This window comes from Oncorhynchus masou, unplaced genomic scaffold (assembly GCF_036934945.1).
Source record: "Oncorhynchus masou masou isolate Uvic2021 unplaced genomic scaffold, UVic_Omas_1.1 unplaced_scaffold_1___fragment_4___debris, whole genome shotgun sequence".
Lineage (NCBI taxonomy): Eukaryota > Metazoa > Chordata > Actinopteri > Salmoniformes > Salmonidae > Oncorhynchus > Oncorhynchus masou.
Window position 1 is genome coordinate 340,608 of NW_027016524.1, and position 72,089 is coordinate 412,696.

General features: G+C 43.5%; 2 protein-coding genes across 2 annotated transcripts in view; both read right to left on the bottom strand.

Moving 5' to 3' along the window:
* Positions 1-542: 542 nt before the first annotated feature.
* wu:fb13g09 (ATP-binding cassette sub-family C member 5) lies at positions 543-53,424 on the bottom strand. Its single transcript, XM_064964531.1, has 29 exons — positions 53,157-53,424; positions 51,245-51,448; positions 48,960-49,115; positions 45,240-45,387; positions 41,295-41,528; positions 37,794-37,967; positions 36,441-36,588; positions 29,409-29,557; positions 29,135-29,242; positions 28,621-28,983; positions 24,884-24,955; positions 24,534-24,658; positions 22,441-22,513; positions 21,934-22,137; positions 21,386-21,511; positions 20,877-20,994; positions 20,423-20,607; positions 19,782-19,946; positions 18,648-18,777; positions 18,343-18,496; positions 15,389-15,517; positions 14,690-14,876; positions 12,761-12,850; positions 11,794-11,986; positions 11,359-11,518; positions 5,634-5,712; positions 5,215-5,328; positions 4,576-4,740; positions 543-1,924 (listed from the first exon to the last, which is right to left on the bottom strand). The coding sequence occupies exons 2-29, from the start codon at positions 51,436-51,438 to the stop codon at positions 1,820-1,822; spliced, it is 4,248 nt and encodes a 1,415-aa protein (XP_064820603.1). The 5' UTR covers positions 51,439-51,448; positions 53,157-53,424; the 3' UTR covers positions 543-1,819.
* Positions 53,425-71,620: 18,196 nt separating this feature from the next.
* LOC135538651 (ecto-NOX disulfide-thiol exchanger 2-like) overlaps positions 71,621-72,089 on the bottom strand; it is a 61,411-nt gene continuing 60,942 nt past the window's right edge. The window contains exon 13 of the mRNA XM_064964527.1: positions 71,621-72,089. This exon is cut by the window's right edge and continues 574 nt beyond it. The gene's annotated coding sequence lies outside the window, so the exon portion shown is untranslated.

Here is a 72,089-nt window from a genome sequence, read left to right on the forward strand (position 1 = left end):
TGGAAAAAGGGGTCTGAATACTTTCTGAATGCAAAAATGTCTCAATGGGTCTCCTTGTGTGATTTTGTGATGATGATTATCTACGTACCATGTCATAATGGAGCACTTCCCTATACCGTACGTCCATTCTGGCTCGATATATACCCCAACATTTATACATAAATGACCTTTCACCCTCCACGTTGGGCCCATAGAGATGCCACTACGATTCAAATGGCCTTCTTTCATGTTGTATTATGAAGTTAATAACACAAGTTGTTTTGAGAAGATTGTTGTTTTATAATACATTTCATAAATCCAGTTGTCCTTATTAACCGCATAGGGATCATAACATTCATGCAGTGATTACCACAATTTATCAATGTCCGATAGTGGTTATTATACCAAAATATAGCTCACAGACATTACCCTTGCCACCCCATAGTGGACCAACATGTGAAATTTGGCCCTCTGGCCCATGGACTATTGATTTAATTCATTATCAGAGCACCATGCATGCCAGGAAGGCACCATATGCGATAACAATGAATGCAAGGACAATATTTCAAGTATGAAAACATTTTTATTGGTAAAGCATTTCTAAGACAAAAAAATCTTAACATTTAATAATAAAAAAATATAGCAAAATTACAATCTCAAGTCTTTTACAAGGCCATCTTTACGGTTCATCTAACAACCTATTGTTTTTTGCACACAATGTCTGCTCGGTGTATTATTTTTTAAGGCATCTAGATGTTTACAATCCAAAACGTCATCCAAAAACACTGATTTGCAGACATTGTCTGTGGTTGTTTAGAACAAAAGAAATACTCAAAATACTCAGTACCTTTCATTACTCTGTTTTGCTGTCCTTCAAACTCATGAATATAACTGTGCTTTATTACTACACAACAGAATGATTACGCATTGATAAAAACAACATTCCTGCCATATAACCCTGCAACAATACAAGAGACTATGCAGATACAGTTCCCACATACCAGCATATGATTCACCTAGAACAGAACATAATGCAACACAAATGCAATTCCAAAAAGCATAGGCTACAACATTACTACACAACGAATGACATAACTGTCGAGGCACATATACACAGCATCTGTTAGGATTCACTGAAATGATTACCATATAATTATCTGCCTTATTAGAACTAGACATATTACCAGTCAATATATTCCTGACCTTGCTCATGTGGAATGGCTACTTTGGTATATCAATGTGATTCTTTGGAAGTCTCAGTTGCCCAGTGATTTGACTGATGAATGTGCTGGCTGTATTGATTGCAAATATCATAATATAAAATCCATTCCCCCAACTAGCATTGAGGCTTATACAAGTGATCGGTTCCTTTAGAATTCTATCAGTGAAATATATAGATCATTTTACGGTCTCTTCCACGTCTCACTGATGGAGACGGTGAAAGGAAGCAACATTCAGTGTTATCAGACGCTTCAGTGTTTCATCATGGAATATAAAGTGCCATTGTAGAGTCATTGCTCTTGATTTGCATATTCTCCTTTCGCCTCTGAGAAATGATCTCTTTCCACACAGCAGTAAAGGTCAGCAGGTACGATACTCCCAACTCTCAATAGATCCACATCTTTGATGCGTCTTTTGGAACATTGTCATCATTGGTTTTTGAAATCAACAGACATCACTAGATTTAGCAGCGTTGGTAAGAACATCTGTTAATGCCTTCTAAAATAACATCTGACTCGCTCCATGGCAGGATGGTATAATCTTCAAAGTTTGTGCAAGTCATGTCCTCTGCTGTATTGCCTCGTTTTATAAGCGCTAATTTGTACCCATTCGACTCGGTTCACTGCTCTGTGTCACTGAGCTTGCCGTTAGATGCCTCGATCATGGCACGGAATCTGGAGTTGTCATCTGCCAGCAGGGCAGCAGGGGTGTCGAACTCCAAAATCTGGAATGAAGAAAATAAACAAGTTCTGACCAACAAGTATTTTGTAAGTTGCTAGCTAGCATTAAACTTCTTATAAAAAACAATCATAATCACTAGTTAACTACACATGGTTGATGATATTACTAGATATTATCTAGCATGTCCTGCGTTGTATATAATCTGACGGAGCATACAAGTATCTGACTGAGCGGTGGTAGGCAGAAGCAGGCGTGTAAACATTCATTCAAGCAGCACTTTATTGCGTTTTGCCAGCAGCTCTTCGTTGTGCGTCAAGCATTGCACTGTTTATGACTTCAAGCCTATCAACTCCCAAGATGAGGCTTGTGTAACCGAAGTGAAATGGCTAGCTAGTTAGCGCGCGCTAATTGTCGATGTGTTCCTGGTTCGAGCCCAGGGAGGAGCGAGGAGAGGGACGGAAGCTATACTGTTACACTGGCAATACTATAGTGCCTATAAGAACATCCAATAGTCAAAGGTTAATGAAATACAAATGGTATGGAGAGAAATAGTCCTATAATTCCTATAATAACTACAACCTAAAACTTCTTACCTGGGAATATTGAAGACTCATGTTAAAAGGAACAACCAGCTTTCATATGTTCTCATGTTCTGAGCAAGGAACTGAAACGTTAGCTTTCTTACATGGCACATATTTTACATGGAACATATTGCACTTTTACTTTCTTCTCCAACACTTTGTTTTTGCATTATTTAAACCAAATTGAACATGTTTCATTATTTACTTGAGGCTAAATTGATTTTATTGCTGTATTATATTAAGTTAAAATAAGTGTTCATTCAGTATTGTTGTAATTGTCATTATTACAAATAAATAAATACAAAATAAATAAAAATATCTGCCGATTAATCGGTATTGGCGTTTATGGTCCTCCAATAATCGGTATCGGCATTGAAAAAACCCATAATCGGTCGACCTCTAGTCTGATGAAACACTGAACCAGGTTTTCCTCTAGGATTTTGCCTACGCTTAGCTCCATTCCATTCCTTTTTATCCTGAAACTCCCCAGTCCTTAACGATTACAAGAATACTCATAACATGATCCAGCCACCATTATAATTTAAAATATGAAGAATGGTACTCAGTAATGTGTTGCATTTGATTTGCCCCAAACATAACTTTGTATTAAGGACAAAAAGTTAATTTCTTTGCCACATGGTTCTGCAGTATTACTTTAGTGCCTTGTTGCAAACAGGATGCATGTTTTAGAATATTTTTATTCCGTAAAGGCTTCCTTCTTTTCACTCTGTCAATTATGTTAGTATTGTGGAGTAACTACAATGTTGTTGATCCATCCAGTTCTCTCATATCACAGCCATCTAACTGTTTTAAAGTGACTATTTGCCTCATGGTGAAATCCCTGAGCGGTTTCCTTCTTCTCCGGCAACTGAGTTAAGAAGGACGCCTGTGTCTTTGTAGTGACTGGGTGTATTGATGCACCATCCAAAGTGTTATGAATAACGTCACCATGCTCAAAGGGATATTCAATGTCTGCTTTTTACATTTTTACCCATCTACCAATAGATGCCCTTCTTTGTGAGGCATTGAAAATCCTTCCTGGTCTTTGTGGCTGAATCTGTCTTTGTAATTCACTTCTCAACTGAGGGACCTTACAGATAGTTGTATGTGTGGGGTACAGATATAAGGTAATCAATAAAAAAAATCTAGTTAACCACTATTATTGCACACAGCGTGAGCCCTTGCAACTTATTATGCAACTTGTTTTGTGTGTTTTTTTAATTTAAATTTTACCCCTTTTTCTCCCCAATTTTGTGGTATCCAATTGTTGTAGTAGCTACTATCTTGTCTCATCGCTACAACTCCCGTACGGGCTCGGGAGAGACAAAGGTTGAAAGTCATGCGTCCTCCGATACACAACCCAGCCAGCCGTACTGCTTCTTAACACAGTGCGCATCCAAACCGGAAGCCAGCCGCACCAATGTGTCGGAGGGTACACTGTGCACCTGGCAACCTTGGTTCGCGCGCACTGTGCCTGGCCCGCCACAGGAGTCGCTGGTGCGCGATGAGACAAGGACATCCCTACCGACCAAGCCCTCCCTAACCCGGACGACGCTGCAGTACAGCGCCCTAAACCACTGCGCCACTCGGGAGGCCATTATGCAACTTGTTAAGCACATTTCTACTCCTGAACTTATTTAGGTTGGCCATAACAAAGGGGTTGAATACTTATTGACTTAAGACATTTCAGCTTTTCATTTTTAATTAATTCCACTTTGACATTATGGAGTATTGTGTGTAGGCCAGTGGGGGAAAATATCAAATCCATTTTAAATTCAGGCTGTAACACAACAAAATGTGGAAAAAGTGAGAGGTGTGAATACTTTCTGAAGGAAATGTATATATTTTTACACTATACTACAAACCCAGAATTAAAAGACGTCAAATGTGTTTCATTAGCCACTGGTATGATTCAATAGATACAAATGGTTACAAGTCCCTCTCAAATAAACACAAGAGCTAAGAGCTGCAGAACATAGAAGAAATAGAATGATATGGCAGCATCTCAAATGGCACCCTATTCCCAAAAGGCCCTGGTCAAAAGCAGTGCACTACATAGGGAATAGGGTGCCATTAAGATGCATTCTATATGTCTATGGTGCAGAAGACCCACCTGTCCCTGGTCCAACACCATGACCCTGTTACAGCTCATCACAGTGTTGAGGCGATGGGCGATGATCAACGTGGTGCAGCTGCTGAATGACTCGCGGATGGTCTCCTGAATCAGCCGGTCTGTCTCTGTGTCGATGGCTGCAGTCGCCTCATCCAACAGCAAGATCTGGCAACCAAACACATGTCACATTTAAGCAAACTTTGCAGAGGTTCAATCACAAAGGTTGGTAGAATAAAGAAGTAACAATATAGAAACAACATTGAATATGGATGTGTATATTACAATCTTAAGGAGTGCTATAACTATGTAGGACTAGTCCCTAAACGTCTTTTGTCGTCATCTTCAGTTGATTGAATTTCCAACTGCATTGTATAGAATCAGAGTGACATTACAACACAAGCCATGTGGTGGCAATGTTACGCCTTGGAGAAGCTGCTGCCTTCTGCCCACCTTATGTGACTACCTCAATATTGGGATGTGAGGCACAAAAGCTTTCCTCTGTGGTAACAGAAAAGAGAAAATCAATCTAACTGCCCTTGTCCTGTGTGTGCTATGGAGAGAAAGAGACGTGATGCAACGCTAGAGTGTGTGTGTGTGCGCAAGTGCATGTGTGATGTGTCTGTGTTTGTGTGTGTTTACCTTGCTGTGTCTCAGCAGTGCTCTTGCCACACACAGTAGTTGTCTCTCTCCCACTGAGAAATTCTCTCCATTCTCTGTCACCTCGGACTGGAGGGAGTGGGGCAGTTGGCTGATCTGAACATGATGAGAGACGAAATGGAGTCAAAACACAAGCCACATATCGTTTTCAACTGTTAAAAAATCTCTAGTGGGGAACTTTAATCTTACACAGGTCTAGGATTTGTTATCAATTACTGTCAGCGCTAGTAACACTATCAGAAGGTGTACAAGGCAATGAATACATAGTATGATGTCAACACATAAGGACTACTTGACGTTTGTATACAGACAGACATTATCAATATATTTGGGGTTAAACTGACATAGCAATGCATTGCTTACTCTATTTATGTCAACATGTACCATCTATCCCTACTTACAATCTCCTTTATATGGGACCGCTCAAGTGCATCCCAGATCTGGGGATCTGAGTATTGATTCCATGGGTCCAGATTGGACCTATTTGATGAGGAAAAATAAGAATAAAGAATCAATCTCCATAATTGTAAACAAGCCTAGATAACAGTACAAAAAGAGTCCGGTGAAGTTGCCCGTGGGGTCAGTTTGACATATACCCCACTAATGGTTAAAGGGATACTTTGGGTAAGTAGGACATTTCCCGAAATTCCAGAGTCAGACAAACTCATGTCATGGATACCATTTGTAAGTCTCTGTGTGTAGTTTGAAGGAAGTTGACGGTAGCATATTGTTAGCTTAGCGCAATTGCTGGAAGTCTATAAGTATCTACTACTCAGCTCCTCTCAAAAGCATGGAAATTAACCTAACTATTCAAAGGCTGGATGGTTAGCACTTTGTACTCAAAGTATTCATTACAAGTATATATGAAATTATAATGTTTTTATTATAGTTATTTCTGGAACTATTTTCTCCGGACTACGCATTTCATTCATCGACAGTGGGCACAAGCATTGGCTGTGTGCAAGTGTAAACACAGCAGGCCAGCTGAGACAGCGGCAGTTTGAACGAGGTTGCTAGATAGATAAAGTAACCGAAGTGTGAGAAGATAAACCTCACAAAAGAAAAAGAGTACATCAGACTGCCAATGCTTGTCCAGAGCAAATATTTTTACCTCGCAGCCGTGACTGTAAAGTTTGCCACTCAACCTCCAGCAGTGTCAACAATGTTAAAGGCATAAAACAATGCTAACCTCCCATGTTATTGTAATGGTGAGAGGTTAGCATGTCTTGGGGGTATGATATGTGTGTCAAACTTTCTCAGTCATCATTATTCACGATTCATTCTGGACTATGCGTAATCATGGTAGCATCCACATTAATGTAGAAGTGTTTAGAAACATATCCTATTCTTATTTACAATAAAAGTGACTCTAAAATGACAACAGGTTATTTACCATTCATTTCCATTTGGCACAAAATAATCAGAAACTCAACCAAAACAAAACAGCAAATGGAACCAACGAATTTAAAGAAATATGGGACCAAACACTAAACTATTGACTACTTTTATACAGATAAGTGAATTTGTCCCAATACTTTTGGTCCCCTAAAATGGGGGACAAAAAAAGTGCTGTAATTTCTAAAAACGGTCCACCCGACATGAATGAAAATACACTCAAATTAAAGCTGACCGTGTATAATTTAAAATCCAAAGTGCTGGAGTACAGAGCCAAAACAACAAAAACATGGTCACCGTCCCAATACTTTGAGCTCACTGTATACTTTTGGAAAGTTGAAGGCTTCCAAAGTTTTGAATAGAAAAAGGTCATTCAAGATGGTTGAAAGCCTTTTCAGCATCAGACATGATTGATAAATCTATATCTTGTTTTTTTAGCGTATTGTATTGAACTGAAACATGTTATTGCATTTGTTTGTAAGGGTCTATTTTTTTATGAACCTTGTTTGATTGAGTTGCCATGAATATAACGTTAGCAAGCTAGATAACACTCCGACCAAGGATCTCCGAAAGTTAATGGTTTGCTCTGATTTTTTTATAACTAGGGGACTATGAGAGGATGGAACTGACAAGCCATAAGATGAGACATTTCCTGAAGGATACAGCGGTCCAATCAGTGGCCATTCTACGCACATCAGGACAAAGTGGAATGGGGGTAAGTGTGATGCGATCTTACATTATCTGATTGATTGAATAGTAGCTAGCTGCTCTCATGATAAAATGTGATAGCCCATCCACAAGAAAGGTGACAGGCCTGTCCATTACATCTGTGATGCCCTCCGTTCAAAGCCAAAGAAAACCAGAGTACAACAAAATTATGTGTTCTCCTTTTTTCATTATTCAACATTGAGTGGTGCCAATATTTGAGTCTTTATTCAACTTGATTCAAGTACTTTCCAACTAATTATACATTTTCCACATGCTTGAGAAACAAATAGATTGACTTGCCTTTATAGTGTCAGCTATATAATGCATGACATCATGCCACTAAATCAGAACATCTATTATGGCCTTCTTCAGGTGTATATTTGTATATCTTTTGTATATTTCAAATGATTTTCCCCATTTCCTGTTCCCTTTATTGCTCACTCTGGTTTAGATAGAAGACATGCCTGCTGTGGACAGTCCACAAGGAACGGACTCCATGTTTGCTGGAGTAACATCACATTCAGAACCAGAATAGAGGACACGCCTCAATTTTTGCTGGCAAGTACTCAAAATATGCAATCAATGTTTACACTTCAGCACTTGTTTAGTCATATTAGGATGGTAATGCAATCATTGACGTGTCCAGACACATCTATTCTAACAAATGGACAGGTAGCCTAACTGCCCTCCAGAATAGTTTTGCTGACTTGGGTAAAGTGGAGGGTTTCTTTGAATGGCGCTCCCTTTCAAGTGTGCTCAGAGGCACCCTTTCTGAAGTGTGGGAAGCTGACTATATCCACGACACTAATCTGATCAACTGCATCCAGAAGTGTCACACATGTTCTTTCTGTATGTATGGAAACATCCTTGTGTTTACATTGTATTCACTGGTTTATCAGCTCCTCTTTTCTCATTTCAGACACTCCAAGATTCAACTTGTCCACCCAAAATAATCAAAATAGTGGATTGCCCGGCCAATATGTCAGCCTACCACACAAAGATTCTGGAATGACCTGATGGAGCGCGTCCTGAAGAGATGGACAAATACTGGAAGTCCAAATCCAACATAGCCCCATCCCAAATCCAACATAGCCCCATCCCAAATCCAACATAGCCCCATCCCAAATCCAACATAGCCCCATCCCAAATCCAACATAGCCCCATCCCAAATCCAACATAGCCCCATCCCAAATCCAACATAGCCCCATCCCAAATCCAACATAGCCCCATCCCAAATCCAACATAGCCCCATCCCAAATCCAACATAGCCCCATCCCAAAACCAACATAGCCCCATCCCAAAACCCAACAAGGAGGATGTCATTATTGCTTTATGATGATCCACATTAGCTTTTGCTAAAGCAGCAGCTATTCTTCTTGGGGTCCACACAAAAACATAAAACATGACAAGTAACAAAACAGTGATATACTGATAGACAAAGACAGTCACTCACGTCAAGATCATTGCGGGACACACATCAAGATTCAAGGACACTTGGGGGCTATTCTGACACCCCCAACTCATCTGGTATCTATGGAACAACTACCTACATTAATACAAACTACTACAAAATACAAACACTCTGACCATTATCACACTGCATCTGTAGCATAATAAAATGATTCACTGTAGACTACCACTGGACATAACAGCACCCCCATACCATTCACTGTAGACTACCACTGGACATACCAGCACCCCCATACCATTCACTGTAGACTACCACTGGACATTACAGTGAATGGTATGGGAGTGCTGTTGACTACCACTGGACATAACAGCACCCCCATACTATTCACTGTAGACTACTACATAACAGCACCCCCATGCCATTCACTGTAGACTACCACTGGACATAACAGCACCCCCATACCATTCACTGTAGACTACTACATAACAGCACCCCCATGCCATTCACTGTAGACTACCACTGGACATAACAGCACCCCCATACCATTCACTGTAGACTACCACTGGACATAACAGCACCCCCATACCATTCACTGTAGACTACCACTGGACATAACAGCACCCCCATACCATTCACTGTAGACTACCACTGGACATAACAGCACCCCCATACCATTCACTGTAGACTACCACTGGACATAACAGCACCCCCATACCATTCACTGTAGACTACCACTGGACATAACAGCACCCCCATACCATTCACTGTAGACTACTACATAACAGCACCCCCATACCATTCACTGTAGACTACCACTGGACATAACAGCACCCCCATACCATTCACTGTAGACTACTACATAACAGCAACCCCATACCATTCACTGTAGACTACCACTGGACATAACAGCACCCCCATACCATTCACTGTAGACTACTACATAACAGCACCCCCATACCATTCACTGTAGACTACTACATAACAGCACCCCCATACCATTCACTGTAGACTACCACTGGACATAACAGCACCCCCATACCATTCACTGTAGACTACCACTGGACATAACAGCACTGCCATACCATTCACTGTAGACTACCACTGGACATAACAGCACTGCCATACCATTCACTGTAGACTACTACATAACAGCACCCCCATACCATTCACTGTAGACTACTACATAACAGCACCCCCATACCATTCACTGTAGACTACTACATAACAGCACCCCCATACCATTCACTGTAGACTACTACATAACAGCACCCCCATACCATTCACTGTAGACTACCACTGGACATAACAGCACCCCCATACCATTCACTGTAGACTACCACTGGACATAACAGCACTGCCATACCATTCACTGTAGACTACCACTGGACATAACAGCACTGCCATACCATTCACTGTAGACTACTACATAACAGCACCCCCATACCATTCACTGTAGACTACTACATAACAGCACCCCCATACCATTCACTGTAGACTACTACATAACACCACCCCCATACTTACTTTGTACTGTCTATTTTATTGTATATTTGACCTTTAATTGATGTGCATTGTTTGAATGTGTTTTAAAATACATAATTGTCTTTGCCTCTTCATGGATTGTCATGTCATTACATAGGTATACGCTGTTTTGTTGCTTCTACCAATTTACCTTAAGTATTCAAATGTTACTGACACATAGATCTGACTGCTATATTTCATAATACAAATAAGATGTTGTAGCATACTGTATTGAATCACTTCTAGCAGATAGAACCAGTACCACCTATTTTATTCCTAAGGGGATTTATTTCAATGATTTGACACAATTGGTTATGGCAATGTCTGGCTGTGAAGCTGAATGCAAAACTCTTCTGTTCCCTTGTGCCAGTCTCTCTCCCATCAGTGCCCACTCAAACACCAGTCGATATGCAACCAGCCTGTATAATAATCTAATAATAATAATTTGATTTGATCAGAGTGCAATTATGAAACAAAAGTTACCGATAGATTATCTTTATATTTTGTTACTGTGTGGTGGGGACAAGCAAGAATAATGTCACTTACTCGATAGACAGCTGTCCATTCGGTCCAGCAGGTAGGGGCTGTTTCTTACAGTTTCATTTTGGGATATGGAAGAATGTCTCCATAACTCCAGGATTGATAAGCGCAGAAAATTCCTCAGGGTTTGTTACAGTCTCTGTGTGCGTTGCTTTCTTTGCCATAGATATCAAGCCCCCCCAGTCCGTAAATTAGGAAGTTGATAGAATCTCATTTCATAAAATATAGATTACTATGTATACCTTTGTTAGACTATAAATTACCAAACACATAGCTTTGTAGTAGTTAGGTCTATTTCCCTGCTTTTGAGAGGAGCTGGCTAGTAGATATCCATAGATCTCCAGAAATTGTGCTAAGCTAACGATATGCTACCTTCAACTTCCTTCAAAATGCACACAGAGACATAAAATGGTATCCATGAGTTTGTCTGACTCTGGGTAAGTAGGAAATTACCCAATACCCAAAGGATCCCTTAAAGGTTAGGATTGGGGAGGGGAAGCTGATCTTACATCTGTACCTAGGGGAATCTTAGGTAAATCATTAATACATACCTGATAGTGCCAATGAAGAGAACGGGCTCCTGGGGAATGACTGACAGCTTGCTTCTCAGGTCTTCCAATCCGATCTGTGCAATGTTGATGTCGTCGATGATGATGGAGCCCCCAGTCAGCTCCACCAGTCTGAAGAGAGCTACGCCCAGTGAGGACTTCCCTAGATAGATAGAAACGGGGGGTTGTGAGTGAACTCCTATTAGTTCGGATAGATGATGACCACTTCTACATGTGAAGATTACAGTTCACTGGTTAATGATTACTTTTATTTTATGAGAATCTTTTTGAATGAGAATCATTAGCATCATTACCATCAATTCAACCCATTGTTACATTATTTCTTAGTAAATACCAGGTAAACACCAGCGGAAACAAAGATAATAAAATGAAACATTAACGATGTAAAATGATACCTGGAAATAAGGAGGGAAGTACCTGAGCCAGTGCGACCCACAATGCCGATGGTCTCCTCTGGCAGGATGTTAAAGGAAAGTTTCTTGAGCACCAGCGGCAGGTCGTCCCGGTAACACATCTCCACATCCTGGAAGGAGATCCGTCCCTTATCTGGCCAGCAGGGGGCAGGAGAGGAGGGTCCAGTGATCTGCCGCGGCGCCTCACCTTCTAAGGTCTGAGACAGAAAAAATAGATCCAATATGGAGTGCTAATCTCTGTATCTCTAATCCCATGAAGTAAAGACCTCTACCTCTCAATATAACTGTAATTTATAGATCTCTAAAATCTTGTTGGCACTTTTGAGAGAAAAAGTTGTTCCTCTGATATGGGGGTGTTTATGTTTTGATGGGTGTTGTGTGAAACAGGTCCTGTCATGTGCTGTGATGTGTGACGGGCCACACACTGGGTTCCATCTGCTTCCTGCTGGGCCTCTCAGAGACGGTGTGTGTCCCAAACGGCACACGACTCCCTATACTGTGGACTACTTTTAACCAAACCCTATGGGCCCCTGATCAAAAGTAGTGCACTACATAGGGAATAGGGTTAAATTTGGAATGTACACTGCGTCTGTCTGGAGCCTACCATGACCAACAGCTTTGTGTTATTGGGATTGGGTTATGTGTGTGTGCATCATGATTGTGTATGTGTGAGTATGTCAACCTTATCCAACAGCTTGTGTTATTGGGATATGGACCTGTGTAAGTGCGTGGGTGCACCCCGCGCAGGAATGTGGATTTAGAGTGTGTGTCTGCATGTGAGTATGCTGTGCCTGTATGTGTGTGTGTGTTGCTTCATCTGTGCCTGTGTCCTGCTGCGTTTAGTATATAAGCCTGTGTTTGTTTGTGTCACACCATGTGTGTACATTCGATTCGGCCACACATGGTTCAGCCAATCAGCAACCCTACCCCCGACTGTTGGCAGCACCCCTGGTGTCATTAGGCCTACCTACCTTTATGTAATGATTGATCCTCTCGACTGACGTGAAGCGAGCCTCAGTCTCTGACAGCAATCTCACGGTAAACTGAAACAGACCGGTCAGCTGGAGAAGAGAGAGTGCGAGAGAGACAGACACAGACAGAGAGACAGACAGACAGAGAGAGAGAAGTGATTAGTCAATGATTAACACCCTCACACCCTATTGCAATCAACCCAGGCTCACTTCAACACTAGTGTTGGTCACTGTGTGCGCTGATACCATTTGGATGAATGAGCAGCACAAACCATAAACCTTTACGACCCCTATAGACAGACATACAGTTGAAGTCGGAAGGTTACATACACTTAGATTGGAGTGATTAAATCTCGTTTTTCAACCACAAGTGTGGTTCATCCTTGGGAGCAATTTCCAAACGCCTGAAGGTACCAAGTTCATCTGTACAAACAATAGTACGCAAGTATAAACACCATGGGACCACGCAGCCGTCATACCGTTCAGGATGGAGACGCGTTCTGTCTCCTAGAGATTAACGTACTTTGGTGCGAAAAGTGCAAATCAGTCCCAGAACAACAGCAAAGGACCTTGTGAATATGCTGGAGGAAACGGGTACAAAAGTATCTATATCCACAGTAAAAATGAGTCCTAAATCAACATGACCTGAAAGGCCGCTCAGCAAGGAAGAAGCCACTGCTCCAAAACCGCCATAAAAAAATCCAGACTACGCTTTGCAACTGCACATGGGGACAAAGACCGTACTTTTTGGAGAAATGTCCTCTGGTCTAATGAAACAAAAATAGAACTGTTTGGCCGTAATGACCATCATTATGTTTGGAGGAAAAAGGGAAGGCTTGCAAGCCAAAGAACACCATCCCAACCGTAAAGCACGGGGGTGGCAGCGTCATGTTGTGGAAGTGCTGTGCTGCAGGAGGGACTGGTGCACTTCACAAAATCGATGGCATATTGAGGAAGGAAAATTATGTGGATATATTGAAGCTTCATCTCAAGACATGAGTCAGGAAGATAAAGTTTGGTCGCAAATGGGTCTTCCAAATGGACAATGACCCCAAGCATACTTCCAAAGTTGTGGCAAAATGGCTTAAGGACAACAAAGTCAAGGTATTAGAGTGGCATTCACAATGCCCTGGCCTCAATCCTATAGAACATTTGTGGGCAGAACTGAAAAAGCGTGTGCGAGCAAGGAGGCCCACAAACCTGTCTCAGTTACACCAGCTCTATCAGGAGGAATGGGCCAAAATTCACAACTTATTGTGGGAAGCTTGTGGAAGGCGACCCAAAACATTTGACCCAAGTGAAACAATTTAAAGGCAATGCTACCAAATACTAATTGAGTGTATGTAAACTTCTGACCCACTGGGAATGTGATAAATTTAAAGCTGAAATAAATCACTCTAGTATTATTCTGACATTTCACATTCTTAAAATAGGGTGGTCCAATTTGTAAGTCGCTCTGGATAAGAGCGTCTGCTAAATGACTTAAATGTAAATGTGGTGATCCTAACTGACCTAAGACAGGGATGACAGGAATGACAGCGCTGCACACAAAGTGTGCAAAGCTGTCATCAAGGCAAAGTGTGGCTACTTTGAAGAATCTCAGACATAAAATATATTTAGATTTGTTTCACACTTTTTTGGTTACTGCATGATTACATATGTGTTATTTCATAGTGTTGATGTCTTCAATATTATTCTACATGGAGAAAAAAGTACAAATAAAGATAAACCCTGGAATGAGTAGGTGTGTCTAAACTTTTGACTGGTACTGTATAGAACATCAAAAAAGCCTTCATAAAAACATTCCCATAAAGGGCAGTCAAAATAATTCACAGATCGCAAGGACATACTCTAGCAGTGCGTGTCTGTTTACATGCATGTGTGCGTGTTTACATGCATGTGCATGAATGTGCTTTTGTGTGCGTGTACCTGCACAGCGTAGGATATAGCCAAGCCTGCGTAGGCTGGGGGGATCTGGTTGTGCATGAAAACGATGAGCAGGGCTACGGTGGTGATGAGAATGATGCTGATCAGGTCCAGCCGTACAGCCAGCCAGCGCATAGCACAGCTGAACAGGTAGTGGGAAGCCTGGTTGGTGTCCAGTAAAGCCTGGTACCTGATATACACAGAGATAAACCAATAGGAATGGTTAGTGAAAGTCAACGGACCAATAACAGACAGTGGAAGGCTGCTCAGTGCCCACATTAGCTAGGCAGAAATCAAATGCTACTCAACTCAAAAGTCAAGGAAATGTTACTTAGGGGTTTCTCTCATTATTAGTTGTGCAATTTGGGCGGCACCTAGTCTAGCGGTTAAGAGCGTTGGACCAGTAACCGAAAGGTTTCTGGTTCAAATCCCCGAGACAACTCAGTAAAAAAAAAAAAAAAAAGAGTTGATGTACCCTTGAGCAAGGCACTTAACTCTAATTGCCCCTGTATGTCGTTCTGGATAAGAGCGTCTGCTAAATGACAAAAAAATGTAATTTAAAAATGTAGACCGGTGGTGGGCGAAGCTAACTGGACATGAACTGTCAAAACCAATGTCTTATCAGTGTTTGAAAAAACGTCCTGTGACAGATAAAGTGTCTTCCTATGAGCGCTGTACGGTATATTAGTGTACTGTTCCCACCTGTGTAAGAAGTCGTCCCCTCTGCCATAAGCGTGAATGGTGGACAGCCCCTGGAGACTACTGGTAATGTGCGAGGTGAAAGGTGATTGGCTGATGTTCTCCAGACGCTTCAGCTCGCGAATCAGAACCCTAGTCAGACAAAGAGGAAGTGGAACATCAAGTTGATTACTTAAATGTACCAGAGCACCACTTTAGGGATGCTAAAGAAGTCCACTCACTCAACATTTCTCTAACCTCTACTCTGTGACCCCCAGCCAAACCTCTACTGTTCAACTCACAATGATGCAGTGGATGGCTGCCGTCTTACGGGATAAACCAATGTACATGGTATAATGAGCAGAGCTCTCGAGAATAAACGCTATTGGCTAAGTTGGCTGATCTCTGTCCGTTTCATTTAAGTAAAAACCTTACAAATTCTTAGAAACAGACAGAGTGTATTAATTGCATTGGTTAATGAACACATTGGAACAAAATTCCTTTAACTTCCCCCCCAGTCAAACCTCTAATCTGTGACCCTCCAGCCAATCCTTAGGGAGGGTTAAACATTTTAATTTCCCGTTGCAAAAATGTTTTCCATTGCGTGTTCTAAGGAACCTGATTCAACTTGTGAACTCCTTACCAAACCAGACACTAGATCAGGACAACAACAACAACATTGTGAAATATCTAGGGATGGTTGTCGAGGAGAGGGTTGACAAACACTACATTATAACTCCAATGACAGTGCAGTTATCTGACAGGTTAGTGGACTATGATACACTGCTCAAAAAAATAAAGGGAACACTTAAACAACACAATGTAACTCCAAGTCAATCACACTTCTGTGAAATCAAACTGTCCACTTAGGAAGAAACACTGATTGACAATAAATTTCACATGCTGTTGTGCAAATGGAATAGACAACAGGTGGAAATTATAGGCATTTAGCAAGACACCCCCAATAAAGGAGTGGTTCTGCAGGTGGGGACCACAGACCACTTCTCAGTTCCTATGCTTCCTGGCTGATGTTTTGGTCACTTTTGAATGCTGGCGGTGCTTTCACTCTAGTGGTAGCATGAGACGGAGTCTACAACCCACACAAGTGGCTCAGGTAGTGCAGCTCATCCAGGATGGCACATCAATGTGAGCTGTGGCAAGAAGGTTTGCTGTGTCTGTCAGCGTAGTGTCCAGAGCATGGAGGCGCTACCAGGAGACAGGCCAGTACATCAGGAGACATGGAGGAGGCCGTAGGAGGGCAACAACCCAGCAGCAGGACCGCTACCTCCGCCTTTGTGCAAGGAGGAGCACTGCCAGAGCCCTGCAAAAATGACCTCCAGCAGGCCACAAATGTGCATGTGTCTGCTGAAACGGTCAGAAACAGACTCCATTAGGGTGGTATGAGGGCCCGACATCCACAGGTGGGGGTTGTGCTTACAGCCCAACACCGTGCAGGACGTTTGGCATTTGCCAGAGAACACCAAGATTGGCAAATTCGCCACTGGCGCCCTGTGCTCTTCACAGATGAAAGCAGGTTCACACTGAGCACATGTGACAGACGTGACAGAGTCTGGAGACGCTGTGGAGAACGTTCTGCTGCCTGCAACATCCTCCAGCATGACCGGTTTGACGGTGGGTCAGTCATGATGTGGGGTGGCATTTCTTTGGGGGGCCGCACAGCCCTCCATGTGCTCGCCAGAGGTAGCCTGACTGCCATTAGGTACCAAGATGAGATCCTCAGACCCTTTGTGAGACCATATGCTGGTGCGGTTGGCCCTGGGTTCCTCCTAATGCAAGACAATGCTAGGCCTCATGTGGCTGGAGTGTGTCAGCAGTTCCTGCAAGAGGAAGGCATTGATGCTATGAACTGGCCCGCAAGTTCCCCAGACCTGAATCCAATTGAGCACATCTGGGACATCATGTCTCGCTCCATCCACCAAGGCCACGTTGCACCACAGACTGTCCAGGAGTTGCTCCTCATCAGGAGCATGCCCAGGCGTTGTAGGGAGGTCATACAGGCACGCGGAGGCCACACACACTACTGAGCCTCATTTTAACTTGTTTTAAGGACATTACATCAAAGATGGATCAGCCTGTAGTGTGATTTTCCACTTTAATTTTGAATGTGACTCCAAATCCAGACCTCCATGGTTTGATAAATTTGATTTCCATTGATAATTTTTGCGTGATTTTGTTATCAGCACATTCAACTATGTAAAGAAAAAAGTATTTAATAAGAATATTTCATTCATTCAGATCCAGGATGTGTTATTTTAGTGTTCCCTTTATTTTTTTGAGCAGTGTATGATGAGAGGACACAGGGGAGTCAGAGTGTAATTCTGCCCAGGACAGGACAACCATTTCCTGGCACAGCTCAGGCCATTCCTTGGCTCCACTAGAATCATTTCTGAATGATGTGTGATTTATGAGCCACAGACCCACACTACCACAACACTCGACTGAGTCAGCAGGGAAGTGTGAGAGAGAGGGTTTTATTGACAAAGGTGGGGTGGAGTTCTACTTTTAGGTCCATAGATAGGCTGCACATGTGAATAACAAGTCTGCTCATGAATCATCCCCGGCGGGAGGGGGGGGGGGGGGGGGAGGAGGAGAAGAGGGCAGGGGATTAAAGAACATGACACTCCTTATTCTGAGACTACCTACACAAACATGTTTATGCAGTTTGTACTTTCATCTCAAGATGCCAGCTGGCAAAGTACACCACATCAATAAATGGGACCCGTCCCAAAAAGCACATTATTCCCTATATTGTGCGGGCCTTGGTCAAAAGTAGTACCCTATATGGGGACTGGGGTGCCTTTTGAGCTTGTTTTTAATGAGGAAACTGATTAGATGCGTCACGCTGAATAATAAATTATCCAAAGACCTAGGAAACCCTAATCCATCTCTACACTTATCTTCTTTAAATCAAAGCACGCATGAGCATACACGTATAAATCGATTGGTTGTAGCCTGACCTGGAAACGCGGTTGACAATGAGGAGGAAGGCTCCCAGGGGCAGGAGGGAGATCAGAAACCAGGGGAATACGATGCCCACCATGACCAGGCAGAAGAGCACCAGGGTCATGTTCTGGAGAAGCATCTCAGCCTGCATGGCCAGACGGACGTCCACTGTGGATGGTTAGAGAGAGAGAGAAAAGGAGACCGAAAGAAAGGACACAGAGGGAGAGAGAAAACAGAAAACTGTCAGATCACACTGTGTTGTCTGGGTGGTATAGGCACCTCAAGGCTCGGAGTATGAAGTAAAGGCAAGACACCTCACCCTCGTCCATGTCTCGGGAGAAGCGGGTGAGGATGCGGCCCAAAGGTGTCGTGTCAAAAAAGCGCATGGGGCTCAGGAGGAGGCGGTGGAACAGCTTGTCGTGGAGCACCGAGGCAGCCCGAACAGTACACTGTCAGACAAACACAGTGGTGTTTCAACACGGAGACAGACATAACACTGGTAAACAGATGGGTTGTCGGGACTCGGGAAAGCTCAACACCCAGGGGCAACAAATGCAAGTAGGAGTAGACATTAGAGAATTGTTGCCAGCATTCACAGCTATGAACACATACTAGCTAACGCTCATATGACATGTTGCTAATGCTAGTTGGCCATATGTTGTTGTTGTTGTTGTTGATGATGTGTCCCTATTAGTAGTCACAGTGCTGTTAAGAGCAAGTGGAAAGTTTCTGGGGTCATGCAAACTGTCAAATCCTCAGACATAAATGAATGTCTGGCAGGCTGACACAAAGGTTATGAACCCATGTCTAGGTTAACGCAGTGAGAAACATCTGGCAGAAATGACTTTTGGCAGGAGAGAACACATTCAATCTATTAATAGAATATGCAACACTCCCACATTCACGTTACAGCTAAGCGTAAAAAAAAAAAAAGATTAGACATCTTCGGGAAATGTTTGTGTCACACAATTACGTGAGGACATAACCTCTGTAATGGGCTGTCAGGAAAGTTTAACAAACACAGGGGACATATCCAAAGGGACAGGGACACACAGCGGCACACGCACACACACAGCCATTAAAGCAGCGTGTCACGGCACTGGACAGAAATGGATTTAGCCTGCAGGCACTTTCAATTATAGTAGTGCAACTCATGAAAACGTCTTAAAGACAAATAGAGAGAGTCAAGGTTGTACCACAACAACTTTGCACTTCTTTCCTTTGAAAAGGGCCTGAGCGTAAATCAATGAAAACCTGACTTATGAAGACTATGGTTACATCCAGAATGGTATCCTATGGGCCCTTGTTAAAAGTAGTACCCTGGAGTGAATCGGTCAGTGATGCACTCTCCTTTGACAGGCCTTAGAGTGCATCAATGAATGGTCCTGACATTTCAAGACGAGAGAACAATCCACAAGAACCACTCTAAAAGACATTTGAGCAAGATGCTTACCTTGACGAACACTAGCCCCCTCATTGTCTTCAGGAAGAGAGCGGCCCCCATGGACAGCACATAAACTCTTGAGTAGTATTGAACGTGAGGGTTGAGCCTCATGCTGTCGCTTGCCAACCCCGCCAATGTTTCATTGGTTTCGTTCTCCAGGATTAATGATGTATTCTGAGGGCAGATGGAGGGATACACACAAGGCATTTCTATCCAATGAAGGAAATAAATTAAACAAAGCCAGCTGAGACAGAAGACATGAAAGAAGCAGCCATTTGGGTAATGTCGCTATTCCAAACACATCCTTCAATCAGTCACGGATGACAGCTTTGCAGCACATCTGCTTTTTGCCGGCTCGTCTCTTGTTTTAATTACGTTTACAGAGACACCGGTACTTTTTTAATTACACGTGCTGAGATTAATGCTGGCACTTTCCCCACTACAACTCAGTGATGCACAGAAGTCGTTTTACTTGTGGGAGACAGACTGCTACAGTATAGACATCCCTCAGAGTAGGCAGAAGTTGTCCTATCCCACTAACACAGAATCAGATATTTCTTTAAATTCTAATAATTCTAAGTATTGTAGGTTGGGTAATCTGATCCTAGTTATGTGTCCGTGTGTAAGGCCATCAGAAAATCCAAACTCACCCCACTGCGCTGGCGGATCCAGTAGCTCAGCCACCAGTTACTGAAGGCGATGCTGCCAGTGGTGAAGAGGAAGAGGATGACGTTGAGGATGAAGGCATAAGGGCCTCCAGCCGCATTGATGTAGGCCTTGTACACATCCCAGGCCACGGCACCAGAGCCCTTCTCCTCCGCTTTCATGAGCTGGTCTGGAGAGTGAAGAAAGGAAAGAAGGAAGGAAAGAAGGAAGGAAGGAAGGAAGGAAGGAAGGAAGGAAGGAAGGAAAGAAGAGAATTAGAAAGGGAAGGAAGGAAGGAAAGAAGCGGAAGGAAGGAAGGAAAGAAGCGGAAGAAAGGAATGAAGGAAGAGGAAGGAAGAGAGAGGAAGAGAGGAAACCTGTGAGTAATTTCCTAATTTCAAGCTAACCGCTTTAAAGGGAACACATAAACACATTCTATTTGGCGCAGTCGAGTCTCACCTCCTTTCCCTTTCTCCACCGGCGGTCTGGCAACTTTGGCGAAATTCCCGGTGGTCTCAACCTTTTCATCTCCCTCTTTCTTCAGGTTTGTTTTCACCAGGTTCTTTTTCACCAGGTTCTAGGAGAGCAAGCCAAAGAGACCTACAGCATAAGACAATCGGCCAAGTCATAACACTGCCAGAAGTCATTTAAACAGAGATATTGGTGACAGGGTCTTTAGCAGTGTGACACTGATAAATCAACGCCGACCTAAATAATGAAAGGCCCTGTATGCATTAACATTTCCCAGCCACCCGCTTGGCTTCTCCTGCCTCATGAATTACGCAGGATTTGACGTACGATAGTGTTGTGTAAAGAGGGATGAAAAAGGTCTTTTTACATAGAGGAGAGCTGGGCTAGCCTGGTCCCAGGTCAGTTTATGCCATCTTGCCAGCTCATGCCAATGCATGACAATGAAAGGCAAGCCTGATCAGGCTAGAGCTGGACATGCGCTCTGTGGTTGGCATTACCTCCTGCTGTACGCTGTTGAAGAGAGTGGCGTAGTCACGGTCTATGCCCATAAGCTGGGAGTGGGTGCCATGCTCGGCAATCTGCCCGTCCTTCATCAGAATCACGTGGTCACACTCTGCCAGGTACTGAGAGAGGGTCAAAACCAGTGAGATCTGTAATTCTCCTGATGAAGAATCCTGGGCTATAGTATGCTCCTCTATATTTCTATATGGCTCCCTTTCCTCAGCCTTATCATTTCGGGACACATTCTTGAGAGTCACACTCTTAACTTAGCTTTTATGCATTAATGTCAATGGGAGACTTGTGTGAAAACTCAAGTGGCACTATAATCACCGACCTAGGTGGTCTACATAGGGTCTCATTTCCTTTCAGATTAGGCGTCCCAAAGATATACAAGAGAGTAGTTAAGAAAGCCATTTCAGATAATGAATGCCATTTCCTATAATTTGGCCATAGTACACAAGTCACTTATTTGCTGCAAATTCTTCTGTTTCTCACATAAATACAATTTGAATTGATCATTCAGATAATCAGAAGCTCCTCTTACCTGCAGCTGGTGTGTGACAAAGATGGTGGTCTTGCCCTTGGATGCCGTGCGGATGGCATTGTGGAAGAGGTGAGAGCCCACGTGGGCGTCCACGGCACTGAGAGGATCGTCCAGGAGCAGGATGGGCCGCTCGCTATACAGGGCACGTGCCAGGCTCACCCGCTGGCGCTGCCCGCCACTCAAATTGGCACCCCTCTCACCTATCTGGAATGAAAACATTGGGACAATGTTGACAAAATGTATCAAGGATCATTTCTGATTGATAGGCTTCACACAGAGGCAGCAACAGACCAGACATGTACTTATATAACACTTAATCATGTTCTCTCACAAAACACCACAGTACACCCCATCTATAAATGCATGTACTACTTACTAGCCTGTTATATGGTAAATACACTATACCAAAGTAGCAGAAAGTGGAAGGCGAATGTATTGTGCAGAATGGCCAGAGTTCATATTGAGAGCATCTTCAGCAGAGCGATGTAATAGCGGTCTGATACATACCTCAGTCATATCCCCATAGGGCAGCTCTGTCAGATCAGGAATCAGGCAGCAGGCAGAGACCACAGCATTATACCTAATAAGGAAACACAGCCAAGGACATGACTTAACATTAGAGGGAAACGCAGTCATGGTCCAGAGAAATGAGTAAACCACGAGTTAGAAATGAGCCTTTGGCCCTTCTGAATGCGAAACTATCAAACTATGACATCCAAACGTGACTGGTCATAGACTACAGATGAAAATGAGCCATCTACCTAAATCCAGCACTAAGACACCTCTAAATGGTCTGCGCTGTTGCTTTCATTGTGTACTGTTTCAGACATAAGGAAGTGGATGGCTGCAAACTTTCTACGTTTAAACTCGGACAAAACAGAGATGCTTGTTCTAGGTCCCAAGAAACAAAGAGATCTTCTGTTGAATCTGACAATTAATCTTAATGGTTGTACAGTCGTCTCAAATAAAACTGTGAAGGATCTTGGCGTTACTCTGGACCCTGATCTCTCTTTTGAAGAACATATCAAGACCATTTCAAAGACAGCTTTTTTCCATCTACGTAACATTGCAAAAATCAGAAACTTTCTGTCCAAAAATGATGCAGAAAAATTAATCCATGCTTTTGTCACTTCTAGGTTAGACTACTGCAATGCTCTACTTTCCGGCTACCCGGATAAAGCACTAAATAAACTTCAGTTAGTGCTAAATACGGCTGCTAGAATCCTGACTAGAACCAAAAAATTTGATCATATTACTCCAGTGCTAGCCTCCCTACACTGGCTTCCTGTCAAAGCAAGGGCTGATTTCAAGGTTTTACTGCTAACCTACAAAGCATTACATGGGCTTGCTCCTACCTATCTCTCTGATTTGGTCCTGCCGTACATACCTACACGTACGCTACGGTCACAAGACGCAGGCCTCCTAATTGTCCCTAGAATTTCTAAGCAAACAGCTGGAGGCAGGGCTTTCTCCTATAGAGCTCCATTTTAATGGAACGGTCTGCCTACCCATGTCAGAGACGCAAACTCGGTCTCAACCTCTAAGTCTTTACTGAAGACTCATCTCTTCAGTGGGTCATATGATTGAGTGTAGTCTGGCCCAGGAGTGGGAAGGTGAACGGAAAGGCTCTGGAGCAACAAACCGCCCTTGCTGTCTCTGCCTGGCCGGTTCCCCTCTTTCCACTGGGATTCTCTGCCTCTAACCCTATTACGGGGGCCGAGTCACTGGCTTACTGGGGCTCTCTCATGCCGTCCCTGGAAGGGGTGCGTCACCTGAGTGGGTTGATTCACTGATGTGGTCATCCTGTCTGGGTTGGCGCCCCCCCTTGGGTTGTGCCATGGCGGAGATCTTTGTGGGCTATACTCAGCCTTGTCTCAGGATGGTAAGTTGGTGGTTCAAGATATCCCTCGAGTGGTGTGGGGGCTGTGCTTTGGCAAAGTGGGTAGGGTTATATCCTTCCTGTTTGGCCCTGTCCGGGGGTGTCCTCGGATGGGGCCACAGTGTCTCCTGACCCCTCCTGTCTCAGCCTCCAGTATTTATGCTGCAGTAGTTTATGTGTCGGGGGGCTAGGGTCAGTTTGTTATATCTGGAGTACTTCTCCTGTCCTATTCGGTGTCCTGTGTGAATCTAAGTGTGCGTTCTCTAATTCTCTCCTCTCTTTCTTTCCCACTCTTGGAGGACCTGAGCCCTATGACCATGCCCCAGGACTACCTGACATGATGTCCCCAGTCCACCTGGCCGTGCTGCTGCTCCAGTTTCAACTGTTCTGCCTTATTATTATTCGACCATGCTGGTCATTTATGAACATTTGAACATCTTGGCCATGTTCTGTTATAATCTTCACCCGGCACAGCCAGAAGAGGACTGGCCACCCCACATAGCCTGGTTCCTCTCTAGGTTTCGGCCTTTCTAGGGAGTTTTTCCTAGCCACCGTGCTTCTACACCTGCATTGCTTGCTGTTTGGGGTTTTAGGCTGGGTTTCTGTACAGCACTTTGAGATATCAGCTGATGTACGAAGGGCTATATAAATAAATTTGATTTGATACTGTTCCATAATAAATGACTCAAAAGTCATAAACACAAAATCAATCAATCTTTACTTGTCTTCGTCGTATTCTTTTCCGAACAGGATGTTCTCTCTCAGTGAGTCGTTGAGGATCCAGGCCTGTTGGGCCACATAGGCAAAGCCGCCACTGGCTGCCACGTTGCCCTCCAGCAGGGTCATCTGTTGAACACCAGGGATAAGACTCATGTTAAAACAAACTAGAGGTAAAGCTGACCTAGGCTTTCATGAGAGGGAAAATACTGCGTTTGATTGCCTGGTACAACGGAACAGTCCCAAAAGTGCAAAAATCAAGCTTAATCAAACGCACCTCAAATGCTTTCCAGTCTGGTTTGTGGGGGAATCCCCCAGTAAGCTGATTTGAAGGCCAATGATATAGAACCTCACCTGTCCCAGCAGAGCAGACAGCAGAGAGCTCTTTCCGCTCCCCACAGCTCCACATATTCCTACCAACGCCCCCTGCAGATCAGAAGGATACCAGGGAGTATTGGTATGGATTTGAAATTGAAGCCCTCAGTCCATTTCAAAAGGAAAGAAGTTGCTGACTCCCTCCAATTGTCTACTATTTCAGTCGTTCTCTTTATGAGTTGTGCTACTATAATCAAATGTGCCTGCATGCTAAATCCATTTATCTGTCCAGTGCCGGTGACTCAATGCTTTAGAGCAGTGGTATTCAAACTCTCAGCAGGGACCCAATTTTTTCCACCAGAATTTCGGATGACACCATTTTTTGGGGCACAAATTTCTAGCAACCCCACCCCAAATATAATGACACTACTTTAAAAATCTGTACATTTTGTGGACCCCAGGAAGAGAAGCTGCTGCAAAAGCTAAAAAAAAATTCTCAGATGGACTAAAAAATATATACAGTACCAATCAAAGGTTGACACACCAACACATTCAATGGTTTTTCTTTATTTTTTAAAACTATTTTCTACATTGTAGAATAAGAGTAAATACATCAAAACTATGAAATAACACATATGGAATCATGTAGTAACCAAAAAAATTGTTAAACTATTACAAATATATTTCAGATTCTTTAAAGTAGCCACCCTTCGCCTTGATGACAGCTTTGCACGCTCTTGGCATTCTCTCAACCAGCTTAATGAGGTAGTCACCTGGAATAATTTCAATTTACAGGTGTGCTTTGTTAAAAGTAAATTTGTGGGATTTTTGTTCTTTCTTGTGTGAGTTCCTTCTTAAATCAGTAGTGTCCTGACAAGGTAGGAGTGGTATACAGAAGATAGCCCTATTTGGTAGAAGACCAAGTCCATATTACGGCAAGAACAGCTCAAATAAGCAAAGAGAAATGACAGTCCATCATTGCTTTAAGACATGAAGGTCAGTCAATCCGGAAAATGTCAACAACTTTGAAAGATTCTTCAAGTGCATTTGGTAAAAACATCAAGCACTATAATGAAACTGGCTCTCACGAGGACCGCCTCAGAAAATGAAGACCCAGAGTTACCTCTGCTGCCTGCATGGTCAAATTGCTGCAATGAAACCACCAACAAGAAGAAGAGACTTGCTTGGGCCAAGAAACACAAGCAATGGACATTAGACCGGTGGAAATATGTCCTTTGGTTCGATTAGTCCTAATTTGAGATTTTTGGTTCCAACCGCCGTGACTTTGTGAAACGCAGAAAAGGTGAACGGATGATCTCCACATGTGTGGTTCCCACCGGGAAGCATGGAGGAGGTGTGATGCAGTGGGGGTGCTTGGCTGGTGACACGGTCTGTGATTAATTTAGAATTCAAGGCAAACTTAACCAGCATGACTACCACAGCATTCTGCACTGATACACCATTCCATCTGGTTCGCGCTTAGTGGGACTATCATTTGTTTATCAACAGGACAATGACCCAACACACCTCCAGGCTGTGTAAGGGCTATTTGACCAAGAAGGAGAGTGATGGAGTGCTGCATTAGATGACCTGGCATCAAGGCAAAGGGTGGCTACTTTGAAGAAGCTGAAATATATTTTGTTTATCACTTTTCTGGTTACTACATGATTCCATGTGTGTTATTTAATAGTTTTGATGTCTTCATTGTTATTCTACAATGTAGAAAATAGTACAAATAAGAAAAAAAAAACTCTTGAATGAGTAGGTATCCAAACTTTACTTGTACTGTATACAGTTGAAGTGGGAAGTTTACATGCACCTTAGCCAAATACATTTAAACTCAGTTTTTCACAATTCCGGACATTTAATCAGAGCAAAAATTCCCTGTCTTAGGTCATTTAGGATCACCACTTTATTTTAAGAATGTGAAATAATAATGTCAGAATAATAGTAGAGAAAATTATTTATTTCAGCTTCAATTTCTTTCATCATATTCCCAGTGAGTCAGAAGTTTACAGACACTCAATTAGTATTTGGTAGCGTTGCCTTTAAATTGTTTTTGGGTCAAATATTTTGGGTCGCCTTCCACAAGCTTCTCACAATAAGTTGGGTGAATTTTGGCCCATTCCGCCTGATAGAGCTGGTGTAACTGAGTCAGGCTTGTAGGCCTCCTTGCTCACACACACTTTTTCAGTTCTGCCCACAAATGTTCTATAGGATTGAGGCCAGGGCTGTGTGTGGGCCACTCCAATACCTTGACTTTGTTGTCCTTAAGCCAAGTATGCTTGGGGTCATTGTCCATTTGGAAGACCCATTTGCGACCAAGCTATAACTTCCTGACTGATGTCTTGAGATTTTGCTTCAATATATCCACATACTTTTCCTATCCTCATGAAGCCATCTATTTTGTGAAGTGAACCAGTCCCTCCTGCAGCAAAGTACCCCCACAACATGACGCTGCCACCCCCGTGCTTTACGGTTGAGATGGTGTTCTTTGGCTTGCAAGCCTCCCCCTTTGTCCTCCAAATATAACTATGGTCATTATAGCCAAACAGTTTTATTTTTATTTAATCAGACTAGAGGACATTTCTCCAAAAAGTACGATCTTTGTCCCCATGTGCAGTTGCAAAGCGTAGTCTGGCTTTTTTATGGCGGTTTTGAAGCAGTGGCTTCTTCCTTGCTGAGTGGCCTTTCAGGTTATGTCGACACAGGACTCGTTTTACTGTGGATATACTAACTTTTGTACCGGTTTCCTCCAGCATCTTCACAAGGTCCTTTGCTGTTGTTCTGGGACTGATTTGCACTTTTCGCACCAAAGTACGTTAATCTCTAGGAGACAGAACGCTTCTCCTTCCAAAGCGGTAGGACGGCTGCATGGTCCCATGGTGTTTATACTTGCGTACTATTGTTTGTACAAATCAATGTGGTACCTTCAGGCATTCGGAAATTGCTTTCAAGGATGAACCAGACTTGTGGAGGTCTACAATTATTTTTCTGAGGTCTTTTGATTTTCCCATGATGTCAAGGAAAGAGGCACTGAGTTTGAAGGTAGGCCTTGAAATACATCCACAGGTACACCTCCAATTGACTCAAATGATGTCAATAAGCCTATCAGAAGCTTCTAAAGCCATGACATCATTTTCTGGAATTTTCCAAGCTGTTTGAAGGCACAGTCAATTTAATGTATATAAACTTCTGACCCACTGGAATTGTGAGACAGTGAAATAATCTGTCTGTAAACAATTGTTGAAAAAATTACTTGTGTCATGCACAAAGTAGATGTCTTAACCGACTTGCCAAAACTATAGTTTGTTAACAAGAAATTTGTGGAGTGGTTGAAAAATGAGTTAAATGTATGAAAACTTCCGACTTCAACTGTATATATTTTACATCAACAAATAAACTTCAAGTCATTACATTTTCATCTCTTATCAATATGAAAGAAACCAAAAAATACATTTACTAAATACAAAATACATTTTCTAAATACAATTTTCAAAAAATGTTTGAATACAATAATCTCCTCTGATTTCTTTGTTCCAATTGTTTTCATAAATAAATAGCCAACCCCACTGCGTTCCCCCCCAGACCTTGAACACCACTGCTTTAGTGTGTGTGTGTGTGTGTGTATGTGCAGGTTTGCATGTGTGCGTGCATGCATATATTTGTCAATGTGTACAAGCATTTGTGTAGGCTTGTATGAACGTAAATCAGGGTTGTTTTGTGCACGGGTGAGTACACCTGTCTGATTGATGGTGCTTGTTCGAGCAGTGTACCTTCTTGACGCGCAGATCGATGCGATGTAGGGTTTTGTGCAGCGGTGGGCGGATGATGGAGCTCTGGGTAGAGGAGATGGTGCTCTGGGGGCTCTCCTGTTCCATGTGGGTAAGGAGACTCTGTCCGTTGGGACCCTCATTGTTTCCCTTACCCTCTTCTGCTGTGATATACAAGCTCAGTTTCTCCTTGCGCAGTACTCGATGCATTCCACCTCTCTTGCACTGCTTCTTGGGGACGGGGGTGGCTTTGGCAGGAGCTTTGGCCTTCTCCCAGGCCAAGGTGGCGTACCGGAACTCCACGGCGTTCATCGGGTCGTCCGTTTTGGCCAACACAACCTCTCGGTCCTCCATCAAGAAGAGTCTCTGTTGACATATGATATACTGTATGATATATGGAGAAGATTAATGAATGAACATGTATATTTTGAAGTGCTATGCTGACAACAGTCCATCCTGACTGAACGCTACAATCATTCCCAATTTTGTACAACAATCTCGTCTGTCTTTCATTTACCTGAAATCGGTTGACTGCCACAGAACCTTCTGATAATGCTCGTACAGCCAAGGGCGTGACTTTGAGGGCAAAGGTCATGGAGTTGAAGACTGCAACAACGGTAAAGGCCTGAAGGGAGCAACAAAGTGGTCAAGTAATTTCACATTTAGTGGAATTCCACATATTTAAAAGCTACTGGGGAGCTTTCTATTGAAACAAACAACAAAAGCTACTGGTAGATATTGAAGTCACTTGACTCTTGAAAAGTTAGTGACAGCTGAGGGGAGGAGTTTACCTGGGCAGCAGTGAGGTCAAAACCCAGGGCCATGTGTAGAGTGAATGTGCAGACACTGGCGATCACAACGACGATGGGGGCCACGCCCACTGTGAGGCTCTGAACACAACCAGCCCTCTCCAGTATCCTCCTCTCCTCAGATCGCACCGCTGGGGGGTGGGGGGGGGCAGAAAGAGAAAGCAGCAGAGGGCGAGCAAGGCAGAGAGCGGCAGAGAGTGAGCGAGGAAGAGAGCGAGCGAGGCAGAAAGAAAGAATGAGCGACAGAGAGAGGAAGTGAGCGAGGGAGCGAGCGACAGAGAGAGCAACACACAGAGAGAGCGAGGGAGCGACACAGAGAGCGAGATAGCACAGACAGAAAATAGACAATGAGCTCTTGTATTACCACTGTAGAGTCTTTCAGGAATTTACGCCTGGCACTGTAGTTATATTCAGCCCCAAACAACATTAGAGAGAGTCCCTTACAGTCATGGCCAGAAATAAGAGAGACAAGTTGGGCCTCGTGGCCATAAATGGTATGAAATGGACTTTTAAAATTGTGGGCCATTGGCAGTTGTCCAAGTCAAGTGGCTTGTCATCCATGATTGTGTACATATTCTAAATGCATGTGTTGGCTGCTTCATTCAACAGTCCATTCAGTGCACTCTGGCTCCAAGCAAAGGTTTCTTTCTAACACAGCCAAGGCTACTACGTGCTCCAGGAAAGCTATAACATGACTGCACTCCTCCTAAAACACATTTCATATTATTCTCCAGGGACTCACAGCAGTGTTGTTGGATTGCCTTTGTAGAAGCTTCTACATATACAATGTATATTTTATCAGCAGGTGGAATAGGGCCATATACTAACACTAACTGAAGAGAACGATATCAGAACTCCTGATATGAAACTCAATAGCCCTTAAGATGAATGTCCAATTAATGATCATAATAATAGGTATTATCACTATTATCCAAACAGCGGGCTGTTATGAGGATATGAGTCCAACCTGGCTAATTACAGTCATGATTAAAAGCACCAAACGTTTCTTATCCACAATGTGAGGCAGAGCCTCGTGAGAAATGTCCCCCCTCCCTCTCTAATTCTTCAATCTCCTCTAAGTGGAACAACCCTCTGCAGGTCTTAGGTATCAAAGAGCTTTAAACGCTTTTCAAATTAAACTTTGGGCGCAGTGATCCAATCAGGGCTTGTGTAATGTGGGAAGGCATGGAAGGAATCTCAGCCAATGGAACCTAACGGGAATGGAGTTGCCGGGTCAATTCCAGGGATGAATCTAATTTGAATTGATGATTGGAGGATTTAAACTAATGGATTTCAGGTAACAGGTTGAATTTCCTGGACTGACTGGAATTGAAAGAGAATTGGCCTGACAGAGAAGAAAATGTAAATAAAGTCAAATAAAGGAAGTACGAATTTGAGAGGCGCATTCTCAGCTGGAAATAATCACTAACCCAGACGCAAAAACAGGAAGTGAGTATTATGATTTTTGCTGTGTCACTGGGCCAGTGCTATAAAAATGATGATTGCAGAGTCACGAGCCCCCGTGCCATAAACGTGATGACTGCAGAGTCACGAGCCCCCGTGCCATAAACGTGATGACTGCAGAGTCACTGGCCCCGTGTCATAAACGTGATGACTGCAGAGTCACTGGCCCCGTGTCATAAACGTGATGACTGCAGAGTCACTGGCCCCGTGTCATAAACGTGATGACTGCAGAGTCACTGGCCCCGTGTCATAAACGTGATGACTGCAGAGTCACTGGCCCCTTGTCATAAACGTGATGACTGCAGAGTCACTGGCCCCTTGTCATAAACGTGATGACTGCAGAGTCACTGGCCCCTTGTCATAAACGTGATGACTGCAGAGTCACTGGCCCCTTGTCATAAACGTGATGACTGCAGAGTCACTGGCCCCTTGTCATAAACGTGATGACTGCAGAGTCACTGGCCCCTTGTCATAAACGTGATGACTGCAGAGTCACTGGCCCCTTGTCATAAACGTGATGACTGCAGAGTCACTGGCCCCTAGTCATAAACGTGATGACTGCAGAGTCACTGGCCCCTAGTCATAAACGTGATGACTGCAGAGTCACTGGCCCCTAGTCATAAACGTGATGACTGCAGAGTCACTGGCCCCTAGTCATAAACGTGATGACTGCAGAGTCACTGGCCCCTTGTCACAAACATGATGACTGCAGAGGCACTGGCCCCTTGTCACAAACATGATGACTGCAGAGTCACTGACCGTGCTAGAAACATGGCTGCTGAGTCACTGGCCCCTTGTCACAAACATGATGACTGCAGAGGCACTGGCCCCTTGTCACAAACATGATGACTGCAGAGTCACTGACCGTGCTAGAAACATGGCTGCTGAGTCACTGGCCCCTTGTCACAAACATGACTGCCGAGTCACTGGCCCCTTGTCACAAACATGATGACTGCAGAGTCACTGGCCCCGTGCCACAACATGTTGACTGCAGAGTCACTGGCCCCGTGCCACAACATGATGACTGCAGAGTCACTGGCCCCTAGTCATAAACATGATGACTGCAGAGTCACTGGCCCCTAGTCATAAACATGATGACTGCAGAGTCACTGGCCCCTAGTCATAAACATGATGACTGCAGAGTCACTGGCCCCTAGTCATAAACATGATGACTGCAGAGTCACTGGCCCCTAGTCATAAACATGATGACTGCAGAGTCACTGGCCCCTTGTCACAAACATGATGACTGCAGAGGCACTGGCCCCTTGTCACAAACATGACTGCCGAGTCACTGACCCTGTGCTAGAAACATGACTGCTGAGTCACTGGCCCCTTGTCACAAACATGATGACTGCAGAGTCACTGACCCTGTGCTAGAAACATGGCTGCTGAGTCACTGGCCCCTTGTCACAAACATGATGACTGCAGAGTCACTGGCCCCTTGTCACAAACATGATGACTGCAGAGGCACTGGCCCCTTGTCACAAACATGATGACTGCAGAGTCACTGGCCCCTTGTCACAAACATGATGACTGCAGAGTCACTGGCCCCTTGTCACAAACATGATGACTGCAGAGTCACTGGCCCCTTGTCACAAACATGACTGCCGAGTCACTGACCCTGTGCTAGAAACATGACTGCTGAGTCACTGGCCCCTTGTCACAAACATGATGACTGCAGAGTCACTGACCCTGTGCTAGAAACATGGCTGCAGAGTCACTGGCCCCTTGTCACAAACATGATGACTGCAGAGTCACTGGCCCCTTGTCACAAACATGATGACTGCAGAGTCACTGGCCCCTTGTCACAAACATGATGACTGCAGAGGCACTGGCCCCTTGTCACAAACATGATGACTGCAGAGTCACTGGCCCCTTGTCACAAACATGATGACTGCAGAGTCACTGGCCCCTTGTCACAAACATGATGACTGCAGAGTCACTGGCCCCTTGTCACAAACATGACTGCCGAGTCACTGACCCTGTGCTAGAAACATGACTGCTGAGTCACTGGCCCCTTGTCACAAACATGATGACTGCAGAGTCACTGACCCTGTGCTAGAAACATGGCTGCTGAGTCACTGACCCTGTGCTAGAAACATGGCCCCTTGTCATAAACATGATGACTGCAGAGTCACTGGCCCTGTGCTGGAAACATGACTGCTGAGTCACTGGCCCCTTGTCACAAACATGATGACTGCAGAGTCACTGGCCCTGTGCTGGAAACATGACTGCTGAGTCACTGGCCCCTTGTCACAAACATGATGACTTGAGTTATGTTTATAGCTCGGGGCCAGTTGTTACAAACATGATGACTGCAGAGTTACTGGCCCTCGTGCCACAACATGATGACTGCTGAGTCACTGGCCCCTTGTCACAACATGATGACTGCTGAGTCACTGGCCCCTTGTCACAACATGATGACTGCAGAGTCACTGGCCCCTTGTCATAAACATGAAGACTGCAGAGTCACTGGCCCCGTGCCACAACATGTTGACTGCAGAGTCACTGGCCCCGTGCCACAACATGATGACTGCAGAGTCACTGGCCCCTTGTCATAAACATGATGACTGCAGAGTCACTGGCCCCTTGTCATAAACATGATGACTGCAGAGTCACTGGCCCCTTGTCATAAACATGATGACTGCAGAGTCACTGGCCCCTTGTCATAAACATGATGACTGCAGAGTCACTGGCCCCTTGTCATAAACATGATGACTGCAGAGTCACTGGCCCCTTGTCATAAACATGATGACTGCATAGTCACTGGCCCCTTGTCATAAACATGATGACTGCAGAGTCACTGGCCCCTTGTCATAAACATGATGACTGCAGAGTCACTGGCCCCTAGTCATAAACATGATGACTGCGGAGTCACTGGCACCTAGTCAAAAACATGATGACTGCAGAGTCACTGGCCCCGTGCCACAAACATGATGACTGCAGAGTCACTGGCCCCGTGCCACAACATGATGACTGCTGAGTCACTGGCCCCGTGCCACAACATGATGACTGCTGAGTCACTGGCCCCGTGCCACAACATGATGACTGCTGAGTCACTGGCCCCGTGCCACAACATGATGACTGCTGAGTCACTGGCCCCGTGCCACAACATGATGACTGCAGAGTCACTGGCCCCGTGCCACAACATGATGACTGCAGAGTCACTGGCCCCGTGCCACAACATGATGACTGCAGAGTCACTGGCCCCTAGTCATAAACATGATGACTGCAGAGTCACTGGCCCCTTGTCATAAACATGATGACTGCAGAGTCACTGGCCCCTTGTCATAAACATGATGACTGCAGAGTCACTGGCCCCGTGCCACAACATGATGACTGCAGAGTCACTGGCCCCTTGTCATAAACATGATGACTGCAGAGTCACTGGCCCCTTGTCATAAACATGATGACTGCAGAGTCACTGGCCCCTTGTCATAAACATGATGACTGCAGAGTCACTGGCCCCTTGTCATAAACATGATGACTGCAGAGTCACTGGCCCCTTGTCATAAACATGATGACTGCAGAGTCACGAGCCCCTTGTCATAAACATGATGACTGCAGAGTCACTGGCCCCTTGTCATAAACATGATGACTGCAGAGTCACTGGCCCCTTGTCATAAACATGATGACTGCAGAGTCACTGGCCCCGTGCCACAACATGATGACTGCAGAGTCACTGGCCCCGTGCCACAACATGATGACTGCAGAGTCACTGGCCCCGTGCCACAACATGATGACTGCAGAGTCACTGGCCCCTAGTCATAAACATGATGACTGCAGAGTCACTGGCCCCTTGTCATAAACATGATGACTGCAGAGTCACTGGCCCCTTGTCATAAACATGATGACTGCAGAGTCACTGGCCCCGTGCCACAACATGATGACTGCAGAGTCACTGGCCCCTTGTCATAAACATGATGACTGCAGAGTCACTGGCCCCTTGTCATAAACATGATGACTGCAGAGTCACTGGCCCCTTGTCATAAACATGATGACTGCAGAGTCACTGGCCCCTTGTCATAAACATGATGACTGCAGAGTCACTGGCCCCTTGTCATAAACATGATGACTGCAGAGTCACTGGCCCCTTGTCATAAACATGATGACTGCAGAGTCACGAGCCCCTTGTCATAAACATGATGACTGCAGAGTCACTGGCCCCTTGTCATAAACATGATGACTGCAGAGTCACTGGCCCCTTGTCATAAACATGATGACTGCAGAGTCACTGGCCCCTTGTCATAAACATGATGACTGCAGAGTCACTGGCCCCTTGTCATAAACATGATGACTGCAGAGTCACTGGCCCCTTGTCATAAACATGATGACTGCAGAGTCACTGGCCCCGTGCCACAACATGATGACTGCAGAGTCACTGGCCCCTTGTCATAAACATGATGACTGCAGAGTCACTGGCCCCTTGTCATAAACATGATGACTGCAGAGTCACTGGCCCCTTGTCATAAACATGATGACTGCAGAGTCACTGGCCCCTTGTCATAAACATGATGACTGCAGAGTCACTGGCCCCTTGTCATAAACATGATGACTGCAGAGTCACTGGCCCCTTGTCATAAACATGATGACTGCAGAGTCACTGGCCCCTTGTCATAAACATGATGACTGCAGAGTCACGAGCCCCTTGTCATAAACATGATGACTGCAGAGTCACTGGCCCCTTGTCATAAACATGATGACTGCAGAGTCACTGGCCCCTTGTCATAAACATGATGACTGCAGAGTCACTGGCCCCTTGTCATAAACATGATGACTGCAGAGTCACTGGCCCCTTGTCATAAACATGATGACTGCAGAGTCACTGGCCCCTTGTCATAAACATGATGACTGCAGAGTCACTGGCCCCTTGTCATAAACATGATGACTGCAGAGTCACTGGCCCCTTGTCATAAACATGATGACTGCAGAGTCACTGGCCCCTTGTCATAAACATGATGACTGCAGAGTCACTGGCCCCTTGTCATAAACATGATGACTGCAGAGTCACTGGCCCCTTGTCATAAACATGATGACTGCAGAGTCACTGGCCCCTTGTCATAAACATGATGACTGCAGAGTCCCTGGCCCCTTGTCATAAACATGATGACTGCAGAGTCCCTGGCCCCTTGTCATAAACATGATGACTGCAGAGTCCCTGGCCCCTTGTCATAAACATGATGACTGCAGAGTCCCTGGCCCCTTGTCATAAACATGATGACTGCAGAGTCCCTGGCCCCTTGTCATAAACATGATGACTGCAGAGTCCCTGGCCCCTTGTCATAAACATGATGACTGCAGAGTCCCTGGCCCCTTGTCATAAACATGATGACTGCAGAGTCACTGGCCCCTTGTCATAAAAATGATAACTGCAGAGTCACTGGCCCCTTGTCATAAACATGATGACTGCAGAGTCACTGGCCCCGTGCTATAAACAATATGACTGTGGTCTGGTGTTTATTCTCACCAAGTGACCTGACCAGAAAAAAAACAATACAAGCCCAGTGTGTGTGTGTGTGTGTGTGTGCGTAAGTGTTACCAAACACTCACTGTGGATGTTCTGAGCGAAAGCGTTTTCCAAGCAATACATCTTGATGAACTTGATACAGCCGAGGATCTCATTCATGAGCCTCACGCGCTGGTCAGTCACTAACACACACTTCTTACGAAAATACGCTGTGAGACGTGAAGCCAGCATCTGTCCCGGATAGAGAGAAGCAAGAAAATAAGTAACAGAGGAGAAATGTGAGTGTCGTAACAGGGAAATGAAGCCAGACACAGTCTACAACCCTATGTTTCCCCTTGTGCACTACTTTAGAACAGAGCCCCATGGGCCCTGGTCAAAAGTAGTGCTCTGTATAGGGAATAAGGTGCCATTTGGGACATAGACACAACCCTATTGCATCAGCTCTATGGCAGGGTTACTGCAAGGAACAGGCTATAAGCGGCTTCCACATCAAGGCAAAGGTCCCCAATAGGCAGGCTCAGACTGAAGCTAACTCAATTGAAAGACTAACAGCAGCAAAGTCAACAGGAGATTGGCAGGCGGAGAGTTTTGGAGAAGTTGAAGGGGAACTCCACCACAATGTCATTATCTCCTGCACAATACCACTGTCAACATATGTGAAAACAGTGCAAAACTATGTTTTGTAGAAACAAATCAAGTTTAAAAAAAGTTGTACCCGATGACATCCTCGAAAGTTAAAACATTATATAAACAGTGATTTTCAAAACACAGATTTGCGGTGACATGGGGAGCAAGAAAATACCCTCCCTAGAAATCCGTTGCAGGTTTTGAAAATCACTGTTTTTTAACCTATGCTGTGATGCCACAGAGAAGCCCTTTTTAGGACCTTTTTTCTTATCTTTTTAACCACAGATCATAGAAACAAGCTGTTTTCATATGTGTAGACACTGGTTTACTGCTGGAGATGAAGAATATGAGATGGAAAAATGGCAGAATCGCCCTTTAACTTCCCCAAAACCCTTTTAAGGGGAATTAACAGGCTGTGCTGTAAAGGATAACGGTCTGTGAAGTGAAGGACATTCACTTTAGTTCTACAGTTATGGGGAAATATGATGCTGTTCATCACTAATACTATAAACAGGAAAGACAATTCATGAATGACTAAGTGCTGAGAATGAGATAAGTTCAAAGGAATCATGCTCCAAGTAACACTGCTGTCAAAATAATGTTTACTTTCAGTGTATTATTTTTACAGTAACTAAAGCTTTGTTCCTAAATGAATAAGCTATATGAAAAGGTAGCACTAAGATGCCTCTGAGTTAATGAAAGTGGAGTAACTTTCCTTTAGACATCGGTTCACATTTTTTCGTTAGTCAGCACTTTTGTTTTCCATAAGGTGTGCATTCCTTTGTTAGGAGACATGGAGGACTTCCTACCATAGCAGGGTAGAAGAAGATGAATATGGCTGATCCAACCAGTGCAGTGGGTCCCAGGAAGTAAGCAGTGTAGGACAGACCCAGGATGCCAACCAGCGGGCCCCCAGCCAGCAGACAGCCCACTGAGACTGCCTCGTATACCCGCTGGCCATCGCTGGAGCAGATGTTGATCAGCTGTAGGGAGGGACATTGACACAGAATGTTAGTGGACACATTGAACAGACCATTTACTTCACAAGGACATAGTGAGTCAAAGAGAATGAAATTAACCCACAGAATCCTGAAATGTTGCAATGAGAATAAGCTACAATAGTAGAGCATGGACAAAGGGATGAGACATTGGCACGACAGAGGATTTAATTTTTTTCATTGAAACAAACAATCAAACTAATACAATGGAGTTATTTGTTATCTGAGACACACCTACAATGTAACCACTAGAAGTGCATTTCACTTTCAGAACTGAAGGCAGTGTCTGTGGGGTAGGGTTGCACATTTTGGGGAACATTCAGAGATGGAAACTTTCCGTGGGAATTAACAGGAATATATGCAAATTAGTATTAATACCATTTAAATGTAGATGTTTTTTTTGCATTGGATATATTTACCATATCGTATGGAAACAGAAACCTTTATCATAAGTAGACATAATTGCAAATGATTAAATCCTTCCAATAGAAATCAACTATTTAGTTACAAATTTAACTTTAATTAAATGAGTTGACTCTTCACATGGGATGATTTAATTGAAACACAAAAGAAAGGGAATATCGAATGATCCCCAATCATCCATCGCATCTCCCAAAAATGTTTTCAACATAATCTGTAAAATGATAGTCTAGAAACTAAAGCGTTGGTTGTCATCCTCTCAGGCTTCCATGTCTTCTCCCTGGACCTCCTCAATATCCACCTCTTGAACATCAGACTCTGAGGCCTCATCTTCACTGTCACTTTCCAACCTTGTTGAGGATGGCTCGTTGTCAGGCTCAAAAAGCCTCAAATTTGCCCGGATGGCCACCAATTTCTTAACCCTTGTATTGGTCAGCCGGTTGCGTGCTTTGGTGTGTTTGTTCCCAAACAAGGACCAGTTGCACTCTGAGGCGGCTGATGTTGGTGAGATTGAGGATGATGGGGGCAACAGGGGAAAGAGCCTCAGATCCACAAAGTCCCTTCCACCAGGTGGCTGATGAGATATTGGCACGACTGCCATATTGCATCTCCGTCCCAAAGCCCTTGCTTGGAAGTGTAGTTTGCCAGACTGCCAAGAACCTTGCCCTCATCCAGGCCAAGGTGGCAAGACATGGTAGTGATGACACCATAGGCCTTGTTGAGCTCCACACCAGACAGGATGCTCTTGCCAGCATACTTGGGGTCCAACATGCACGCTGCGGCGTGTATGGGCTTCAGGCAGAAGTCTTAACGCTTTTTGATGTATTTCAGAACTGCAGTTTCCTCTGCTTGGAGTAACAGTGAAGTGGGCAGGGCAGTACGAATTTCTTCTCTTACACCTGCAAGCAGAGTCTGAACATCAGACCGGATGGCATTGTCTCCCCCAATCCGTGCAATGGCTATTGCAGTAGGTTTCAGCAGATTCAGGCTGCTTACCACTCTCTCCCAAAATATATCATCCAGGAGGATCCTCTTGATGGGGCTGTCCACATGAGCAGACTGTGTGTGGTACGGCCATTTCTTGGAAAGACTCCTTCGCCTCAAGGACACTGTCAATCATGATGACAATACCACCCCAACGGGTGTTGCTGGACAGCTTCAATGTGGTGCACTTATTCTTCTCACTTTGTTTAGTGAGGTAGATTGCTGCTATAACTTGATGACCCTTCACATACCTAACCATTTCCTGGGCTCTCTTGTAGAGTGCATCTTCAGTGCCATGATGTCCTTGAGCAGCAGCTTCAACGCATGAGCAGCACAGCCAATGGGTGTGATGTGAGTGTAGGAATCCTCCACTTTAGACCAAGCAGCATTCATGTTTGCAGCATTGTCTGTCACCAATGCAAATACCTTCTGTGGTCCAAGGTCATTGATGACGGCCTTCAGCTCATCTGCAACGTAGAGACCGTTGTGTCCGTTGTCCCTTGTGCCTGTGCTCTTGTAGAAAACTGGTTGAGGGGGGGGGGGGGGGGGGGGTAATTATGTAGTTAATTATTCCTTGCCCACGAAAATTTGACCACCCATCAGAGATGATTGCAATACAGTCTGCTTTCTCTATGATTTTCTTGACCTTCACATGAACTCTGCATCCAGCAAATGAGTAGATAAAGCATGTCTGGTTGGGGGGGTGTATGCTAGGCGAAGAACATTCAGAAATCTCTTCCAATACACATTGCCTGTGAGCATCAGAGGTGAACCAGTTGCATAGACAGCTCAAGCAAGACATTCATCAGCATTTCTCTGACTACGTTCTTCCTTTGAGTCAAAAAAAACTTTGACTTGTCTGATTCATCATTTTCACCTCAAATGGAAATAGAGGGACTTTTGTCAGAGGTTGCTTGTTGTGAGCGCAGAGGGAACTTTATGCACTTGGCCAGATGATTCTGCATCTTTGTGGCATTCTTCACATATGATTTGGGACAGTATTTGCAAATGTACACCGCTTTTCCTTCTACATTAGCTGCAGTGTAATGTCTCCACACATCAGATAGTGCCCGTGGCATTTTCCTGTAAAGATGAGAAAAAATAAATGTAAAAAAATTAAATTCCACCTTCAGATTAATCTAACTGCTGAACTATTTAACACCTTTGTAAGAAATGTTTTCAAATTAAACATGGAAACAGGTGAATTAACACTCAGTTAGCAGGCTCAAGCAAGCTAAAACCCACATGGTAGCAAAAACTAACTAGCAGAAATTGTTAACAAGTTAGAAAGGATTTAAACACGTTGCTGTCAGCTTCTATTATTGAAATAAAAACTTACCAGAAAGCATGTAGTCCTTGGCTCAGACAGTGTAGTAGTATGGGCTCAACAGCATCTCATTAGTGTGCAAGATCTTGAGAATCAGCTGTACATGTGATGGAAGAGTGCACTGTGCATGTGATGAAGAATGCACTGCACATGTGATGGAAGAATGCACTGTGCATGTGATGGAGAATGCACTGCACATGTGATGGAAGAATGCACTGTGCATGCAGAGGGTTGCAATTCCATTGAATTGGGAATAGTTTAACCAAAATATGCCACAAGACCTAGAATTGCCTTATGCATATCACACAAAAAAGGTTCAGTGTTATAAGCTACATTTTTGATAAATTTAAGCAAAATTCCCCATATTCCCGGGCTTAACTTCCCATGTAAAAATTCTGGAAATTTACCGTAATGTTCAGACCCGTCGCAATCCTACTGTGGGGTAAAGGGGTTGATTTGGTCCACCATCACTCAAACACCCTAGCCTGTTCGCAGATCTGTTTGGGACCAGGCATGACAATGACCATAGGAGTTGCCTATACTGCACAAACCGATCTGGGACCAGGCTAACAATCACTCACCTCTCCAGCACTGATGTCTTTGGTGCTGCGCAGGCGGAGGATTTTATGGAAGGCGAATGTGAGCGCTGCACCCCGGAGGCGAGCGGCGGTGCGGTAATTGACGGCCCACATGAGCGCCAGCGACCAGGAACGCATGAGCTCCATCAGGAAGATCCCTGCCACTAGAGAGAGGCCGTAGGGCAGCCAGGCCTCCGCACTCTGAGAATACTCCAGCAGGGCACGCACCAGAAGAGCCTGGAAATGAGGTGGGAAAGGGAGAGGTAAGAAAGGAGGCGTAGAAGAGGGAGAGGAAGGAGGAGAGTAGGCAGAAAGAGGAACATTTTGAGCCAGATTAGAGACATACAATAAGGTAATTGAGGAAGACAGACGTAGAATGAACTGAAGACTTTGGAAGGACAATGGGAAAGATAGGCACAGTCTTAAATGATGACATTAGATGGTGCCCATCTTTCCCTTTCATTTGGGATTGAGCCATAGGGATCTACAGTGCATTCGGAAAGTATTCGGACCTCTTGATGACTTTTTTCACATTTTGTTATGTTACAACCATATTCTAAAATGGATTAACTAAAATGAAAAATCATCAATCTACACACAATACCTCATAATGACAAAGCGAAAGTTTTTTTTTAAAGTTTAGCAAATGTATTAAAAATTAAAAACAGAAATACCTTATTTGCATAAGTATTCAGACCCTTTGCTCTGAGACTCAAAATTGAGCTCAGGTGCATCCTGTTCCCATTGATCATCCTTGAGATGTTTGTTTCGACAACTTGATTAGAGTCCACCTGTGGTAAATTCAATTGATTGGACATGATTTGGAAAGGCACACACCTGTCTATATAAGGTCCCACAGTTGACATTGCATATCAGAGCAAAAACCAAGCTGTGAGGTCAAAGAGCTCTGAGACAGGATTGTGTCGAGGAACAGATCTGGGAAATGGGAAAAAAATGTGGAAAAAGTCAAGGGGTCTGAATACTTTGAATGCACTGTGCATAACAACTGACTGGGGTCATGAACTCATCTCAACATTAGACCACTCAAGGTCTGAAAATGTGCAGGTGTCCAAAATTGTAATTACAGTAAGATTACCAGTGCTACTATAGTTCAATTTATGCCAAATAAATCTGTACAGTAGGCCTACATAGCAACCGGGCAGGAATGTGAGACAAATGATTCATTGTGTAACTTGTAAATACAGTTAATAATTAGTGGAATGAGGAAAGCTGCTAGCATGTACAGTAGCATGCCACACATAGACCGAGCTTAACATCCATATAAACAGCCAGAGGTGTTGGAAACAATACAGCCATTCAATATCTCAGTTAAGGAACCCACTAATTGAATTGCCTTTCATCTGAAATTGTGTTTAATAAGGCTGTAATAAGCGCCCGAATTGTGGTGCAATATCGGCACACGTGTACTAATTTGGGGTATTTTAGGTAGGAGGGGGAAATGAAGTCCGAAGTGTGGCAGTTGGAAAAGAACAGCCTATTTCTGGGACAAAGTGTAATCATGGAACCAATGGCTAATCTGGAGGATTAATATGGGTTTCACCATCTAAAGCTGGAGGATTAATATTGGTTCACCATCTAAAGCTTTCTAATCTTCGGGTATGTTTTCATTTCAATTTTCAGACCAGCGTGAAATTGGATGAAGTGCTTTTTCAAACAGTTCGAGCTAGGGTAGGTATGTCCCGAATGGCAATCTATTCCCTGTAGAGCAGCGGTCCCCACCACCGGGCCGCACGGAAAGGATAAATCATATATATATATATATATATTTTTTTTTTTTAAATCAGTAAAATAAAAAAATTATATACAATTATGGGCTATTTGTGCAGTAATTACGTTGAACGTGTTGCAGTCTGTTGTCCTTTTCTCACCACTCTAATATCTGTCATGCCCACAACAGTTTACAGATTTTGAATGAGTAATGTGCACGCTGCGAGCAGTGTTGCCAACTAATTTTCAGGGTAAATTGCTAGAGGCAGGTTGATTTGTTGCTAAAAGTTGCTAAATGACGTTGTGATGTCATTGCGTGATAACGTAAAACTGCGTCATTATGTAGAATACACAATTAACGTTACTCAAATTGACTGGCCATCTCGGCAAAAAAATATGATTTGACATTTTGTTAAGGTACAGGCTCCCACTCTTTTCTGTACAATTTTGATTGAGACATGTTGTTTGATGTAAGTTCTGTTCAAGATCAAACATTGGTGACCAACTATATTCACTGGGTTTGGCTCGTCGAATCCGTACTACTGCTGCTGTCAGCCAGCCAACAATGACTTGCAAATTGCTGCTGCTGTCTGTGCACGAGCTAAGCGCCTGCTGCTGACGTCACTCACAATTCACTTTTGCAGCCAGGCACGTGTGTTGTGACTAAGTGGGACAGAGAAAAACATTTTGTTTCATTTAGAGGGAAAATGTGTGCATTTTAGCATTTGAGTCAGTCACTTTTCAAAAGTTGCTAAAAGTTCCAAATACATTTTTAAAAGTAGCTACATTTGTAGCTAGGTGCTTTCTGGAAATAAATGCCAGGTTTCTCTGAAGTTGCTAAATCTAGAAACAAAATTGCTAAATTGGCATCACTGGCTGCGAGTTCATCACGGTCTGTGTGAGCTGTGCTGCCCGACAACTTTTTACTAGCTAGCTACGTTAGCTGACATGAATATAAACAAATAAACATCGCTGGAGAGCTTCTTCGGAAGGGGTAAAGGATATTAAAAAGGCCCGAAGATGACGATAATGCAAAGATAGCAGAGCCCGAGGCTGCAAAAAATAAATAAAACAAAGCCTCATTCAATAGAAAATATGACTCCAACCTCAAATATGGCTTTATTGCAACAGGTGACTCGCATGCTCCAAGACCCCTGTGCACAGTATGTGGAGATTGGCAAGCGATCTCCCCCTGGATTGCCAGAGTGTTTGAGTTATGAGAGCCGCTGCAGAGATTTTTCAGAAAAAAAAGTCACCACTGGCAACACATTTCATAGATGAGGCATGGGTCGCAAAACTTGCTTACCTGTGTGACATATTCAACCTGCTCAACGAACTCAATCGGTCACTTCAGGGGAGAATGACAACTGTCTTTCAGTTGGCAGATAAAGTGGCTGCATTCAAAGCCAAACTGGAACTGTGGGGATGGCGAGTGGACAGGGGCATATTTGACATGTTCCAAACATTAGCAGGGATTTCGGGAGACTTGAGACTGGGCCGTCTTTCTCCCAGCTGGTGCACGGTCATCTTGCTTCGCTGTCAACAGAGTTCGAGTGTAACTTCCCAACTGCCAAAGACCCACAAAGTGTTAAGGAATGGATCCTCAACCCATTTGTGAATGTCCCAGGTGAATTGTCCATCTCCGTGCAGGAAGAAGATCAACTCCTTGAGGTTGCAAATGACGATGGCCTTCAAAGTATGATTGAGAATTTCACCTCTGCCGACCTTCCGGATTAAAATCAAGGCTGAATATCCTGAGATAGCCACAAAAGCACTGAAAACGATGCTTCTATTTCCAACATCCTAATCTCTGAGCAACGAGGTTTTCCGCAATGACGGCAACAAAAACGAAATTACGGAGTAGACTGGACATAAGGAACATGTCTCCCATCACCCCTAAATGGGACCGTCTTGTTGCCGGGGAAACAGGTTCAGGACTCCCATTGAGTCAGCGTCAAGGTGAGTTGCAATGTTTTTATTATATGGTTATTAGAGAAAAATATGCACTTTATGTTTTTATAATATCACGTTAGACCTACTTAAACTAAAATGTTACGAAAAAGCAGCTATACTAAACTTGTAGGCCTAATCGATATCCCACAGCCGGTCCTGGAAAATATTGTCTATATGAGAACGGTCCATGGTGCAATGGGGACCGCTGCTGGAGCATGCACTACAGAAGAAGACAAAGAAAGTAGGAGGGATTTGGAGTGTACTTACTGGCCCAACGAAGCCAGTGACCATGGTGATGAGGAGAGAGAAGATGGCAACCAGCATGCGGGTCTGGCAGAACCTCCAGAAGACGCGAGACAGTGATGCCCCGTCTTTCCCCTTCTGTTTCAGCTCATCATACCACAGGTTCTCCAGTCTGACCATGGGGGGGAGAGAGAGAGGAGTTAAGATGGACAGATGAAACTGGAGACCATATGGCAAAAGGATCTGATTAGCCTTCACCCAGTTCTAACCTTTTTCTATTCAAGGGATGGCAAAAACACCTGGGCCTCATTTATAACCGTTGCCTAAATTTGACACTACATAATTAGCCATTTCTGCAAATATTGTGCACCCACAAAAATATTGCAATTTATAAACTTGGCGCACGCCATATTTTATTTTATTTATTTAACCTTTATTTAACTAGGCAAGGCAGTCCCATCTAGGGGTGATGCATGCTTCTGATATAAATCACACACATCGTAAATCTGCGTGAGCGTGAAAGAGCATTATAACGCCGCCTGAAAAACATCCATCATTCAACTTTTATGGTGACAATGTGCTTATTTGCTGTATACATTAGAAGTATTGGAATTAGGCCAAATATTATAAATGAAATGCTCAGTAGCCCAATCTTTTGGCTACCATCGCTAAAAGAGATCTCAGTGATGTTGAATGAGGGATCTCAAAGGAGCATAGGGTGTTTAAGGGGTGTGAGTGTGTGTTATGTGTGAATGTGTGGGAGATTCTGGAGCAGCACCTGAGACAGGGTTTTCCACCACAATCAACAAAACACCAAATGATGGAATTTCTCGTGGAAGAATTGTCACGTCCTTCAAATAGAGTTCCAGACACTTATAGAAACTCTACCAAGGCACATTGAAAAGGTTTTGGCGGCTTGTGGTAGCCCAACGCCCTATTAAGAGACAAGGTTGGTGTTTCCTTTATTTTGGCAGTTACAGTGCATTCGGAAAGTATTCAGACCTCAACCTTTTCCACATTGTTACGTTACAGCCTCTAAATATTTTTTTCCCCCTCATCAATTTACACACAATACACCATAACGACAAAGCAAAAACAGGTTTTTAGAAACCCTAAAAAAAGTAAATATTACATTTACATAAGTATTCAGACCCTTTCCTCAGTACCTTGTTGAAGCACCTTTGGCAGCGATTACATCCGAGTCTTCTTGGGTACGACGCTACAAAAGCTTTGGCATACCCGTATTTTGGGAGTTTCTCCCATTGTTCTCTGCAGATTCTCTCAAGCTCTGTCAGGTTGGATGAAGAGCGTCAGAGTGACCATCGGGTTCTTGGTCACCTCCCTGACCAAGGCCCTTCTTCCCCATTTGCTCAGTTTCGCCAAGCGGCTAGCTCTAGGAAAAGTATTGGTGGTTCCAAGCTTCTTCCATTTAAGAATGATGGAGGCCACTGTGTTTTTGGGGACTTCCAATGCTGCAGATATTTTTTGGTACCCTTCCCCAGATCTGTACCTCATCAGAATCCTGTCTCGGAGCTCTACGGACAATTCCTTTGACCTCATGGCTTGGTTTTAGCTCTGGCATGCACTGTCAACTGTGGGACCTTATGTAGACAGACTCCAATCAAGTTGTAGAAACATCTCAAGGATGATCAATGGAAACAGGATGCACATGAGCTTCATTTCGAGTCTCATAGCAAAGGCTCTGAATAAATATATAAACATGTTTTTTATACAACTGCAAAAATTTCTCAACCTGTTTTCACTTTGATATTATGGGGTATTGTGTGTAGATTGATCAGGATATATATATTTTTAAATCCATTTTAGTATAAGGCTGTAACGTAACAAAATGTAGAAAAAGTTTATGGGATCTGAACACTTTCCGAATGCACTGTATCTGTACATCTTTCCAAATTAGTATGCACTCTGCAGACAGATGAAGGTGATAGATCAGCTAATATTAAGATGGTGATGGAAATTAGCATTTTGAGGATAAAATTATTATCTTGGAAAAATGCATAATTCATACCAATATTTTACACTAAATAGACTAATTTAACATCGTGGGTGAGATTGATCACAAAAACGGCCAACGAGCCCAATGGAGATGAGAATGGATGGCACGTAGGATAGTCGCGTGAGCATTACACGCAAGCATGTTAAATATGTGGTAATGCACTCTTTACACACTTTTACCGGTGTGTAAATTCCCCATAAAGAGGGAAAAAAATGCCTTGACAAAATGTATCATTCCTAATGGCTGGAAAAAGAGAAGGATAGAGCAGGTGTCACATCTAATTGATGTGTTAATGAGTTTATTAAAAACGTTACAGAGATACAAAGTGCACTAACCCGTGCACATTCTCCCGTGGGCAGATATTTCAAACTTAAATTCACATTTACCTCCGAGCTGAGTGAGAAATTACAATTAACACTATAGCTACACTAAGCCGTCTATGCAGAGAGAGGTTTGCAGGAAATGAAACATTCAAAACTTTGTGTAAATATATATCCATTGGAGTTTTTGGTTTGAATTGATATCAATGGTCGATACGTCAAGCAGTTTAACTTAGAGAGAAGCCTTTCAAGCCTGTAAAAGGTATACAAGCAAAATAAATCCCGCCCACTGTCTAGAGTCTATTTGTAGTGCACTATGGAGTGTAAATGCACATAAAGCAAATATAAATCTATAAATCACCTTTCACTTGTCTTAATAATACTGAAAGTAAGCAAATAATAAGTCGGTGCTGCAAAATGTAGGCCTAACAGCAACACTTTGTACTGGCCTTAGAAAACAAATGTGGTGACAATGCAGATAGGGGCTCGTCTGCAAGCTTTTCATGAATAGCACCTTCTTTTGGCACTCAAGTGTCAACTCTCCCAGGGACTCTCCCAGGGGCTCTCTGGCTCGTCTCCCATCCCTCTCTTTGGTAGTTGCGTTACGTAACTGTTCTAGCCATGTAAACACAAAGTTAAACCCTCCACTCTACCTCTTTTTCTCAGACGTGGCACAAGCATATATCATTGTGTCCGTTTTCTGGGCCACGTTTGGACCCAGGCCAGGGACATAATGTGAGCTCTTCTCATGCCTCTCTCTCCTGTAGTCCCCTATAGCATGTTATAAACCTAGCTGACAGGAATTTCTGCTCTTGATCAAAATGTGGAAGTCGTTTTAAGATGAGTCACAAATGATCCACCATTTAATATTTCCTTCTTGTGTTCATTCATTCATGCATGAATGACAGATCCACCTCCATAAGGGTGAGGACACAAGACTCAAAGGATTGCTTGAGATGCTGTTTTGGCAGCCGCATTGAGGCAAGGACAAGGGATAATGACATAACCGTTCTCTCTGTAGGCAAGACTGAGCGAGGCTAGTCCTGGCTAACTAACACCCTAATCTCTAATCCTAGGCTATTAATACCACCCTCCCTAACTGCCATCTCTCTCCTGGAAGTGACAAGATGCTCATCAAATCAGGCAATCAACCTCTGTGGAAGGTGACTCTGGGAAATCCCACAAACGGCAAATGTGGAGGTCACTGAGATTACCTTGAGAAACCTTGGCTGCACTACTGTTTTCTGGTTTAACTCGTACAGGGGCAGGAAAAGTGATTCATCAAATATTTGTTGAAGGGGAAAACATTGGGTTTCTGATAAGATACAAAAGAATAACCCTGTTGAACCTATGGAGAGTCAATGGACCATAGGGTGCTTGGGAATTGATGTTTGACAATAGCCTCACCTCTGACAGTTGAATTCAGAGGCCTCGTGGCAGGATAGGCCCCATACGTCATCTGTGGAGAGGCTGGATGTCTTGTGGGCCCTCCGTGCGAGTGGGGTGAGCCAGTGCAGAGTCATGAAGGAGAAGAGGCCAGCGTTGTCGACTGGGTGCTGGTGCCTGCGAGAAAGCCAGGAGCAGAAAAGAACGGACTGAGTGAAAATCTAGGCATCATCTGGGTGCTAGGTGGAGAGAGATAGAGAGAACACACTGGCCCCTGAGAGAAAAGAAAAGAGCCCCTGAACCTTCACTTTGACCGGGGAAAGATGAATCATGAACCACCGTTGTTTGAACAGCAGTTTACAGGCACTTCATAGAAATCTTGGGGAGCTGTGAAAAAAGTTCAGGGACAGTTTATCAGTCAGTGTGCGTTCAAACACAGAGCCCTCTGTTTGCGGGGGATAAGTCAATTCCCTTATCATGGCCTCCTGCTGCTCGCTTGAAACTGGAAGACTATATATATATATGAGTCCCAAATGGCACCCTATTCCCTTCATAGTGCACTTATTTTGACCAGGGCCTATATTACTGCACTATGAAGGGAATTGAGTGCCATTTGGGATGCAGACATTTACCCTATACACTCACAACTCAGCAGGGCACACTGTCTCATGTTGACATTGCAGGATTTATGCCGATCAGTAAAGGCTCTAAAACAGCGGTTCCCAAATTAGGGGTCGCCACCCCATGTGGGGTTGCCTAATATGAAAATGGGGTTGTGGGAGAATTTCCAAAATTCTGGAAATATATACAAAAATAATTATAATATTGTCTTTGTATCTCAAAATCATTGTAATGTGGTTAACCTTAAAAATCGAAATGAAATTATTAAAATCTAAAAGAAAAAATTCAACCAGAGAGCTCCCTTAGATCATGGGAAAAGGCCTCACTTGACTGTTGCACTTGAATCATTCCCAAGGTGAATGGCTAGGCCTGTTACGCTATGAGACTTCGATATTACTGTCCGCAATTGGAAACAATGTGTGGGGAGGCACAAACTAAAATCAATAACGTTGTCATATAGCACTGTTAAAAAATGTATGGTCGGGCAGGCCGCTGCACTCCAGTTATGAATGTGTCTCCCTCTGCCATATGGACACATTGTATGATACACCAAAAGCAACTGGTGGCAAGAGAGCGGAGCACAGAACTCTGAGATACTGTTACTGCAGCAGGTAACTTTGATTGTAAACTACCACATCCACTGAGCGAACGCCTGTTTGCAAAGCTATGTGGAGATATGATATCAGAGCATGACAACGTTCTATTTCATACTGAGGCTTTGTGGTTCGAGGGGGAGTGTTTGAAATATTTTTTTTTGCTTTGAGAGAGGAACTGTTGTGTCTCCTTGCCTACGTAACAGACATATTTGGGAAACTGAACGAACTGAATGCAAGCATGCAGGGGAAATTAAAAAAACATTCTACAGACAAGTGACCGAATCAGTGGAAATAATTCTTATTGGACAGAGTCTTTCAAAAGTGACCCATGCCCCCTTCCCTTCGGCTGTGCATGTTTCCTAACAAAAGACAGCATCAATAAGGTGTCCCACACAAGGGACGACTGCTCACCTCCAATGCTTGGAAGAGCACTTTGACTTTGGTACCTACTTCCCAATCCGTTTGACTGTGATTCTGGCTCAGTTGCGATGCCGGTGAGGGAAATTTATCCGAATGCACTCATGGGTCACTACAGAGGAGTTTTGGTTACTGACTCAAAGGGAATAGCCTGCCGTCTCCCTCTGGATATTAAGGTTGCGTTCAAAACAACTGGGAACTCGTCCGGGTTAGGTAGGGTTTGGCCAGCCGGGATGTCCATGTCCCATCACGCTCTGGCGTCTCCTTGTGGCGGGCCGGTCACAGCTGGCTTCCGGGTTAAGCAAGCAGTGTGTCAAGAAGCAGTGCGGCTTGGCAGGGTCGTGTTTCGGAGGACACATGGCTCTCGACCTTTGTCTCTCCCAAGTCCGTATGGGAGTTGCAGTGATGGGACAAGACTAACTACCAATTGGATATTACGAAATTGGGGAGAGAAAAAGGGGTAAAAAGTACCAAAAAATCTAAATATATATATTTTATGTGATGGTGAGTTGAGAAGACAGAAATAATGCTAGAATGTTTTTCAATTGACTGTCATTGCCCAAAATAAAAAAATAAACATGGTCGAGGTCACAAGAATTTTCAGATATCAAAATGGGGTCGTGGGCCCAAAATGTTTGGGAACCCCTGGCCTAAAAAAAAAAGTGTGCTTACTTGTGCGTTATCCTGAAGGGCTTCAGTATCTGCAGGCTGTGACGATAGCGGCCAGCCCTCCGCCTGGGACTGGTCCACGGCACAACCTCCCTCTGGCCTTCCTCTTCATCGGGGTCGGGTAAGGTCGGGGTTGCGGGGGAGGTCAGGGGCAAGCCTTCCACCCTGCCAACTGCCTCCAGAGCATCAGGGAACATGGCTGGCTTTCTGTAGAGGGGAAAATGCAAACACAAAAGTTAGTTGACATGTAAAAGTGTTCGAACTGGCCCTTTCTGTGCAAAACCTGGGTTGGAGTTGAATTAGGGTTTTTGGAGAGACACTTAAACAATCTGAATAACCTAACAGCAAGTTTGAGTGCAGTGATTTCAAGCACTTGAGTTGAAAAGTCCTCATAGCAAATAATGGGTCATTTTCAAATCATGATCTTGGTGGGAACCCTTTCTATCCATCTATTGCCTAACCACCTCTCTTCTGAGCCCTATTAGAGACGTCTATTTGTTTTGCTGACTCACCTTGTGGAGACCTGGTATGACTGAAAAGCACCTTGCTCATGTAAGAATATTGGTTCTGGCCCTCTCCATGTTCTAAACTAGGCTTGAACCAGAGACCTTCTGAACACATCAACAACAGCCTCCCATGAATCATCGTTACCTATGGCGCCACAAAAGCTGCGGCCCTTGCAGGGTAAGGGAAACAACTACTTCAAGGTCTCAGGCCCAGTGACGTCACCGATTTTAACGCTATCTAGCTAGCCATTTCACACCAGTTACACTCAGGTTGTGCCCCCCCCAGCCCTCAGCCACAAATATGAAGTGCTTATCTATTTAAAGACGGCCCGCTGGCGGCTTCAATGGCTTGGGAAACATTGAGAGGAGGGAGGATATTTGAGCCGCTTGTGTGTTCGCACAGCGTCAGTGATCCTTCTATGGCAAAGCTCCATGATAAGGTCACTCAGAGTACGTATGTTGCAGATCGACCTTGATCAGGGAAAGGACAGCAATGTGGACTGAGACGAAAGGTTTATTTAAGAATGTATTTATTGGCACAGACATGCTGCCAATAAAGTTCAGCAAGGAAAAGCAGCCATAGGTCTACTACACCCAATGGGTCAGACACACACAGTAAAGTAGCATGTTGCAAGAGTCAGTTACATGTACGTCAGACAGATCGTATCGATATATGCGCTGAGAAGTAGCACTGTACGAGTCAGTGGACAGTGTCTGTAGCATGAGAACTGCAGAGAAGTGAGACGTTTCACTTGACATACGCGAGAAAGATCACACTGATTTTCCCTCACTTCCAACCTTTATCACGTGGCCCCTTCAATCATGTGAAGTTGGTCACCAGGCTGATAACTTTGCAGAACCAGCTGCTATAGCAGAGACCAGGCCTAAATAATTCTTAAACAGCCACCGTCAAGGAAACAGCCCCTGGACTGCCCAAACATGTTCAAGTGATCAAGTTTACATCGGTTACATGATCAAGTTTACATCGGTTACATGATCAAGTTTACATCAGTTATACAATTTCATTATGTCAAATAAGTCCTGTAGGATGGGCATGAATTCAATAGTCCACTAAAAATATAGAATGATGCCAAAGCAGGTTAATATTAACCCAAGTTCCATGTAGACTCTACTTTTAATTGACCCACGTTAAAAGGATAAGCAAACAAAACATTTTTGTTAACCCTACATTCGAACTGCCCTGTTTGCTGGCAATGTCAAGTCCAAATAAATGAGGTCGTTCAGTACAAAATCAAATTTATCTGGAAAAAATAATGTATTGATGTAATTCGAAAATTGTATATAAATTTGTAACAACCACAATCACCAACATCCTTCACAATCATCATCTCCAGGGAAACATTGTAAAAAGTTGTCAACATCTACATTATTCTGTGTAAGAAACTTACATGTGCAAGTCTGCAGTCTGCCCTCAGTTGTCCCCCAGCGGTGTAGCTCTCAAATCTGATGTTTATGAATATTGGTTGAGGTATGGTCATTGAGTTTGATACCACTTTCGAAGGTTGCATCTAATTTTCTCTTAATAAAATACATAGGCAACACTTCTATAACATAAACTTTAAAATAATTAAAAGCCATGTCCCACAGAATGTTTCTTGCTAGTTGTGTTACCACTTTTTCCGGACCTCTCTGATGAGTTCTCAACTCAGCTTTTCTTCCACTCTGTGCATACGGAATTCCCGATATCCACCTGACGTCATCGCTGCTCAACCAACCGTAGCCTTGCTTGCATCGTCGCCGTAGCAACGTGAATGGTGACTACAAGAAAGCCACGTGGTGATCTCCAGCAGGGCGCGCGAACAGCTTACGTTTCTCTGTCTATATTTGGCTATGGATAGACGGGAAACAGCAGTCCAGCCAAGGCCAAGGAGCTGAGTTGTGTGCTCTTTGGCGCTTAGTTGGGTTGGGTGCATGTGATTTCCAAGGAAGAACAATCATCTAGATAACATGGTGGCTTTAAGCATGCCTGCATTGCATCATGAATGGATGCAAGCTCCCCAAATAAAATAAGGAATATTGTGCTCTGTTGTTGATCAGATGCACAGATTCCTTATGAAAAACACGGGGTTGAGAGGCCTATGTAATTTCTTGTTGTCCGGAGTAGGTGTCAAAATCAACCTATGTATTTCATCACAATGTATTTCAATAAACTATTGAAACTGAAAAATAATTTGGTGGGTCCTTATGTTTGTCCTATTTCACACATGTACAAGTGTGTATTAATTTTCATGTGTAATGTGTTTACATTTTCTAACTCTCCCGAAACACCCTTAGCGAGTAGAATCACAGCTGGGGTCTGCAATTATTAACGGTGACCATGGAGCAATTAGGACAGATTTTTCACGTTGTCAGCTCAGGGATTCGAACTAGCGACCATTCAGTTACTAGGTTCTAACCACTAGGCTACCTGCCACCCTGTGTTTGTGTGTATAGGAACTGGTGCTGAGGGTAGTCATTAGCATTCTTACAGTTGGTGTAATGGCCAGGCTGTAGCTCTTAGTAGGGATGTCTGCACCAGGCTTTGTTTACCCAGCTGACAGGGGAGTGGGTGGGGGAGACAAAGTTATATTTTTTTGCAACTGAATAGTCAGTCGGCCCCTGGAAAGATGGGATGAAAAAGATCATGTTTCCGGTAGATGTATGAATAACAACAAATAATCAAGCTTTGAAGAGTCAACTTGAGAGGTTGAGAAAGTTGAAATACCCATAGGGCGCACTGCACTAATTTATTATTAACACCTCAGAAACAAAGATTTAGTCTAATCAAGTCATTATGGACAACATCCATTTCTATTCAGAATCCACTGTTATCTAATAGAAAAATACTTGACATTGCTGCTTCTTGTAGAGATCCCCAGGGTGGCCAATGGACAAATAATCTCACCTCTGAATTAGTCTGTGACCCCTGTTGGCACGTCAAACTCTTTTGCATTGTAAGTGCTGCTTAACCTTGGCCAGTGATGTGATCCACTCCGAACTAACACGCTTGTAAAAGCCACTTGAGGACAAGAGAAACTGTGTTGTTACAGTATGAACATTTTTAAGAAACCATAACTCTTTACAGTGCCCTCTATGGGTTTTGAGAGGGAGCGCAGTTGTTTCTTTGTCCAACCCAGCTCATGCAGTCCAAACACTGAAGTTAAAGGGAGACTGCACTTCTCAATTTGGCCTCGTTTTGAAGATTGCTCATTAAGAAATGCAAGCAGCCATGACGAAAGCTAAACAAGGGTCGTGGGGGTGTGGTTTGATGTGGGTGTGTTATGTCAGAGAGGAAAAAAAGGTGAAGCAAGAGGTTTCTCTTGACAAAATCTGTCCAAAATAAGCCCAATGTGTTTTCTATGGGCTTATTTTGGACCTAAGCTTGTAGTCTGATTTCCCGCCTTTGGGACAATGACTCCCGTTGATAGGGCAGAGACATGAGCATCTCGTCATTACAGATCTCTGGTTATGTTTGCATATCATACCCTTGTAGGTACTGTAGTTTGTCCTTCCTGAGTTTCCATAGCAACAACATAGCTACTTCCTCAAAATAGTGAAAATGAATCTAAGATAATCAAGAATCTGTCATTAATGTAGATGTTTTTGCTGAAGAGGTCTTAGTTGTGCAATTTGACATCTAGCAGTATTTCTCAAGTAAAAATGTGCATGAAAAATGTCCGTGCTCTATATACAGCCTACCAAGTAGGGAAAGTCTGGCTGCGTGCTCAGGACTGAATTCTGATTACAATAACATGTCTTTTTCATATATATACAGTGGGGCATAAACATATTTAGTCAGCCACCAACTGCGCAAGTTCTCCCACTTAAAAAGATGAGGCCTGTAATTTTCATCATAGGTACACTTCAACTATGACAGACAAAATGAGAAAAGAAAAAAAATCCAGAAAATCACATTGTAGGATTTTTTATGAATTTATTTGAAAATGATGGTGCAAAATAAGTATTTGGTCACCTACAAACAAGCAAGATTTCTGGCTCTCACAGACCTGTAACTTCTTCTTTAAGAGGCTCCTCTGTCCTCCACTCTTACCTGTATTAATGGCACCTGTTTGAAATTGTTATCAGTATAAAAGACACCTGTCCACAACCTCAAACAGCCACACTCCAAACTCCACTATGGCCAAGACCAAAGAGCTGTCAAAGGACACCAGAAACAAAATTGTAGACCTGCACCAGGTCTACAATTTTTTTCTCATTTTGTCTGTCATAGTTGAAGTGTACCTATGATGAAAATTTACAGACCTCTCTCATCTTTTTAAATGGGAGAACTTGCACAATTGGTGGCTGACTAAATACTTTTTTTGCCCCACTGTATACATTTATTTTTTCAATTTTACCCCTTTTTCTCCCCAATTTCATGGTATCCAATTGTTAGTAGCTACTATTTTGTCTCATCGCTACAACTCCCGTACGGGCTCGGGAGAGACGAAGGTTGAAAGTTATGCGTCCTTCGATACACAACTGTGCTGTCCTATATTTATATACACTACTGTCCCAAAAGTTTAGGGTGACTTAGAAATGTCCTTGCTTTTTTTAAAGCACATTATTTTGTCCATTAAAATAACATTAAATTGATCAGAAATACAGTGTAGACATTGTTAATGTTGTAAATGACTATTGTAGCTGGAAACAGCTGATTTTTAATGGAATATCTACATAGGCGTACAGAGGCCCATTATCAGCAACCATCATGTCTGTGTTCCAATGGCAGGTTGTGTTAGCTAATCATTTGAAAAGGCTAATTGATCATTAGAAAACCCTTTTGCAATTATGTTAGCACAGCTGAAATCTTGTTCTGATTAAAGCAATAAAACTGTCCTTCTTTAGACTAGAGCATCAGCATTTGTGGGTTCGATTGCAGGCTCAAAATGGCCAGAAACAAATAACTTTCTTCTGAAACTCTGTAAGCTGTTAACACTGCCCAAAATCACTTGCTAGCTTGCTAAGTTCCAGCTCTGTGTTTGTCAATGAAGCTAGCAGGCACATTGAGCCAGGCCACAATCAGCTTAACAGGTCACTGGCGAGTGGCTATGTGTGTGCTTCATTGCTATTTGTTTTTTTGTGCATCTTGTTTTTTTAATAAAAAAATAAATATAATGTGCATCTGTCCGGCAGTGTTTATATGGAATCATGTTACAAAACAGGTCGCGGGAGACAAGATGCTTCTGAATGGGTTTTGGAATTTTGACAGGTTGCAGTTGGGATAGAAGTGCGCTCTGATCGTCACAAATTCTCATTTTACCCCAAAACACACTAGCAAGTGGCCGCACCATAAAGAGCTTATGGCCAAGGGTCATTTCAACATTACATTGGCGACTTATCTTATGTAAACAAGTTGTGAGGCGGTGTGTAATGGGCAGGTCTGTCACACTGTCTGGAGGTTCTGGCTGCTATGGTTGAATACAGTGCACACAATTGATAGAGTGTAACAGTATAACTTTAGACCATCCCCTCACCCATACCCGGGCGTGAACCAGGGACCCTCTGCACACATCAACAACAGTCACCCCTCAAAGCATCATTACCCATCGCTCCACAAAAGCCTCAGCCCTTGCAGAGCAAGGGGAACTACTACTTCAAGGTCTCAGAGCAAGTGACGTCACCGATTGAACCGCTATTTAGCGCAAACACCGCTAACTAGCTAGCCATTTCACATCCGTTACAAGAGCACAATCAGCACAGCAGCTTCTCTCATGTTAGTGGGCACTGGGCAATATCGCAACACCCAACCCTCCTGTAAGTCGTGACAAACTCACTTGCAAAACTCAGTTTGGAACGAGACTGACCTTATGACTAAAATTATCCTATTAAGACACTATACATGTTTGAATCATATCGATGCCACAGAGGCCATTGTAAACGAGACAAGTTGGTTCTAAGTGACAGTTGACCTTTAACACTGTTGGATAGGTGAAAATCAAGGGTTTACTAAGTAGGTTAACTTTCTATCTCCAATCCAGTCATGACCGATCATTGGATAGGTACCATTAAGGCAGTGAGAAAGGGCTGAAGGAAGGCTTGTCATAGTATTGGAACACGACCCAGAGTCTCGCTCTCCATTTCTTTGATAATTTGTATTCAGCCCAACGCCATCATCTTAATACAGTGATGCCATCTCATGGACTGGTTTCTGTGTACCACCGGCAGCCAGCAGAAATCAATACATAAACCGTCCCAGAAAATCATTGGAGTCGTCTCACTTTACTGAACTGGGAAATTTGCTGAATGCCTGAGATCAATGAACTGGATCCAGTCTCTATCCATTTCCTGGGTGATTCCTGATATGTAGCAACCGATGGCTGAGTTTGGAGAAAAAGTTGCATAGCACATACAGAACTTTGTTGCTATGGTGAAGAAACTGAGAGAAACTCTTTTTGATTGAGGGAGCGCTGGGTCAAAGATGGAATAGTTAAAGAGATGGTTCACTCAATAGTTTGGCAGATGTTTCAATAAATCAGAAGTGGTCTAAAGTCAAATTAAGGCCATGCTTATCTTTACTGTGAGTAATGCTCTATGCATTGGAAGAGATCTGCAGACTTCAGGCAAATGAATGGGAAATATAAAGCACCAACTAGATTTGGAGTGTATCCCTTTAAGACTAGCTTTGTCCGTCCACAGCTCAGGAGCGGTGTCAGGCTGGAGCAAATGAAGGCCTCATGCTGCTCTGGTGCACTTCACACGAGGAAGAAATCATTTAATTCTCCTGCAAGACAGAGCAGGCGAGCTACACCAGCAATTTGACAGCATGCTCAGTGGTGGCCTTCAGAATGGTGTCGACTTCCAATCAGCAACTCTAATCTGATTATCTCAATGCTAGAAATTCATAAAGTCAGAGATCCAAACCTGGCAACCCATCTCATAATTGGGCCCTTACATGACCTGAATAATAACCAATGTAAATTTGACGACCCAAATAACAATGAATGTAAATGTTACGGCTGGATAAGTTACAATCCTATTAGCTTGCTATTGGGATTATTCTTCTTTACCAAGAGGCACTGAAATTCCTGGGCAATCTTTGGGGAGCATGGCTTACAACTTGACTATCAATCAGGCCTTATAATAATACATCACTTTCATTACACTTCTCAAATGTCTGCTGAGGATTTCTTTCTAATATTACATACAATGAAAACAACAAATATTTAGAATCAAGGCAGGTAAAATAGCAATAGTGGGTTTGGTGCAAATACGTATTAGATTGGGAATAGGACTATGAAAAACATAGAAGTGAGTTCTAATCCATTCATGGCTTTAAATACAAGCATTTTGAGGATTTTGAAGCCGATCCTGTAGTTAACCGGTAGCCAGTGGATTTTGGCCAGGATCAGGGTCATGTGATTTGACTTCTTGGTCCTGGTCAGGACTGGCAGCACTGTTAGTTGGATTAGTTGTAGCCTCTGTAGTGATTTGGCTGGGAGGCCCCCAAACAGCGCATTGCTGTAGTCAATCTGGGAGAAGGTGAAGGTGTGGATTAGTTTCTCTGCATCTGGCTGGGAGAGTGATGGTATGGCGCGGGCAATACTTTTTAGATTGACCTTTTTTTTGTGTGTGTGGGGGGGGAAGGCATTGAGGGACAGAGAAGGATCAAACGTAACTCCTACGTTAGAGATGACAGGGATAGCCTGGCCACTGATTGTAGGGCAGTTTCCTGCATTGGTGACCAGTTTGGGTGTCCCAATAAGCATAGCCCCAATCTTGCTACTGTTCAAATGGAGAAAGTTCTCTTTCATCCATGTCTTCTAGGCAGCATCTGAGATTTGCTAGGTCAGAGATGGTGTCCAGTTTGGTGTTAATGTAAACCTGGGTATCGTTAGTGTAGCAGTGGAAGTGGATGTTGTAATCGGAGGATTTAGCCGAGAAGGAGCATGTCAATTCAAAACAGGATAGGCCCCAGCACTGACCCCTGTGGGACACCACATGTGACTACAGACTCTGGACTCTTCAATAGTGATGTGTTGCTTCCAATTGGAGAGGTAGGAGAGCCAGTTCAGAGCTGTTCCAGAGACAGCAGTGTGCTCTCTGTGATGCCACAGGAGACAATAAGGGGTCAGTCATGTGTTCAGTGGGAGCTCACGGGCTTATGGCTTTCATTGTTGATTTTGTCTTAGCTTTTCTCTCAGACTCTACAGTAAAGGATAAAAATCCATTTGAAACGCACTGGGCCGATGCAGATTAAATAGGAATTACACAAAGAACACTTAAATGTATTTACCCGTTTTCATAGGTAGTCTTATAATGAAGAGTGATTGATGTCTGACTCAATCGTTTTGGTAATGACAACCATAGTAAAATCAGCATGATAACTGTGATACAGTATTTGTTTTTTTTGTTGCTGTGGTTGTTTTTTGCTCAAGTCATGGGAACAATATTAGCATGTTTTACACACGTATTCAAAACATCTAAGCAACTTTTGGATGATTTGGACATGTACGAAAATTATATTATCGGTCCGACTTGAATGGGATTTGTGCCATATGTGCCAAATGCTAATATGTTAGCATGTGGAATCAGTACCAGGGAAAATAAAACAAAGCATGGATTGCTGTCATACAGTACCTTTTTCCAGAGACCGATAATAGGGTAAGTAACCCAATGTGTCCATTTTGTAATTTTGGTGAACTATCCCTTTAAACTTATTTCAAAGCATTGACTGTAAATAGTCCCTGTGCCCAAGAACGCCAAGGTAACCTGTCTAAATGACTATCGCCACTTAGCACTCATCTGTAGCCATGAAATGCTTTGAAAGGCTGGTCATGGCTCACAACACCATAATCTCAGACACCCTGGACCCACTCCAAATCCCAAAACGCCCCAATAGATCCACAGATGACGCAATCTCTATTGCACACTGCCCTCTCCCATCTGGACAAGAGGAACACCTATGTGAAAATGCCTTTAATTGACTACAGCTCAGTGTTCAAATCCATAGTGCCCTCCAAGCTCATCTGGACTTTTGACGGGCCGCCTCCAGGTGATGAGGATAGGTAACAGCACATCCGCCATGTTGAACCTCAACACAGGGGCCACTCAAGGGTGCGTGCTTAGTTCCCTCCTGCACTCCTCGTTCACCAATGACTGCGTGGCCGTGCACGTATCTAACACCATCATTAAGTTTGCTGACGACATGACGGTGGTAGGCCTGATCACTGATGACAATGAGACAGGTCAATTTAGTAATGTGGTGCCAGGACAACAACCTCTCCATCAACGTCAGCAAGACAAAGGAGCTGATCATAGACTACAGGAAACGGAGGGCCGAGCCTGCCCGCATTCACATCAACTGGGCTGTAGTGGAGCGGGTTGAGAGCTTCAAGTTCCTCGTGTCCACATCACTAAGGATCGATCATGGGCCACACACACCAACACAGTCGTGAAGAGGCACGACAACACCTCTCCCCCCTCAGGAGGCTGAAAAGATTTGGCATGGGCCCGCAGATCCTCCAAAAGTTCTACAGTTGCATCATTAAGAGCATCTTGACTGATCCAGCTGCATCACCGCTTGGTATGGCAAATGCTTGACATCCTACCGTAAGGCGCACAGAGGGTAGGGCGTACCGCCTAGTTCATCACTGGGGCCGAGCTCCCTGCCATCCAGGACCAACATACCAGGCGGTGTCAGAGGAAGTCCCTAAAAATTGTCAAAGACTCCAGCTACCCAAGTCATAGGCCGTTCTCTCTGCTACCACACGGCAAGCAGTAACGATGCACCAAGTCTGGAACCAACAGGACCCTGAACAGCTTCTATCCCCAAGCCATAAGACTGCTATAGTTAGTTAAATAGTGAACCAAATATCTACCTGCATAGAATTTTTGACTCATCACATGCACTACTGATACTGTTTTAACTATCCTGTTGCCTCGTCACACTATTCCTGGTTAATTGTACATATTTACCTCATACACCTTTTGGTGAAATCCTGCACGGAACCTTCACCATGCGCTGCCACTTTAAGAGCGCATTAGCAGTAAGGAAGGAGGAAATAAAGACAGCTCTTTCAGCTCTCTGGGGAGGAGCTCTTGGTTGGCGCGACAGTTTGATTGTGTGTGCTATGCTACAGATGTCCTTGTTAATTTTTAAAGTATTTAACTCAATCATCGATGTGACGGCTTGTCAAGAGAATTTTGTTCTCATGTTCATTAACCAATTCAATTGTAATTACTCAGTCTGCTATATCAGGATTTGTAAGATACTGATATAAATGAAGACAGACAGAGGCCCAGTCTAGAATATTACAAGAGTTAAATGTTTATTCACGGGAACGTTCTGCTTATCATTTCCTGTACATTGGTCTATATACCTCACATTTCGTCATAACTACCCCTCCTCTCAGATACAATGGCAACATAGTTCACAAGTCTTCTCCTACTCATGCACATTTTCTGCCACCTGTTAAACAATCTACTACAAGCCCAAGGTCTCTCCCCTCCCTGGGTGGGGACAGAATGTCCTGTAAGGAACACAGTATTCCAGCCGGTCTGACGATAGCTCCATTAGTTTCTAACAAGGAACAGAAAGTCTGTGTTCTAATTCAGAACTAAAACTACACACATTATATTCAGTGTTATGATTATAATACGATTCATACATTCATACAGTGACATTGTAGTATTCTGTTTAATTATAGTTCTACGTTAAATGTATACATCATTTAGTCATTATTCATATAAATCCCATAACACCGCTCTAGGTTGTGGTTATCATCGTTTGGGACCGCACCTGTTATGGATCGCATGGATTAGTAGCAACATTGTTGTGAAGCTTTAACATACAAACCATCGGACGGTCAGACAGGACAACTGCCAGCCTGAAGACCACAGCTAAGATCTCTCTTGTTCTCTTTCTCTTCCCTCTATCGTTCCAGTGCTTTACCCTGCAACAGATTTTCTATTTTTCAAATGCACTTCCCATTGATGTTCATTAGAGCTGGACTATTATTGCCCTGCCAGGATTATTTGGGACATTGGACATTTTAGTTAAAAGGGAGGTTGTTGCAAGTTGTATATTGTTATTTGAACTGTTTTGAGGTGGGGTGTACTAATGACATGTGGCCGAGAAGATAGTGGACATTTTTAAGGCCTTTGTTGTGTCTATGAACACCCCTCACATTCATACCCTCTGCACTCCTCCACTGAAAGACAATACATATTACTGCAAATCCTCTGTTGATGACTGGGTTCTTTCTTGTATGAAGTTGCAGTTCAATTGCTCTGCCATTATTGTATGAGGTATTCTTGGTGGGGTTTCCCCTGTGCTGTGATGTGGGTTTTATAGGGTGTGTATTCTCTTTTCTCTCCACTGGCTATCTGGGAAACAGGCTACACCCTAGGCAGTCTCTTCTGCTGTGTGTGGGTCTGGTTCTCTCTCTATTCTACTCTTTTCCTTTCGGCATGGTTAATACCTGCCTGGCGCCCAAACAAAATCTGTATCTTTACCCCGCTCTAATAAATACCGCTACAACCTGCACATTGACTATGTACTGGTACCCCGTGTATATAGCCAAGTTATCATTACTCTTTGTATTTATTATTATTTTCCTATTATTTCTCAATTATCTTTCTCTCTGCAATGTTGGGAAGGGCCCCGTAAGTAAGTATTACAACCTGTTGGTTACGAAGCATGTGACAAATAAAATCAGATTTTAGTCTCTCCGGATGTAAGTCGCTCTGGATAAGAGCGTCTGCTAAATGACTTAAATGTAAATGTAAATAAGAATGTCTGTAAATGACTAAAATGTATAATTAGTATAATCATGTTGTATGACCATATAAAGTCAACTGGGGGTGTTCTACAGTGTGGCTTTCTGCAGATCACTGTCTGAAAGAATGAGAAATGCAACACCCTCTATAATTTATTTCACCCTCAGAATCACGCAGGAAATCACAATTCACTCAGGCAATTAATTTCTTTGAAATTTCAATCTACAATTTTGGTTTGGAGCTTGTTTGTGAGAGAAAGACAATATGGTTCAGCTTTCAGAGAAAACCGTCTCCCGAAGAACAGTATCTAAAATCTGATAATTCTACAATAATAAATATGACATGCTTTCGGAGCAGAAAAATTACACTTGTACAAACAATCAGTTCTCTCTTCTTTCTGTGAAAGGTCATGCAATCTAATGGGCATGAAGAGCTGGCATCGTTCATTAGGTGCAGTGCTACATTATGCCATCTCTCTGGCATCAGGGGCTGGAACCATCAGGCTGGCATTTCAAATCAAACATCTTAGGAGCAGATCAGGATGGTCATTACACTGTTTAATGGGCCAGAAAAAATAACACCTTTCTCCTTGGGAGTTAAATATGAACAACACTGTCAACACACACTGTGATAGAATTTGAGACAGATTCTCACTCCATGGGTACATCTCAATAGTCTAAGTAGCTTCCTCTACCAGCTCATTCCCTTCAATAGGACATTCTACCTATTCTGTTTTCAGTTCAGTGCAGATAATACATTTAAAAAAAGCCACTTTAGACAATTGACATGCACCCTTTCCCCAAGCTTGTAGCCGACACTATTCTGTGCCAGCTAAGAAAGCACAGCGGCCAAAAACCTGCCAGTCATTCAAAGTCTGGAGGTGTTAATAATTATTTAACTGAATATAAATAATTAAAGGAAATCTTTGTACATAGCACAGCTTGGCTCCTCTCTCCCACTAATATCCTCAAAGAAAGAGAAATCTCTTTAGTTCGAGCTTTAATATTCAATAGTCTGCCATTTCTAAGATGACATTCCAAGTGCCCACAGGGCAAGAGTTTCTGGAGCGGTGCACCCTGTCTCAGCTCTGGCTCTTGGGGAACACTGATTTTAAAGCCCCTTTCTACCCATACATAAATGAATGAGCTCGGTTCAGCGCTTATTGAGACATGAGTCCGCGTGAGCTGCTCCCTAATGCTGTGGCCATATACCAGCTGCCACAGCAAATGACCAGCATCACATTAGCTGTGGAATCCATTATACCGTTATATAGCTGCGTTTCTGGCCCATAGGGGGAGCTATTGACTCACCAACTCATTGAGGACTTGTGAGGGCTTTTCAATGGGTTATTGGAATTCTATATTGTATAGAACACTTTACTTGTGTTCAGTGGTGACACTGGCAGCTTCCGTTTCCACTTTGTGTTCAGTAGAGTCACTGGCAGCTTCCGTTTCCACTTTGTGTTCAGTAGAGTCACTGGCAGCTTCCGTTTCCACTTTGTGTTCAGTAGAGTCACTGGCAGCTTCCGTGTCCACTTTGTGTTCAGTAGAGTCACTGGCAGCTTCCGTTTCCACTTTGTGTTCAGTGGGGTCACTGGCAGCTTCCGTTTCCACTTTGTGTTCAGTAGGGTCACTGGCAGCTTCCGTTTCCACTTTGTGTTCAGTAGTCACTGGCAGCTTCCGTTTCCACTTTGTGTTCAGTAGAGTCACTGGCAGCTTCCGTTTCCATTTTGTGTTCAGTAGGGTCTAGGGCTGTTGCGGTGACCATATTACCATCACACCGGCAGATGCACGAGTCGTGACCATTTAGTCAGGGTAATTAGGCTTCTCCAAGCTCTGATGCTGCTGCTGGTCATTAGTAGCCTACCAAACTAACTGCCTGGTACTCAGCACTCTATTGTCCCTCTAAACACTTTGACAACAATGCAAATGTAATCAGAAATCAATTCAAACACTAAATGAGAGCCCATTATCATGTTGCCCAAGAATTCTATAAGGTATAAAATCGCATGAGAAAACAGAGTTTTGATGGGCTCTTAAAAAGAGGAGCATCCCATCAGCTTTCTATAGACTAGGCCTATTATAATTATTTCTCAACTTTCATAATATTAAGCATATTGCTTCACTTTACAACAGGAGTATAACCTAGCGGGCGAGCATGACAATTCATCACTGAGTTATTTAAGTGTATAGGTGTATGATAATGGTCCATTCTAAATCAAAACTTAATTCACACATATATTATTGAGTATATGTAAAGACAACATTAAATCAAGAAAATGTTGATGGGTGACAATATAAGTCTATCACTTGTGAATTATGCCCAGCTGGTCTGCAGTAAGGCAAGAAACGGTGTATGCCTTTTTCTTGCACATTTTTAGAATCATAGGCCTGTATGTTTTGTATCACAACTAAAGTGGCCAAAAAAAAAAGTGGCCAAGTACAATTAAGAATATGAATCCGCTTTACAACCGGTGTAGTCTAACTGGCATACATAGGTGACGTGTGAGTTTGGAGAAGATCATTTTCACCATAGAAATGCACCTTTATAATAAAAGCCTTACATGCATAACCACATTCGTGGTCACTTTCGAGAATGGTGTTTTCCTGCTAATTGTTTCATTTTGGAATATTTTCACTTATAGCCTACTGCCGCGTGCACATTGCTGCGCTTATGTGAATTAATAGCCTAATAGTTCATTTTAAGTTAAACGTTCTCATTTGTTGCATCAGCCCCATTGCTTTAAAAGTTTTTTTGATGCTAGTGGTTGTATTCATTTGGGATCTATCGCATCCCACAACTTTCCCAGACTATGTTTGGAATATTTATTTCTCGCACAGAAGGACAAGTTGATCATAGAATAGGTCAACTTTTGTATTATGGGTATTAATGATTTTGCTGTTTGTTACTCATCTTGTTGGCTGACGAAAAGTAAATGTGGACAGTTCTAACATCTTCAATATGTGCCTTGGAATTCGATAAGAAGGACGTGCTCAGTTGCGTCCCCTATCAATCAAATGTATTTATAAGGCCCTTTTTTACATCAGCCGATGTCACAAAGTGCTATACACAAACCCAGCCTAAAACCCCAAACAATGTAGATGTAGAAGCACGGTGGCTAAGAAAAACTCCCTAGAAAGGCAGGAACCTAGGAAGAAACCAGGCTCTGAGGGGTGGCCAGTCCTCTTCTGGCTGTGCTGGGTGGAGATAACAGTACATGGTCAAGATGTTCAAACATTCAGATGACCAGCAGGGCCAAATAATAATAATCACAGTGGTTGTAGAGGTCAGCAACAGGTCAGCACCTCAGGAGTAAATGTCAGTTGGCTTTTCATAGCCAATCATTCAGAGTCAAAGACAGCAGGTCCGGGACAAGGTAGCACGTCTGGTGAACAGGTCAGGTTTCCATGGTCGCAGGCAGAACAGTTGAAAATGTCTTCACTTGTAGCCTACTTCGTGAGATAGATGCCTGTGAGAAGAAGCCGATCACGTGACAGGCATTGGCTAATAAGAATTGAGATATCTGAGCGAATCATGTGAGTGTGAGGTGTTTCAGAACACGCAGCCAAGAGAAGGTAATTATAATTATTATTTTCAGCCAAAGGGCACAATGGCCACTAGCCGCAAAAGGCATGGATTTTTTTAAGGGACATTACGCCCACACTTGGGGGATGCCACTGGGAAATTCGAGGTATTATCAAGTTCTTGTCAAACTGATGAAGTGTGTGAAGCCTGTGCAAGAAACAAAGCAGAGCTCATGCCTTTCATACGACTTTTATCAAATCATCATTAGAGTCGCATCATTTAGCCTTAAAATGTATTAGAAATAAAAACGTGTTGCATAAATAACTCATAGGAGGACCTGTTTTTTAACCGCTCAACACAGAATAAATGCATCTGCGCACTCCCTCAGAAATCTTGAAGAAAACATCCTATTGTATTCTTCATACTATAAAATAATGCCATGGAATTCTAAGCAAATTAGTGTAGCCCACCGCCATATGGCCTAGCCAGATCAGGACCTGACATAAGGATGAGTATGCTATTCTGTTCTTCTGAAATAGGTGTAAAAAAAAAGTTTAAAAAAAAGTAGTCGGTCTAAAATAAGTAATGAATTTGTGATGTGTAAGCTATATTATATGGATTTATTAGACGTTTTAAAATGTAGGTTTTCCAAAGGTCTGCATCAGAGGCTTGTAGGCTGTGTGTGGAAGCCAGAAGATGATACAGTAAAAGTGTTTACGTTAATTAATTAACCGGCAATTACCGTGAGACCTGCAGTTATTTGCTTGCCAATCACCGGCTGACAAAATTTTATGACCGCCACATCCTTAGTAGGGTCCGTCTCCACTTTGTGTTCAGTAGGGACACTGGTAGCTTCCGTCTCTACTTTGTGTTCAGTAGGGACACTGGCAGCTTCTGTGTTCAGTCGGGCCACTGGCAGCTTCTGTGTTCAGTCGGGACACTGGCAGCTTCTGTGTTCAGTAGGGACACTGGCAGCTTCTGTGTTCAGTAGGGACACTGGCAGCTTCTGTGTTCAGTAGGGACACTGGCAGCTTCTGTGTTCAGTAGGGACACTGGCAGCTTCTGTGTTCAGTCGGGCCACTGGCAGCTTCTGTGTTCAGTCGGGCCACTGGCAGCTTCTGTGTTCAGTCGGGACACTGGCAGCTTCCGTTTCCACTTTGTGTTCAGTAGGGACACTGGCAGCTTCCGTCTCCACTTTGTGTTCAGTACGGCCACTGGCGCTTCCGTCTCCACTTTGTGTTCAGTAAGGCCACTGGCAGCTTCTGTGTTCAGTAGGGCCACTGGCAGCTTCCCTCTCCACTTTGTGTTCAGTAGGGCCACTGGCAGCTTCTGTGTTCAGTAGGGACACTGGCAGCTTCCGTCTCCACTTTGTGTTCAGTCGGGCCACTGGCAGCTTAAGTCTGAGTTGTTTCCTATAGAGATGGATTTTGTTAGGGGTCACGGGAAAGGATGGAGCCATGCTCTTAAAAAGTGGTCCTACTTTTCAGAAGTACCATCACTTTCACCCCCATATAAACACACGTAGACCCATAAGTTGCAACCAAAAATATGCAAACACATGCGCCCAGCATCTTCTCACCTGTGTAGTCAATGGAGACCATGTTTATAATTAACTGGATCTTGATGGCGTCAGGAAGTGATTTAAAGACTGCAGTAATTACAATTCTCTCAAGCACCACGATACCACCCAAAATAACCTTGCTATCGTCTCAAATCGAATTACTCCTTTTTTACATATGATTTGAATGTCTTAAAAGAGATTTAAACTCTTTACTTCTGGGTATTCATAGTTTGACACTACTGCCCTTCCTACTTTCAGCCTCTGAGATGCAGGCTCCTATATTTGTTCTTCCATACAACTTGAGCAGAATGAGGGCAGATGCTCAAGGACATCCTCCGAAAATCTTCTGTAGATTCATCTTCCAAATAGGGGAAATATGCGCATCGGCTTTCGCTGGCACGGTGAATCACACCCTTGAATAGCTTTAGCTTGAATTTTGAATCCACCTTGGATTGAATTAATGAGGAACTCCCCGGTGGGGCGATGGGAAGACAACAGCAAATGGAAAAAATCCACTGGGGACTGCGGGCCGATTTAATTAGGCTGTGTTTACATCCTTTGTGTGACGCACTGAAAACTTCACATGCCAAAAAACTCTCAAGTCTGAAGACCAGATGAATTATGAATGACTCCCATCTAACTCTACAGAGGCATCAAGTCTATGGGGAGATTGGATTTGACAGAAAGAACACAGCAACTTCAGTGAGGATAGAAACTGGCAGTATGATCATCGGTGCCTGTAGGAGACTAGAGTGAAGAGTCATGCTGTGAAGTGCACTCTCATTTGTCAAATGGGGTTGGCCTGGTATGACAGAGATAAGTGTTTGAAAGGGGGGGTCCACGTTTTCTTCCCTGGGACTTCTGGTGAGTCCATGAGAGAATCTGACTCAAAGTATTTAACACTGTCTGAAAGCCAAACATGAACCATTCCAAGCATGGAAATAACTGTGCATTTAACCAACCTGAAAAGGGAACGTGTTGAAGCAGTTGAGTGTGCGGGCCCAACTTCATTACTAGAACCACCATGCTCTTTGTTGTCAGACAAAACCTAAGAATTAGAAGAGGACTATATACAGTGCATTCGGAAAGTATTCAGACCTGGACTTTTTCATATTTTGTTACATTACAGCCTTATTCTAAAATGGATTACATTATTATTTTTCCTCATCAATCTACACACAATACCCCATAATGACAAGTGTAAACAAGTTTTTAGAAATCTATTACAAATAAAAAATGAATTCCTTATTTACATAAGTATTCAGCGCCTTTGCTATGAGACTCTAAATTGAGCTCAGGTGCATCCTGTTTCCATTGATCATCCTTGAAAAGTGGCAGTCCAGCCAAACTGAGCAATTGGTAGAGTGGCCAGACGGAAGCTACTTCTCAGTAAAAGGCACATGACAGCCGGCTGGAGTTTGCCAAAAGGCACCTAAAGACTCTCGGACCATGAGAAACAAGATTCTCTGGTCTGATGAAACCAAGATTGAACTCTTTGGCTTGAATGCCAAGTGTCATGTCTGGAGGAAACCTAGCACCATCTCTACAGTGAAGCATGGCGGTGGCAGCATCATGCTGTGGGGATGTTTTTCAGAGGCAGGGATTGGGAGACTAAAAGATGAACGGTGAACGGAGCAAAGTAGAGAGAGATCCTTGATGAAAACCTGATTCGGAGGACTCACAACCTTTGACTGGGGCGAAGGTTCACCTTCCAACAGGACAACGACCCTAAGCACACAGCCAAGACAGCGCAGGAGTGGCTTCGGGACAAGTCTCTGAATGTCATTGAGTGGCACAGCCAGAGCCCGGACTTGAACCCAATGAAACATCTCTGGAGAGTCCAAAATAGCTGTGCAGCAATGATCTCCATCCAACCTGACAGAACTTGAGGATCTGCAGAGAAGAATGGGAGACACTCACCAAATACAGGTGTGCCAAGACTGTAGCGTCATACCCAAGAAGACTCAAGGCTGTAATCGTTGCCAAAGGTGCTTCAACAAAGTACTTAGTAAAGGGTCTGAATACTTATGGAAATGTTTTGCTTTGTTATTATGGGGTAGTGTGTGCAGATTAATGAGGGAGAAAAACGATTTAATCAATTTTAAAATGAGGCTGTAACGTAACAAAATATGGAAAAAGTCAAGGGGTCGGAATACTTTCCGAATGCATTGCAGATCTATATACAATACAGTACACACACTCCACTCAGATCTATGGTTCTGCCGTGTGTGTTCTCTCCACGCTCTTCCCCTTTGGACCCCATGTTAATAACACATGCCAAGGCAAATTCATATGTATAGAAGGGAGCCTTGCAGGGGGAAAACCAACTCAATACTTATCATTAATTCAGGAAGGACGGATGGTGTTCTGACAAGTGCGTGGACTTAATGTTTCATACACAAGGCGTTAGGAGAAGGCAGAGTCTGACGAAAGCAAATCATGTGTAATAAACCTTCGGTTTCACCGAGCAACAAGGAAAGAGTACGCCGACAAACTGCCCGACGGAGGCGCATTAGGAACTCTCCAGCAGACTTTTGGGAAGAACCTCCGGTCCTGGCAGCCAGGATTCAACCTGGAAGGAGGGGAAACTGGAGACCAACATCTGTTCTGTTGTAAAACAGCCTTATATACACAAACAGTACATGTTCGCATGCTCACTGAGGCACACACACACGCCTCTATAATTAGATAAGGATGCTTCATTAAGAAGACCCCCAACAGCGTGTTTCAGCTTTGCACAAGAGCACAGGTAATAATGCTATTTTGATGGTTCTAAATGGCCTTAGGTAAGGTTTAATGACAGGCCTTGGGCAGCGCTAAGAGATAACAAAACCAGCATCACAAAAGGTCTCGGGCATCTCTCCAGGCATGGCTGTGCAGGAGCAGTGTGTGTGTGTGTGTGAGTGAGAGTGTACCTATCAGAGGCTCCTCATGTGGCTGGGGACCATCCTTGACTGGATTAGCAGTTTGCTCCCACTCATGCTACATACAGCATCTACACCCAACCTACCTAAATGCCAGCGAGCATAACTCTATTCAATACAACTCTATTCTCAATTCTTCAGATTGCTTTGATTTTTTATTTAAAAATATCATCCAAGCATTTACAGAGTAGGAAAACAAATCAATCTATGCAACTGTTATAGGGATACCTCAGTATTTTGGCAATGAGGCCCTTTATCTACATCCCCAGAATCCGATGAATTTGTGGATACCAGTATTATGTCTTCGAGTCCAGTACGAAGGAAGTTAGCATTGGCTTACAAAACTACCTCTAACTACCTCTAGCTAGCGCAATGACGGGAAGGCTATGGATATCTACTAGCATGCTAGCTAGAAGATACCCATAGCCTTCCAGTCATTGCGCTAGCATCACTTAGAAAATGCCTTCAAACTGCACACAGAGACATAAAATGGTATCCACAAGTTCATCTGACTCTGGTGAAGTAGAGAAAGAGTTTCGTTGCCAGAACCCAGAAGTATCCCTTCAACAGCCTTTACAGAAAATGAAGAAATATATTCATTTTTACTCATA

Excerpts from the sequence above, each read along its gene's own strand:
- wu:fb13g09 (XM_064964531.1), bottom strand. The coding sequence starts at position 51,438 with ATGTTCCCTGATGCTCTGGAGGCAGTTGGCAGGGTGGAAGGCTTGCCC. Across the intron at positions 24,956-28,620 it reads TCGATCTGCGCGTCAAGAAG|GGGGCGTTGGTAGGAATATG; the intron begins GTACACTGCTCG and ends TCTGATCTGCAG. Across the intron at positions 4,741-5,214 it reads CACTGCTGAGACACAGCAAG|ATCTTGCTGTTGGATGAGGC; the intron begins GTAAACACACAC and ends TTTGGTTGCCAG.